Source organism: Euphorbia lathyris, chromosome 4 (genome assembly GCF_963576675.1).
Source record: "Euphorbia lathyris chromosome 4, ddEupLath1.1, whole genome shotgun sequence".
Lineage (NCBI taxonomy): Eukaryota > Viridiplantae > Streptophyta > Magnoliopsida > Malpighiales > Euphorbiaceae > Euphorbia > Euphorbia lathyris.
Genome location: NC_088913.1, coordinates 9,881,504 through 9,953,592, shown reverse-complemented (window position 1 = coordinate 9,953,592; position 72,089 = coordinate 9,881,504).

Sequence of the window (72,089 nt, the reverse complement as noted above, 5' to 3'; positions counted from 1 at the left end):
GAGTAGGGAGGCGAGTACTCTACATCCTCCTGTTGATGCTCCTATTGGTAAGACTATAGGAGTGAGTAAGTTAAACATGAAGAATCCCAAAGGGAAACCTAAAAAGAACCTTCATGGTTTGAATTCTTTGGATAAAAGGGGTCCTTCTGGGACCGCCTCTAGGCTCTCCGGAGCCCCAAACAAATACCTGATCTAGGGTTTGGGCCTGCGTCTGTAGTCTCCCCCTCTGATGGACTTCTTCGTTTGGAATGTTAGAGGTGCGGCGAGCAAGGCTACCCGCATTCATGTCAATGATCTCATTAAACAGTTTAACCCTTCCTGCTTTGTCCTTCTTGAGACCAAGGTTAGTGGAGCCAAAGCAGATGAGGTGGTTAGAAAGTTTAAGAATTGGAATTGCGTCAGGTCGGAGGCTACTGGCCGGGCAGGGGGGATTTGGCTCTTTTGGAAGCCAGGTCAAGTCAATATTGATATTGTTACTATGGACAGTCAATTCATCCATAGTAAGGTGTGTTACCCGGGTAATAAACCCTTCTTTATTACCTTTGTCTATGCTGATCCTGTTTTGACTAACCGAAGAAGGCTGTGGGAGATCCTTCATTCTTTTAGCTCTAACATGGTGGAGGCATGGTTGGTTGCCGGGGATTTTAATGACATTGCCCTCTTGAGTGATCAGAGAGGAGGGGGTAATCATTATGTGAACCGGTGTCTTAATCATAAGCAAAGTATGGATATGTGCGGGCTTTCGGACCTGGGTGCTGCTGGCCACAAATTTACCTGGAAAAGGAATAGTGTGTTTGTTAGGTTGGATAAGGTGTACGCTAATGTTGCAGCGATTTATAGGTTTTCTGAGGTCAAGGTACTTAATCTCCCTTTCCGTCACTCAGACCATTGCCCTATCCTCATTAATTTGGTCAAAGGAAATCGGCTGAAAGGTAATAGACCTTTTAGGTATCTGGTGGCTTGGGAGTCTCACCCCGAGTTTAAGGATTTCGTTAAAAGCAATTGGCATCCCCACTCTGATGTTCTCCTCGCTACTGAGGAATTCAGGAGGAATGTGGCTGTTTGGAATAAAAATACTTTTGGTCATATTATCAGGAGGAAGAACAAACTCTTGAGGAGAATGGAAGGTGTTCAGCGTTGCTTGGAGGTTCGTTTTGATCATAGCCTGAATGGTCACCTAAGAGCTCTTCAGAACGAGTTGGAAGCTGTGCTTAGACAGGAAGAGCTTCTGTGGTTCCAGAAATCTAGGAAGGCTTGGATTCAAGATGGGGACCGGAATACCAGGTTTTTCCACCTCTCAACGATCATTAGGAGACAGCGAAATAGGATCGAGGCTATTAAAGACGCCAGTGGTGAGTGGATTTTTGAGGAGGAGGACATTCGGCGCCTTGCCCTTGATTTCTACAAGGACCTGTTCAGAGAGGAAGCTGTGGACCTAGAGAGTGCCCACTCTGGCATTTCCTTTCCTCGTTTGGGGGAGGATGCTATTAATAATGCTTTCCATCCCATTGAGCTTAAAGAGATTGATCTGGCCTTCTCCAGCATCGGTTCCACTAAGGCTCCTGGTATTGATGGTATCCCCGCTAGTTTCTATCATAAACACTGGGACACTGTTAAAGAGGGTATATACAGCTTTGTGTTAGGTGTCTTTGGTGGTTCGAATGATATCAGTTTGGTTAATAAAACCCTCCTTGTCTTGATTCCTAAGGTTGCCAAGCCTTCTTCCTTTCTCCAGATGAGACCCATCAGTCTTTGTAATGTCTTGTATAAAGCTATTACTAAGATTGTGGCTAATAGAATCCGGAAGATCCTTCCGGATATTATCAGCCAAAATCAAGGGAGCTTTGTTCCTGGAAGAAAATTGATGGATAACGTTGTTATTGCCCAGGAGGTTGTCCATTCTACGAAGATTAAGAAAGGCAAGAAAGGGATCGTGGCTCTCAAGCTGGATCTGGAGAAAGCCTATGATAGGTTGAACTGGAGCTTTCTTCTGGATAGTTTAGCCAAAGCTGGTATCCCGGAGAACTGGAGGAATTTGATTGGAAAGTGTATCTCCTCTCCTGTTTTCCAGGTTATGATCAATGGGGATATGTCGGATGAGTTCTCTCCATCCAGGGGTATTCGTCAAGGGGATCCTATGAGCCCCTTCCTTTTTGTTATTGCCATGGAAAGATTGTCTCACCTGATCCAAGAGGCGGTGAGCAAAGGGACTCTCCACCCTGTTTCCATCAACAGACATTGCCCCCCTATTACCCATTTACTCTTTGCTGATGATGTCATGCTTTTTGTGGAGGGTAATGAGGAACAAATTAAGGCTGTGATGGATATCCTCGACTGCTTTTGTGAGTCTTCTGGCCAGAAGATTAACATCCATAAATCCCGTATGCTTTGTTCCAAGAATATGGATAATAGCTTGTGTAGAAGACTGAGTGAGATGTCTGGCATTCCCCTGACTCAATCGTTTGGGAAATACCTTGGGGTCCCTCTTCATAGTGACAGGGTGTCCAAAGCCTCTTTTAAAGACATTTTCGACAAATCTAACGGTTTGTGTGCTAGCTGGAAAGCTAATTCTCTTTCCCTTGCAGGTCGCCTTACTTTAATCCAGTCTATCAACTGCGCTGCTCCAAATCACATCATGCAAGCCTGTAAGCTCCCTGAGCCGGTCCTCAACGACCTTGATAAAATTAATCGGCGTTTTCTGTGGGGAGAGTCTGGGGATGGGAGGAAGATTCACCTGGTCCCTTGGAAGGAAGCCTGCCAGCCTAAGAGCAGGGGGGGTCTTGGTATAAGGCAAGCTAAGGACAATAATAAAGTCCTGTTAATGAAGCTTCTTTGGAGAATGTGGCAATCCCCCTCCTCCCTTTGGGTTCGTCTTCTGTGCGGCAAGTATAGGAAAGATAGAATCTTTGGTGGCCCGAAGGAGAGGGTTGTCAGCTGTTCCTTCCTCTGGAAAGGGCTTAGTGCTGTTTTTGCTGAGTTCTATACGGGGATTGGCTTGGAGGTGGGTAATGGGAGATCCATTAGTTTCTGGTATGGCACCTGGATTGGTGACAAACCGTTGATTGAGGTGTGCATCGCCCCTCCGCCGAATGATCTCCTCTCTTGGAGAATTGCTGATGTGGTGGACTCGGAGGGAGACTGGATCTGGTCTAAGTTCGACTCCTTTCTTAGCCTGGAGACCCTCCTTAATATTAGAGGTGTGAAGATTAGTAATCAGGAGGAGGATAAGGACAGACACTGCTGGGCCTTGACTAATAATGGTTCTTATTCTTGCAAATCGGCCTATGAAGCTTTTACCCCTAATAGGGCTGATCCTCCTTTGGAAATTTGGAAGTCCATTTGGGCCCTCAAAGTCCCCTACCGCATTAGGAGTTTCTTATGGCTGGGAGTCAAAGACAGGCTCCTCACGAATGCAGATAGACACAGAAGGCACTTGGCTGTATCTGGTGCCTGTAGCAGATGCAGCGGCCATGTGGAAACCTTGTGCCATGCTTTGAGGGATTGCCCGAATAGTAGAAAGGTTTGGGAAGGGGTCCTTCCTCACCACATCCTTCCTTCCTTTATGGGGTTCTCTGATATTGACTGGTTCTCTGAAGGCGTTAATGGGAATTTGTTGGCCAGTATGGAGCACGGGGCTATTCTCTTCGCTATTATTTGTCACCAAATGTGGAAATGGAGGAATGAAGAGTTATTTGCTGAGAAGACTGTCTTTATTCCTGACCTCCGGTTTTACTTCTCGAAAAAACTCTCTGTTATTACAAAGAGTTTTGAAGGAGAGCCCCTGGTTCACCCCTCCCCGGTTAAAGAGGTCCAGTTAGTTGGTTGGAGGAAGCCCAGGGAAGGGGTTGTCAAGTTGAATACGGATGGCTCCTGCCTTAGTAATGGCAGAATTGCTGCTGGTGGAGTTCTTCGGGATGCTGGTGGCGCCTGGCTGGCTGGGTTTACCCATAACTTAGGTACGGGCTCCTCCTTTACTGCAGAGCTCTGGGGGATCTTGTCTGGCATTAAACTCGCCATTCGCATGGGTGTTAAAAGACTTTCGGTGGAGTCTGACAATTTGGAGGCTATCAACAGGATTTCGGATAGACAGACTGTTTGTCTTAAGAGTCAGAATCTCATTAAAGCCATCTTGAGGCTTCGTCCTGCCTTCGATTCTCTTACCTTCTCCCATATTTATAGGGAGCAAAACCGCGTGGCGGATCGCTTGGCAGCTGCTGGGCATGGGGGGATGTTAGGTGTTTCTACCCTTTCCGTTCCTCCTTCTTTTCTGTTACCTTCTCTTCTTGAGGATAGGATTGGGGTCAGTCTTCCTAGACTGATCCCGGGTTAGGTTTTTGTTTGTTTGTTTTTTTTTCTTCCCTTCTTACCAAAAAAAAAAAAAAAAAAAGATATTAAGTTTTAATATACACATAAAATTTGAAAGATGACCCGTTTAAAAGGTGTCCGACGATCCTCAAACCGAAAAATAGAAAAAACTATAAAAGGAATGGAAACTATAGAAAGAATATATATGATCATAGAATAAATTGAAAGAATATAGTATATATAGGAATATAATTGGTAGAGAAAGATGGATGAAAAAAAGGAAGAAAAAAGAAAGGATATATGAGGTTTAAGTAAAAAAAAAAGAAAAGAAAATGGATAAGTCAAACTTTTGTATGAAAAATATGAGTATTAAAAATTATGTTTAATTATTAATATAAAATAGAAACGGTTGACAATTTGACAAAATGAAAAGACTTTGTAGTGATATGACAATAATAAAAAAGTAAGGTTGTTTTATTGTAAATAGTTTTTAAAACTGGCAGTTGTGTGTAATTTTCTCATTTTTATATTCATATAACAATATATATTATCTAGGCTTTAAAGGGTCCAAATAATAGATATTAGGGGTGTACAAAAATTAACCAACCCATCAAATATAACCAATCCAACCCAACCCAATCCATATATTTTCAAGTTAATGGTTTAATCTATGGGTTGGATTGAAATCCAACCCATGTAAGGAATTGATTGATTGGGTTGGGTTGGGTTGGGTTGAACTTTTATTCAAATATTTGCATGTATTTTTTTATTCTCTTATTTTCCATTTAAAAACAAGTTTATTACAAAATATTATTATAATTTATATATTAAATTAAGAGTGTTAAATAACAAATTGTAATTTAAAGTATGTACAAATGGAAACTTTATTTATTTTAAAAACATAAAAAATGAGAAAAACTAAAAAGTTAGAAAAATGTGAAACAAAATGTGAAAGTCGCGAAAAACGAAAAAAATGGAAAAACAAGAAAAATAGAAAAAACAGTAAAACGAAAAAAACAAGAAAAATGGTAAAACAAAAAAAAAACATGAAAGCATACAAAATTGAAAATTAGAATCAATTAATATGCAATTGAAATTGAAAATTAAAAACAAAATATCTGTGTTTCTTAATAATATATTAAATTGAACAAACTAATCAACGTTATAAATAAAATTGGTCATAACTGTCAACTTTATAGATAAAATTGCTCATACCTATCAACGTTATTGATATTTTTGTATCGAATCCGCGGATAGGTCGAACCTTATCCCAATAAATGATAAACTTTTGTAAAACAGATTCGGAATTTTAATTATAACGAAGAAGAAACCTAAGCCTCTTATTAACGATATTTTAGAATTTCAAAAATTCAAAAATTCCAAAATTTTCTAGAATTTTAAAAACTCTAGAATTTCAAAAATTCAAGTGAACAAATTTATAGGTTTTTTTTTTGAAAAATTTGGAGTTATTATTTTAATTAATATTTTAGTTAAGTTTATTAAGAATTAAAATAGTTTTTTAATATTTTTTTTAAGTTACAAGTATTGTTTTAGTTGATATAATAATTAATATTCTCAAAGTTATAGTTTTTTCATATATAGTTGTCATTTTGAATTATTTGAATTAATATTCAATCCAACCCAACCCAATCAAACTCTTTTAATTTGAATATTTGATGGGTTGGGTTGGTTTTAACAATCAATCCATGAAATATTTGTTTCAGTGGGTTGGGTTCCAAATACCACAAAATTATTCATTGTACAGCCCTGATATATATTATCTAAAAAAATTGTGAAACATCGTTTTGAGTTTTAATAAATAAATGAATATTTGGCGAATGTAATAATGCATACTGTACAATTGTTAATGAAATACTTGTTTGTTTATTATTTATTAAAACATATTTTAACTTTTACATATATTTTTTTTATTATCTTTTCGTCAAGATGCCATAAATTGTCAGGACCGGCCCTACCCATTTATTAATAACATTGCACACTATGACAAGAAACAGAAAGCAACAAAGGAAGTAACAAAAAATTTGAATATTTACCAATTAAGATTCAATTAAGTGCTTAAAGGTCTCAAATTGCTTAAATTATAGATCATAATTTCAAATTTTGATTTACGTAGTAAACCTTAATTAAAAGAAAATTCACCTAAAAAGTGTATGATGCCTTCCGAATAATCAGATTATATATAAATATTATTGATTTTTTTAAGAAAATAAAATTGAATCTTGTATAATTAATTTAATAGTTTAACTAAAAGAATGTTAGAGCAAGTTTAATACAAATTTACAAACTTTGTGTTTGCACCATAAATAATTTTTGGCTTTGAATTATTTTTAATATATTAATTGGCTACGCTTAAGTATATTTTTCCAAAGTGGACATCAGGGGAAACTTAAAGTAAACTTAGGGGAACCAATAGCCAATTAATATTTTAACGTGTATTTTTGAGCCAATTGAAAAGCAGGAAAAATAGAAAGCGTGAAAATCAATTTCATCGTGGAACTCAAAGTGGAGCGGTTACTCAATGTGGTGGAGAACGTGGATTAGTGGAAAGAAGCAGGAAGTTACCTCCAACGTCTATTAAAGGAAGAAATCACGATGGAAAAAGCCCGATCAACAACTCAACACAACTACCCAAAACTCTAGCAAATTATCTCTAGACTTCAGCATTTTTACAATTCTCGATTGTTTCCTTAGATTTAATTTTCAAGTGCAAAGTTCATTCAAGCTTCCAGTACATTTTTATTTTATTTGTTGTTCAACCATTTTCTGTAAGGTCGGTATCGTTTTGATAATCGAATCTTAGGAATTTTACGGTCTCTTTATTCCTTACAATCGTTTTGATAATTAGAAGTTAGCAAGCGCACTCAATTTCACTCCATAGTTTGATAATACTATAATTATCTGGCACGCCCGCAATTTCCCACGAAAGAGCCAAACAAATATTGGCACACCCAGTGGGACACAATCACAATGCCGCCGAAGAAAGGTGATAAGAGAAACAAAGATCCTGTAGTTGCCAGTTCCGAAGAAGAAGAGGTCATGACAATAGGCAATGTTCCACAGATGGTGGGACGAATCGAAGGGGAAAAGGTTGCTAACCCCAGAGGAGAATCATGGATCTCTACAGAGATCCAAAATTCACCATTCTTGGAGGAGCGTTTCAGTTCCATCGAGAAGAATATGGAAGCTCTGCGGAGTGATATGGATTCGAAGATGGATAAAATACTCCAGAAGCTATCAGAACCAGGGGTAATCAAGAATGGAGAAAACCATGTTCCTCAAGGTTCCCCAGAGTCCAACGAGAGACGTGGGGTGTCCGGCGCTGAGAATTATCAAATTCCACCCTTGAGGGATGAAGTTGTCTTGTAGAAGGTAGCTAGTTCAGCAGGCCGATAAAATACTGGTAAGTCACCTGTTTCTCAATATTTTGGAAACACTAATCCTACCTCCCACACAACTTCGTATCATGAGGAGGCAGGAGGCCACCATATCACTGGGGACATGGGGGGCAACTATAGAGGCAATGGAAGGAACATTGGATTTCTTCATATGCCTTACGGTCACCATCAGAATGGCATGCCTCAACAAGTTCCAGCATTCAATATGGAGGCTGTGAGAGAAGTTGTCCAAGAGCTGTATGGGCCTGGCCTTCGTCAAGTTGGTCGTCCTGAGTTCCACAAGCCTTACCCTTATGCGATTGACATGGAGAATCCTTACCCAAGGGGATACAGAGTACCTGACTTCTCCCTATTCTCTAGGGAAGATGGCTTGTCGACTTTGGAGCACGTAGCAAGGTTCACGATCCAATGTGGGGAACTTGCCAACTACCCTAACTTCAACCATCTCAAGTTGAGGCTCTTCCCAAATTCTCTGATGGGACCAGCCTTCATTTGGTATGCTACTCTCCCTAGGGACTCCATCCACGGTTGGCAAGATATGGAGAGGCAGTTTCACACTCAATTCTTCCGAGCAAAGCCAGAAGTATGTGTTGCAGAACTTTCTAGGCTTACTCAAAAGGGAGGTGAAAGAGCAGACCATTTCATTTCTCGTTTCAAAAAGATGAGGAACAGATGCAATGTCTATCTCCCGGAGGTGGAATACGTGAAGATGGCCCAGAGGGGACTTGACATCGAGCTGAGGAAGAAGTTCCAAGGAATGGAGTTCAGAGACTTTTATGAGTTAGCTGCCAAGGTGACAGAGTACGAAGATCTATTGAGGGAAGAGAGTCATAAAAAGAAGAGTGCCATGGGAACTTATTGCCAAGAAATATACCATGAGGTTGCAGTGGCAGATCTTAAAAGTACAGGGACTCATGTTTGCCCCTTACTACACTCCACCGGATGACATGATGCAGCAAAAAAATCTTTCAATGATAAACCTCCGCAATTCATCTTTGATGTGTCCAAGAGTGATGCTCTTTTTGACTTTCTCTTAAAGGAGAAGTTTATTACTTTGCCTGCAGGTCATAAATTGCCAACAAAAGAGGAAACCAAAGGGAAGGCATATTGCAAGTATCATGATTCCTGGAATCATGCAACCAACAATTGTTGGGGATTCAAGAATGCAGTTCAGGAAAGAATCAACAAGGGAATTCTTAAGTTCCCAGAGAAGAAAGAAGCAATGTTGGTTGATGAAGATCCTTTTCCACCGGTGGTGACTATGAACATGGTGGAAGTAGATATGCGAGATGTCCGCAATCGGAAGAAAGAAGACCTTCGTTTGAGACTTACAGAGTCCAAGAAGGAGAAAGGCAGAAGTTACCATACTTGGATCCCTAAGGAGTATCTCAGAGGTCCTGATGAACTCAAAGCTAACATCAGGGAGCAAGGGGGTCAGAAGTCAAAAATTCGAGTAGAAGTGAAGAGCATCGGGGGGAATCATTATGAAAGAAGATTTCAGACTGAGAGGAATCAAAAACCTCTAGGAAGTGAATTTCACCGAGAGAAGTATTCCCCAACTGCCAATCAGAGGAGACCTCGTTTTGTGGTGCCTCAAGTAGAAACTTCTGGTAAGTGGCGTGTGGTACGCCATAAAAAGTTCCCCCAACCTCTTACAAGAACACAGAAGAGAAGGATGCAACGTAAGAGGGCAGCTATTGAAAGACACCATGATGAGAAAGATGAAGTAGGGGAACCGTTGGAAAAAGAAGAAGTGAAAGCTGATGAGACAGAACCAATAGTTTCAGAGGAGGAGCTAGAGGAAATCATTCAAAATGTGTGAATAGTTGACATGGTGATACCTATCAAATGTGCAACAACATCAGTGATATTGCCAGCAGATTTCCTAGGAAATTCAAGGGATCATCATGCTGAAGAGGGGAATAGTTCACCTATTCCTGAGAAGAGAGATTCATTCACCAGTGGGGTCTCAATTCAATCGAGTGGCCCAGGAGAACCAAAAAGAGTGGTTTTTGAGAAACCTGCAGATAGCATGACCAAACATATCAGGCCTCTTTACATCAAGGCACATCTAAATGGCAAGCCAGTATCAAAAGTGCTGATCGATAATGGCTCTGCAGTGAATATCATGCCATTTAGGATGATGAAGACCTTGGGGAAGTCAATAGAAGATCTAATCGCCACAGAGGTTATGGTGTCAGCTTTCACAAGGGAAACCACCAAAACCTTAGGAGTTCTACCAGTAGATATTACTGTGGGAAGCAACACATCTATGGCAGCATTCTTCCGAGTTGATTCAACAGCAAACTATCAAATCTTGCTAGGGAGAGACTAGATTCATGCCAGTTGGTGTGTGCCGTCCTCACTCCATCAATTCTTGCTTTTTTGGAAAGGAAATGAAGTAGAAGTTGTCTGGGCAGATGGGAAACCATTTACAACTCAAGCTGATTCCGTGGAGGTAAGGTACTATGATGGAGCTGTGGGTCCAATAGAGTTCAGAGGTGAAAGCAAGAGAGGAGGAACCAAAAGTATCACCTGGAAGAAGAAATGTCAGAACAAAGAGAAAGCTATCCTCCAACCATCAGCCATCGTTCCATCCAAAGGTTGGGGAGCGTTGGGAGAACCGATCATCGAAGAAATCGATGATTAGTAAGCATAATGAGAAAGAAATGGTAGTAGCTGCCGCTGCCATAGAAAAAGCCCAAGTGCAGCAAGTGTTGGAGGAATTGCAGAAGGAAGAAGGTCTGGAGGCCCTGGGTCCTGAAGTAATCTATGAAGAAGAGCCTCTAGAAGAAGAAAGTGAAAACGTCATCCAGATAGATGAGTTGAAACCAGCTCCTTCACCACTAGAGGATGATAGATCATTAGCCAGAGATCCATTGGAGGAAGTGAACTTGGGAACTTCTGAGAACCCAAGATGTACATACATCAGTAGTCTTTTGGATCCACACATCAAAAAGAGACTCATTGCATTGTTGCAAGAGTACAAGGATTGCTTTGCGTGGGAGTATCATGAGATGCCTGGACTTAGTAGAAAGTTGGTGGAGCATCGTCTGCCAATGAAGCCAGAATTCAAACCTTATAAACAACCTCCCAGAAGAATGTCCAAAGAGGTAGAATTGAAGGTGAAGGAAGATATTGAAAAGTTACTGAAAGCTGGATTCATAAGACCCATCAGGTATGCTCAATGATTATCTCATGTTGTACCGATGGTAAAGAAGAATGGCAAGCTACGAGTTTGTGTGGACTTCAGAGACCTTAATACAGCAACTCCGAAGGATGTGTACGTGATGCCCATGGCAGACATGTTGGTGGATGCAGTAGCTAACAATGAGCTTTTATCTTTTTTAGATTGTGTGGCAGGATATAATCAAATTGCCATTGCTGAAGAAGATACTTCAAAGACCGCCTTTCGATGTCCAGGTGCTATTGGGACATTTGAGTGGCTGGTCATGCCTTTTGGATTGAAGAATGCAGGTGCTACCTACCAAAGAGCCATGAGTGCTATTTTCCATGATATGATTGGAAAAAATCTTGAGGTTTACATTGATGACATCGTCATAAAGTCCAAAAAAGAAATGGAGCACATAGATCACTTGAGATGCGGTTTTCAAAGGATGAGGGAGCATCAACTGAAACTTAGTCCCCTCAAGTGTGCTTTTGGGTGAAAGTTGGAAACTTCCTCGGGTTCCTGGTGCACCAAAGAGGCGTGGAGATAGATCAGAACAAAGCCAAGGCGATCATGGAGTCCAACTCCCCTCAAACAAAAAAGGAGCTTCAGCGGTTCTTGGGGCAAGTGAATTATCTCAAGAGGTTCATCTCTAACTTGGCTGGAAAATCTAAGACATTTTCTGATTTGATGCGGTTAAAGAAGGAAGATGAATTCAAATGGGAGGAACACCATCAGCAAGCCTTCCAGAGTATCAAAGAGTATCTATGCAAACCTCCTGTACTTATGCCGCCAAGGCCAGGTGTACCTCTGAAACTTTATCTATCTGCCGCTCATGATTCCATTGGATGCTTGTTAGCACAAAACAATTCCAAAGGATATGAGCAGACAATATATTATTTGAGTAGATTCTTGAATGCAACTGAGGTAAAATATTCACCAATCGAGAAACTCTGTCTTACATTGTATTTTGCTTGTACCAAACTGCGACATTATATGATTGGGGCAAGGGTGTTGGTGGTATCTCAGACTGACTTGATCAAGTACATGTTGAATAAGCCGCTCACAACTGGGAGGATTGGAAAGTGGTCGCTGGCTTTGGCAGAGTTTACTCTGGTGTACTATCCTCAAAAATCAGTGAAGGGGCAAGCACTTGCAGATCACCCTTGTCTTGCTGTGAAGGATGAAATAGATCAAGATCTACCAATCTTCAGTGTTGAAAAATCCCGTTGGATTTTGAAATTTGATGGATCTAGCACCGAGACATCTGCAGGAGCAGGAGTAGTCATTATATCCCATATGGGAACCAAAACAACAATGTCTTTCAACCTGGATTTCAAATGTACAAACAATCAGGCTGAATATGAAGCTGCGGTCATTGGCCTAGAGATCTTGAGGGAGTTAGGAGCAGATGAAGTCTTGATCCAAGGGGATTCCCAACTCGTGCTGAGGCAACTATCAGGAGAATACAAATGCACTAGCCTCAACTTGGCTCCATATTATACAGCCGCTGTTCAACTACTGCAGGAATTCAATGACTTCTCCTTTCTTCATGTTCCAAGAGAGATGAAGTGGGAGGCTAATGAGCTAGCTCAAATAGCCTCTGGTTTGAAAATGTCAGAAGAACTCACCCATAAGTTGATAATGATCAAGAAGCTCAGACATCCTTCCATCATGGAGAGGGGAATTCAAGTGGAGACATTCGATACAGATGTCAATCTAGCTAGTGACTGGAGGAGTCCCATCAAGGAGTATTTGTCGAACCCAGGAAGACGAGTACCTTATTCCCTCAAGATTAGAGCATTGAACTTCTTATTGATGGAAGGTGACTTGTACCGCAAAAATGTAGATGGACTTTTGCTGAAATGCTCTTAGGATTTCCAGACAGCATGGAAGTTATGAAACAAGTCCACGAAGGAGTATGTGGAGCTCACCAGGCAGGCATCAAGATGAAATGGCTCATAAGGAGACATGGATACTTCTGGCCATCTATGCTGAAGGATTGTATGTCTTATGCAAAAGGATGCCGCCAATGTCAAAGATATGGGCAGATTCAAAGAGTTCCTGCAGATGAGATGTACGCAGTTGTCAAACCATGGCCCTTCAGAGGATGGGGAATTGATTTGATAGGGAAAATTTATCCTGCATCATTAAAAGGGCACAACTTTATGATCGTGGCAACAGACTACTTCACAAAATGGGTAGAGGCTTTACCAATGAAGAAAGTGGACCAGAGAGATGTTGTGAAGTTCATCAAGGAGAACATCATTCACAGGTACGGGATCCCTCAGTCAATTACCACAGACCAAGGAACCATGTTCACCGGAGATGACATGAAGGACTTCATGGAAGATTACGGAATCAAGTTGTTGCACTCTACTCCTTATTATCCACAAGCTAATGGTCAAGCTGAGGCCTCCAACAAAGTTCTCATCAACATCCTTGAAAAGATGATCGAAGATAACCCTAGGGAATGGCACGTCTTACTTTCAGAAACTTTATGGGCATACAGAACATCAAAAAGGAGTGCCACAGACGTCAGTCCTTTCTCATTAAGATATGGACATGATGCCGTGCTTCCTATGGAGGTAGTAGTGCCGCCCCTCAGAGTAGCCAGACGAAATGAACTCACTCCAGCAGAATACACAGAAGCTATGATGATGGAACTTGAAGGATCTGATGAAGCTAGAATGCAAGCACTTGATCGAATGATCGCCCAGAAAAAGAAAGTAACCAAAGCATACAATAAGAGAGTGAAGAAAAAGACCTTTGAAGAAGGAGACATGGTTTGGAAACTCATCTTACCAGTTGGGACTAAAGATAGAGCATATGGAAAATGGTCTCCAAAATGGGAAGGACCAGTCAAAGTCTTCCAAGTTCTAAAAGGAAACTCTTATTGGTTAGCCAGCTTGCAAGGGGAGCCACATAAGAGGTTCATCAATGGAAAGTACCTCAAGAAATTTTATCCCACTCTTTGGGAACTGAGGGAGCATTAGCAATATGATATAGGCAATATGTATTTGATGTAACGCAAAGCAATTTCACTTTGAAAATTGTAAAGCTGGCTTATAGCCGCTATTCTGTTTGCAATAAAATAGTAGCAGGCCTCAAGGCCGCAATTTATTCATCAAGCAATGTCTGTCAAGTCTATCTAACAAATAAATCTCTCTGAGGAGAATTTACCTTTCCTGTGATGGAATCATGTTGATTTTCTCCATTGAATTGATTGGTTCAGGCTCTACTCCTTGGCAACGGCAAGCCCATCATCAGCGTAGGGATTGGTAGTGCACTGATGTCTACAACAGCTTCATTGACAAGTTCTATTTCTCCATTGAATTGATTGATTCAGCCTCTACTCCTTGGCACCAGCAAACCCGTCATCCGAATAATGGATTGGTAGTGCACTGATGTCCACAACAGCAACATCATTAACAACTTTGTTCATACTCCAATCCAACGTGCAAGTAGACTGAATGATGGAATCTTCATCAACAATAATTGGTAGTGCAACACGAACAACTTGGTAGCACTGTGATTAGAGGAAACCAATCAGTTAACTAAGAGAAAACCAATCAGTTAACTGATCCGGCCTCTAATCCTTCTCACCAGGAAACTTGTTGTCATGATAGGTACCGGTTGTGCACTTATGTTTAGAGGCCTCTACTTCTTGGCACCGACAAACCTTTCGTGGGGACAGGGACTGGTTATGGACTTACATTCAAGAGCTCTAATCCAACGCCGAATGATGGAAACTTTGTCAACAAGAGTTGGTGATGCACGTACAACTTGATAGCACCATTATTAAAGGACTCGATCAATGATTGATCCGTCCTCTAATTTTGTATACTAGCAAGCTTTCCTGTCATAATAGGGACTGTACATGTATATGTGATAATATACACAGCAGCCCCAGGGACGACTTCGTCAAAAATCACGATCACGATTCAAGAAGATGCAACAGATAAAATCATTCTTTAATCTGCATATTATCAAAAGGAAAAGTACTGAGTATAACTCTTTACACCGAAAAAAAGGGGGAAATAATGCAACAAAGCCAAGTATCATGTTTCTTTTTGCTTGCCACTGAAGCTGAAAATCGAATGAAAGCCGATAATAAAGCAAAGTCGGGGATCTTTGGCCAAACATAATTGATTGCCGATGGTTTGAGTTTCTGCAACATGGTCCACCATCAAAAGAAAAATCACGGAGTCATCTTAAATTGGAAAAGAAAAGAAAGTGTACACAACACCTCCTTTTATCAGAAATAAGAAGATTCACGGCGGCAATAGAGAAACGAATGCGATCTTTACGGAAGATACAAAGCAACAAAGAGATGATCCACTGCCAAAGCATGAAATTTCAAAATACAGGAAAGCAATGGATACTTCTGTTTCACAAGAAGACTTACGAAAAGAGAACACAAAAAGAAAGAAAAGAAAAGAAAGGGATATGTGGTCCTTTACCGTCAAATTCCACTACTCAGTGAAATCGATTTCAAGATCTTCTAGCTTGAAAGAAGACGACCAGTGTGAAGGCTTACAAGCACTGTGGAGATGAGCTCCATTCTTCCGGCATCAAACATCAGCCTTCTTTTCCATTTGTTAATTCGGCGATTGAACTTGCCCAAAGACGCTTTGTCAAGAAGCAGCAATCCAAGTCCAACAGACGGAACAACGTCGATGATTTTTGAAGACAGTATCTGGAAATACAACATCATCAGTATTAAAAAAAAAAGAACATGATAACAGAGAGTTCAATGTTGTAAACTTAGAATGAGGGGAGATGACCCTCTTCGAGAAGAACTTTGTTGCAAAACATGTTATCAAATATAAACTCTCAGTACAAATGATTCTTCAGGACAGATTTCCCTCAAACTTTTTCTCTGCCTCCTTTTTCTTTTTCATCACATCATTCAACGAAGTCCCTGATTCAGACCCGCCATCTCTGCTGTAGCTGAAAATTTGAGGTTTCAGCAACGGCCATCATCCTCATTCGGCTCCAGTTCGATCAAACGGTTTACAACTTCAATTGCTTCTACAAGTTTTCAGGATTTGATCCTTACCTCCATGAGGGTTCTTAAAGCTGTAAAAGGGGCAGCAATCGGTGCGGCAATTGCAGACTTAATTTGGAGATGGAAGAAGAATAAAAGCAGCAGCAGTGAGAGCGAGGCAGGTGGATCAAACTTCATGTTGAAGCTCTCAAGGTAAGGTAGGTAAACAAAACTCAATTCTCTACTGCACCGCTTTCTCTTCAATGAGTTGCTATTGAAAATATTTAATTATTTTCAAGTTGGTTTTTTATGCGGTATATAGAGTTTGTGTTTATTAAGGTTTCTTTTGCATTATGGTTTCCTAGTCCATTTAAAACTTTAAATTTTTGTTCTGCTGCAATTTTATCCTTTTATTATTTTCTTCATTTATTTTTAATCTTAGGTTTAGATCTATTTAAATTGAAAGACTTCTATTCTATTGCATTAATAGCTTAACTTTTTACTTTTCGTTTTTATCAGTTTTCTTTTTAAAGTTTTAGTTCAATTAAATTTCTTAATTTTATCATGTTTTATTTTACTTTATGTTATTTTAAACATTTTAAATTTTATGGAGTTTAAAAGATTATTTTTGTTAGGGACCAAGCATAAATTTTCGTTTCTCAAATCCATGCTTGTGGGGAGCAACTGTTTGCACCATAAATAATTTTTGGCTTTGAATTATTTTTAATATATTAATTGGCTACGCTTAAGTATATTTTTCCAAAGTGGACATCAGGGGAAACTTGAAGTAAACTTAGGGGAACCAATAGCCAATTAATATTTTAACGTGTATTTTTGAGCCAATTGAAAAGCAGGAAAAATAGAAAGCGTGAAAATCAATTTCATCGTGGAACTCAAAGTGGAGCGGTTACTCAATGTGGTGGAGAACGTGGATTAGTGGGAAGAAGTAGGAAGTTACCTCCCAGGAAGAAATCACGATGGAAAAAGCCCGATCAACAACTCAACACAACTACCCAAAACTCTAGCAAATTATCTCTAGACTTCAGCATTTTTACAATTCTCGATTGTTTCCTTAGATTTAATTTTCAAGTGCAAAGTTCATTCAAGCTTCCAGTATATTTTTATTTTATTTGTTGTTCAACCATTTTCTGTAAGGTCGGTATCGTTTTGATAATCGAATCTTAGGAATTTTACGGTCTCTTTATTCCTTACAATCGTTTTGATAATTAGAAGTTAGCAAGCGCACTCAATTTCACTCCATAGTTTGATAATACTATAATTATTTGGCACGCCCGCAATTTCCCACGAAAGAGCCAAACACTTTGTTACTTTGAATTTCCACATCATCAAAAATAACACCCTAAAGTTATATACCATTAGAGCGCTTTGTTACTTCAAATTTTAGTAGGTTCCATTTGTCATAAAACACTTTATATTTACTAAATTAACATACCATTAATAATTTTTTACCCAACAATATAATTAATTCAATACTAATTATTAATAACAAAAAATATTTATCCAATATAATAATTCATTCGATATGCATTATTATTTTAATAAAATTAAATAAACAAATAATTATTATGAAATAAATTAAAACTATTGTGTGACTAATTATTTATTAAATGAAAAAAAACACGTTTAAAATAACTCTTGTTAATGGTTTTAAAAAAAAATTACTCTTGTTAATTAATTAAAATACGACATACAACAAAATAACATAATTTTTACGAGAATCATGCATTAAGATCGGTGACTGCGAAACGTTGCCATATATGTTCAACTATAATGAGTTTTAGATTCATATCGGTGACTCTACTACGGAGCTGTAAATCCCGTGCGAGGTAATTAAGCCGCAAAATCAGGAGCAAGTCCTTGTCGAAGGTCTTCAATACCGACTAGTTCATATACTTTAAGGATTTTAAGGTAGAGGTGTTGCTCATCTTCGACAATCATATTATGCAGTATGATATAAGCTTCCATAATATCATGGATGAAAGCTTCGTTCTTTTTGTAGAATTTTAGTCGTTATGTTTTTCTTTAAAGGCGAGTCATTTGGGTTCATCTTTCATTATCTGCCAACAACGAAGAAATGGAAATTTGGAGCCATGCCTCTCGACATGCAATTCTTCGACCTTTTCAAAATGCCCTCAGTTTCTATTGGACAATGTCGGAATAACACCAAACAAAATCACTGATTGTTTTACTCATTTTGTAAAATTTCGTTGAAGTCGTATTATCCTTTATTAAAGAAGGACATTCGGACTCGTACATGTTGAAGTGATTGATAGTTCTCTTCCAAAAATTCACATCTGTTGATTCATATTCACAATTGCGTCATTTGCAATTGTCAACCAACCAGTACATAAATTTTTTTCAAGTTTATTATTCCACTTGAACCTCGTTGTTGACCCGCCAATGATTTGTGCTTGTTGTTCCGTTACTTCAACGCACTCATCAACCGAACCTGTTTTTTTAGCTTCAACATTAATTGAAACTTGACCCATATACGGATCATTAGGAAAATACCCACGGGGTAATACATCGGCATCCTTTGATAATTTTTCGGTATATTCATATATGGGTGAGGGAATTCAGGACCAAATAAGTTTTGAGAGTTCGATAGATAATGCATGTACGGATCATAAAATGGTTGTGGAGTTGGCCTAATAGGAGACCTTTCAGTTGGCGTGTTTGGGTTCAGTGACTAAGAATTTTGCGTTTTAGAACTTTAGGTGTTCAGAACTTGAAAATAATACTGGCTAAAATAATCGAGATTATTTTCCATTGATAACTAAGATAAAAGAATGAAAGATTTGAGAGAATAAACATTTTTCATAAGAGGAAATGAAGATTTATGTTGATTTATAGTGAAATTTTACAAATTTTAAATATATGGCTGTTGATTGTAAAAGAAGAAAAACAAGGAGAGTTTGTATATAATTTTTGGTTCAACGATAATATTACCGTTTTCACTCTCCACAATAATTTTTTTTATGGAACTTTGCACAATAAATTTTACTCTTTTGCACAAAGGAAATAAATATAAAAGTAAATACTCAACAATACTAGTGTACATGTTAAAAAAAAAAAGGAAGGGATGTATTCCCTAATTCAAGCTGCCCAACACGCAACTAGAGGCGTCTGACGCAACCAATCAGGTGCCATTGTGCATGATGGCCAGTGATGAAAGCATATGCTAATTGTAATTTCGAGAGAAATAGTGTTAGTTGTTAACAATATTGATTACAAACTATATTTGGTTACATACTCTGTAGTGCCTAGTTACAACCTTTTAGTGGAAAGTTACAACTTTTTCACATGCATACACTAGGGATGCTCTAGAAGATAATCTGTTGTTCTCATTTCAGTGTATCTTTCCATGTCTCTCTCATAAAAAGTGGTCCCTTTTTATTGTGTATGTCCCTTTGACTTACAAAATAGATTATTTTAATTAAGTGAGAACCGCTTTTTGTGTGAAGGACATGGAAAGGAACGCTGAAATAGAGACAATAAATTTTCTTCCGGGTGGTCTTACATTTACAATAATTACATTCAACAATAAATTATTATATATTTCCACAATAAAAATATAACAATAAATCATTCCTTTTGATGATTTTTCAATTTGATCTCAGTTTAACCTCTAGGTTAGCGGATCCGCTGTGTTATCCTTTGATTCTACAAAATCAACAAGGAATACACTCGTTGAGATCAATTGACTAATGGTGTTATCACACAGAAGCTTTTCTATCCGAGTTCATGATTCGGAAGCTTTTCTATCGTATATTCACCGACTGATATGATATTTTTCTTCGATTCCATCATTGTGACGTACTTATTTTAAGGTGATTTGATTTCTACATTTTTAGTGACTTTTTCATAAATTAAATCTAGTCAACTAATGTTCATCTACCAACATCTAACTCGGCTAGATAACATTAGTGCTCAAATTTGTCAATTTATGACATTTCACATTTCTAATGTAAATCCACCCTTACGCGCAAGAATATCAAATATGGAATTTTCGCATATTATCATCATCTCTAAAGAAAACATATTTTCTTTTATTACCAAGTCTTTAAAATTCATACCAATGAATTTTTCTAAACTTTTAGTGTGGCTTACACGTTGCCACTGGTACAAATAGACCCAAAGCCTCTGAAATGACCGTGTTCTTAGAACCGGACCCATCTTCAATTAACGTATGTACCATCACATGCCAAATGGCAATTAATCTATTTAAATAAACAGAGACAAATAAAAACTTAAATGTTTCTTATTTTCTTTTTCAAGTTACATATATTTCACATATATCTAATCAAATTCATGCCATAAACACAATGACAGAATAAGCAAGCTCATGCCTTAACATACCAAAGTATTATCACAGGATAAAATGAATGAATAAAAAAAACAGAAATTCACCATCAAAAAACATAAGTTCTTTTTCCAAATATATAATACATGTCACAACATGTGTCAAACCCGATCCAAAATAGAATCGGATATGACAGTGAGACATTACCACAGACGTGAACGAGTCGGAAGTAACATCTCACAATCAAATGTTAAGAATTACAAATCATGTTTGAACTTAAAAACATTTTCTACATATACTTTTACATTTGTAAAAGGTCGAAAATCATTTATAATTTCCAAATACGAATCCTTTTCTCGTGCGTTTTACCAAAACGAGTTCGAAACATAGAAAATTACTCCATTTCTAACATGTTAACTTTTAATTTGCAAAATCGCACAATTCACACCATAATTGGACATTCAAACCAAAACCCGGCATACCACAACTTCTTTATCCTTTCACAATTGGCAACTCGATTGCCTAAACATTCACAAACACAAAACAACCTATATCTACATGTACAAAATGGTATGCAATACCCTAAAAGACGACTTGGACAACTGTGGCCGTATCCAATCCTCGACCTAGTGTCGAACACTTCTCTCAGTACCTCGTACTTCTTTTCCTAAAAACATTAAAACATTTAAAAATATGAGACAAAAATCTCAGTAAGCAACTATCAACTATAGAAACTAGTTTTTACATAAAATAGCTATATGTATACATTTGTGAAAATATTTAACCAAACCAAACCTTAAACTTATTAACTTGTAAACAACATCGAATTAAAACGGAATTTTAATCAATAATCTCAAATCAAACTTAATCAAAATGTAATGATTCTTATATAAACGTTTACTAAAAACCAAAGTTCGAATCAAATTCAACATCGTATCCATCACCGAGTATCCCCTCATAAACCAATCCACAACACGCAAACATAATCGAGACGTCTCTTTAACCATGCCTAATCCCGTATTGGTCTTACCCAACACTTCGCTGCCAATACCCGACTAGGTCTTTAGACTGTGTACACAGGCCATGTTCCTCATTGAACATGGTCTTCAAATATCAAACCACCCGTCCGGACTGCTCCTGATGGATACAAACTTTACCCAAAATGCAACCAACGTATATTGTATACATTTTCTCATCAAATAGATCAAACTTTACTACAATCATCAATAAACCGAAATCCAACATTTACTGAACCAAAATAGCAATTGAACCCCTGAAGAAATCCAATTTAACACCAATTGAACCAAAATATCATTAAAACCCTTAAAGAAATCCAATTGAACATTAATTGAACCAAAATAACATTAAAACCCTTAAGGAAATCCAATTAAACACTAATTGACCCAAAACAACATTAAAACCCTTTAAGAAATTTAAATCAACATCAATTGAACCAAATATCCCTTAAGAAAACCAATTCAACATCAATTGAACCAAATAATAATCAAACTCTTAAGAAAACCATTTCAACATCAAGGTATGAATCAAAATAGTCTAAAATTACCATTGTGACTCATTTCCTTCAAACTTGAACACATACTCAAATCAACAATCAATACTCAAATCATTTCTAAGAAAACCCTTAGGAAACAAATTCATAAAAATTTATAGCTCAATATACATATATTTATACATGCAAACCAAAAACTAGTTGATAGATACTTACCTTTGCCTAATTTGAGAACAACACCACCAAAACCCTAAATCTGTCCCAAATCTGCCTAGCCCGTATTCATTGTACACTACTCCAAATCACAATCCCTTCGGTCAAACGTTGCTTCTTTGTGTCTAAAGTCTCCAGTTTAAATTTGAGGTGATTTGGACGGTTAGATCTCCGGCAACACCCAAAACGGTGGAGCTGCCCTGTTTTGGTGGGTGATGGAAGGTGGAGGAGAAATGAGAGAAAATGGAGAAAGAACAATGTAGAAGAATGTAGTGTTTTGATCAAAATGATCATTAAGTCTGAATTTATCCTATATATAGGCCTTGATTTGAGTGGATAATTATTCACTTTGGTCCTCCAAAAATCTAATTTTTTTAAAACTCACCCTAAACTTATAATTGTTATAGAAATATGCAATTACCCTCAAAACTATACCCGTAACACCCAATTAATCGACTAATCCTAAAACAAATATAATATAACTTAGGGTTCGGGGTATAATAAATAAATAAAAAATTAAGGACCCGAACGTGACAATTCTCCCCACCTTAGAGAATTTCATCCTCGAAATTTTACTTACCCGAAGAAGTGAACAAATGACGGTATTGGTGTTTCATATCCGCTTCTCTTTCCCAGGTTGCTTCCTCCCGAGAATGTCTATGCCACAATACTTTCACCAGTGGTACTGTTTTATTCCTTAACATATTTTCCTCTCTAGCTAAGATTGCTACTGGTTCTTCTTTATAAGTCAAATCCTCTGAAAGTTCGATTGGTTGCTCCTGGATAATGTGATTTGGATCACTTCTATACCTCCGCAACTTTGACACATGAAAAACATCATGAATGTTTGAAAGATTTTGAGGCAACTTCAAACGATATGCAACAGGTCCAATTCTTTCCACAATTTCATACGAACCAATGAATCTAGGGCTCAACTTTCCTTTCTTGCCAAATCAGAGTAAACCCTTCCACGGTGATACTTTCAGAAATACTTTATCTCCCACACTGTACTCAATCGGTCTACATTTCAAATCTGCATAACTCTTTTGTTTGTCTTGAGCTTCTTTTAGTTTCTGCTGGATACTTTGTACCTTTTTAGTCGTCAATTGCACTATCTCAGGCCCCAATAACTGTCTTTCACCCACTTCGGACCAACATAACGGAGTCCTACACCTTCTTCCATATAATGCCTCATAAGGTGCCATATCAATGCTAGACTGATAACTGTTATTATATGCAAACTCCATTAAAGGCAAATGCACATCCCAGCTACTTTGGAGATTCAGAATACTAGCTCTTAACATTTCTTACAAATTTGGAATTGTACGTTCACTTTGACCGTCTGACTGTGGATGGAAGGCAGTACTGAAGTTCAATTTAGTTCCCAATGCATTTTGAAAACTAGGCCAAAATCTTGATCTAAAACGAGGATCCCTGTCAGACACAATAGAAACTGGCACACCATGAAGTCTCACAATTTCTTTGACATACAATTGTGCCAACTTTTCTAAAGAGAAAGTTACCTTCACTGGTAGAAAATGGGCTGATTTCGTCAATCTATCTACAATTACCCATATAGCATCATTACCATGTTGCGTACGAGGCAATCCACTAAAAAAATCCATTGTAATGTGCTCCCACTTCCATTCCGGAATAGGAAGTGGTTGCAAAGTACCAGCAGGTCGTTGATGTTCGGCTTTGACTTGTTGGCAACTCAAACATCTGCTCACATATTCAGCTATGGTCACGGAGGTTTCTGTACATCTTTGTACTACTATGGTGCATTGCATATGAGGAATCATGAGCTTCTTCTAATATCTCCTTCTTAATATCACTAATATTTGGAACACATATTCTATCTCCAAACATTAGCATGCCATCTATTGAAATCTTGTAATCAGTACACTTTCCCTGCACAACTTCATCTTTAATCCGCTCTAAGAACACATCTTGATTCTGAGCTTCTCCGATTCTATCCCTAAGAATTGGTCTCACCTTCAACATTGCAGATAACACTCCTTCATTTTCACAATTCAACTCTACATTCAAAGCCCTCATTTGAAGTAACAAAGGCATTTTTACAGATTTTATATAACTCAAACTTCCAACATTCTTACGACTCAAAGCATCAGCTACAACATTAGCTTTACCAGGATGATATTCAATTGTCAGATCATAATCTTTCAGTATCTCAATCCATCTTCTTTGCCACAAATTTAATTCCTTCTAACTCATTATATACTTCAAACTCTTGTGATCAGTGAAAATGTGACATTTCTCACCATAAAGATAGTGTCTCCAAATCTTCAAAGCAAACACAACAGCAGCTAGTTCAAGATCGTGTGTCGGGTAATTCAATTCATGCGGTCTTAACTGTTCTGACACTCGGGTGTCCACTTGAATTTTACTCCCTTTCTCAGCAACTGCATCATTGGAGAAGCTATAAGTGAGAATCCATTCACAAACCTTCTGTAATACCCTACTAACCCCAGAAAACTGCGCACTTCATGTACATTCGATGGTGCTTTCCAGTTAGCTATAGCTTCAACTTTCTTAGAATCCCCTAGAATTCCCTTAGCTGATACCACATGCCCCAAGAACATAATTTCATCAAGCCAAAACTCACATTTACTGAATTTGGCATACAACTACTTCTCTCTCAGAATCTGCAAAACTGTCCTTAAATGCTTACTGTGGTCTTCCTTACTCTTAGAGTACACAAGAATATCATCAATAAACACAATTACAAATGTATCTAAGTAAGGTTTAAATATTCGGTTCATCAGATCTATAAATGCAGCAGGAGCATTAGATAACCCGAATGGCATTACCAAAAACTCATAGTGCCCATATCGAGTTTTGAAAGCTGTTTTCTGAACATCTCCTTCTCTGATCTTCAACTGATGATATCCGGTTCTCAGATCAATTTTTGAAAATATTGTCGCCCCTTGCAACTGATCAAACAAATCATCGATTATAGGCAACAGATACTTGTTACGGATTGTAACCTTATTCAACTGACGGTAATCTATACACAACCGCATTGTTCCATCCTTTTTCTTCACAAACAACACTGAAGCTCCCCAGGGTGATACACTAGGTCGTATATATCCCTTATCTAACAATTCTTGCAACTGTATCTTTAATTTTTTCATTTCTGCCGGTGCCATTCTATATGGTGCTAAGGATATAGGAGCAGTACCCGTTTGTAAGTCAATTGCAAACTCTACTTCTGTTTCTGGTGGTAACCCTAATATCTCATCTGGGAACACATCTGGATATTCATTCACAATTGGCACATCCTCTAATTTAGGAGGTTTTTCCCTGCTGTCTATCACATATGCCAAGAAAGATTCACACCCCTTCCTTAACATTTTTAAAGTTGTCATGACCGAGACTATATTTCTATGTACACCTCTCTCGCCTTGAAACACATATTTTTCCCCATTGTCTAATAACATATTAACTTTCTTGCTACAATAGTCTACCAAGGCTTGACACTTAGATAATGAATCCATGCCTAATATCACATCAAATGTTTGAACCATTAAAGGTACCAAATCAGAATGTATAAAGGACTCTCCTAACTTTACTTCACAATCAGGATAGACATGTGTACATACTAAAGATTCTCCCATAGGCATGCTAACAATTAAACATTCAGGCATCAATTTCGACTCCCACATCAGACATAAATAAAGGCGACACAAAGGAATGTGTAGCACCAGAATCAATAAGCACATAAGCATCTTTTCCCAATAAAGAAATCGTACCAGTGATAACTTCTGTAGATGCAACAGCTTCTTGTGGAGTCATAGCAAAAACTCGAGGTTGAGTTGCAACTCTATCCGACTGAGTATCCTGATTTCTAGCTCCCTGAGAAGTATTACCAGCTCCTCTAGCCATATTGGTACCTCTACCATTACCACGACCATTTCCCCTTCCAACTGAATTACCTCCACTAGGTCTGTCACCCTGTGATCCTCGACCTCTCCCAATAGTGTTCAATTTAGGTCCAAAAATCTAATTTTTTTAAACTCACCCTAAACTTATAATTGTTATAGAAATGTGCAATTACCCTGTTTTAAATGTTGGATGTGATTAACCAAAGAACAAAACGAACACAGAAAAATATACAGACAGTAATACTGGAAATTAAAAGGAAAGAGATAGACAAATCTGAGGCCTGTATTAGCACTTTCCTTAAGACGATGTCGTCGCTATTGACGATCGTCTCCCAGGATACAACAGATTACGCAATCGAACTCAAACCGTGTGTAGCCTAGTTATCACCGGAGTAGGAAAACAAGAACAATGTGAACAGACACAGAGTATTTTGAAAAACTTCAACAACAGCTTCAGCCACTTGTGAATTTTGACAATCCATTCTATATAAATAGAACTCGAAAGGATATGTCATTTCACGAACAAACACGATTGTACACGGACTGACACGACTGTTTACGTACGAACACGACTGTTCACAAAGGATACGACAGTTCATGAAAGGAGGTGTTTGTTGGTATTAAAATTAATATATAATTTTATTCAAAATTTTCCAACAAATAATCCGTCACCAAACATCAGATTTGTCACAACTTCTAGAAATAACGACATATCCATATATAGCAACCGAAACAGAACAACAAAGAGCATCATTTGGCATTGAAGTAAAAAACATAACATATATTTAGTACCAAATTAAAAATGAATATTAATCTACAAAGCATTTAAACATTCAATCTCAGCATACAGTACTAATTCAAAAAATGACATGAAGAAACATTAGAGCCTAAATAGCTTAACACTGCTAATTAAAATCACTAAACCATAATCATCATCCATATAGTCCTTAATTAAAACATTATCATCATTACCAAATGTCTACAAAATGCCACAATCAACTTCAATTTAGTTTATAGAAGTAATCAATATAACTAATGAACCACAAAAAGATCAAAAAAACCCTTCCATATCTACTTAGAGTGTAGCAACTCAATAATGGAATTTTTGGAACATCTTGGCAACCTTATCAATCTTTGTTCTAATGCTTCAAGTTCAAAAGTTGTTACACGATCTTCCAATTTGACCACCATCTTTTCCAACACTCTTGCATTCTTGAGTAGAAATTCAACAAACAATAACACAACCTCATCCGGACAGCCAATGATTATAATAGCCTTTAGATGCGATGATAAACAATCAAAGATAGTCGTATTGGAATTCCAGTAGTTTTCTCCAAAATCAGTCGTATTGGGGAAATTATAATATATCTAAAGATGAAACAAAAAAAATTGTTACGACGTCAATGTACTTCTTTTATGAAAACTCATGAAATTAACATATTAAAACATTTTCTATTGTTCCTTTTGCTTTATAAACATAAAATTGAGAAAACTCACGAAATGTCAACCATTTAATCCACAATAATACTTGAATTAAATTTGACAAGTAGAATTAAAAGGTTGCAAAAATTACCCGATCATAGTGCCAAACACTAATAGCTAATTTCTCAAGCACATGTGAACTACGAAGTAGACTTTAAATTCCAAATCTCGGGTTCATTGTACTAGGATAATCCAAAATCAAGCACTTGATGTTTAACACCGGTAAAGAAAGATCTCCCATGGAAGCTAAATTTGAGAGAACCTGCAACCATAAAGAATGTACTTCATTGTTAAATTTAAACATAATGTGGAATAAAAAAGGATGAAATGTTTTTTTATTCTTTATAAGTTACCTTCATAAAGGATCTCCCTAGTGTTAGCTGTTTGATATGCTGAAGCTGTTGAAGAATGTCTTTAATCCAACTTTTATGAATTTCTTGAAGAATGTCTTCATTGTAAAACTCGGAGCCAAAAAAATCAATAGTAGCACAAAGTAAAGATGACAGATTCAGTAATTTAGCAGTTCCAACTCGTACCAAACTACTAAAAATACTCAGTTTCACAAGCTTTGGATATGAAATTACAACATCAGAAAAGGGTCCTATAACCAAAGTTTTCAAAGATTCAGACGCAATAACTAACCCTGAAATCCCATCACAGTTGATTAATTCAAATGATTCGAGTAACAAACTACCAGATACAACATTTTCAATCACTTGAGTAATCAGCTTTGAATCACATGTACTCAAAATATTAACATTCAAAGATAATTCCTCAAGGTTTGGACATGAAATTTCAAAAGCTGAAACAAAATAATCCGTGAATCCATAACAACGAAATTCTTTCAAAGATTTGGAAACAATAATCAGCTTATCAGACACAGAAAGACTGTCAAACAATTCTAACGATTTGAGCAACGGACTGCCAGAAAGAATATGTTCCATCGCTTGATCAGGCAACTTACAAGAAAACATAGCCAATTCTGTGAGGCATTCCCAATTTACCTTTCCATTAGGCATAAAAGTACAATCTCGGATTGTTAATTTAACAAGTGAAGCATTGTTGAAAAGGAATTCTGGCAATGTGTATTCTCCGAATAAAGTCAGGCATAAGTCCTCCACACATTTTCTTGTTGCAAAACAGATTTTAGCAGTAATCCAAGGATCCTTATCATCGGTACAAGGATGATCAAGGTGGAATTTTTTGATCTTGGAGCAGTTGTGGAGATTTAAGGTATTGTCAATCTCAGTAGATATATCAGTATAATGGAAGATGAGAACTGGAACACGAGTCCATTGATTCTGCCATCGTTTTGATAGAATTCCATGTTGAAGGCAAAAAAGAGAGGATATGATGAATGAGGCAATCTGGAAAATCACTGATTCGGTCCTGATTCTCCTGCTCCACCTTCAACCTTTTGCTTCCCATTTTCTGACTCAGAAGACGTAACCTATGCTGTTGTGGAAGAAGATGGAATACAATGTGTGCGTCTCTTTGAGTCTCCTGAAATTTGAAAATTATTGTGCCTCTTCGATCTCTCTGTAGTTCATAATAATTACAAATCATCAAGCCCAAACGTTTCTTCTTTTTAATTTGGAAATATTTTCAAATTTTAATAAAATAGCTAAATTTTCAATTGATTAAATTGGAATTATCAAATCAACTGTATCTATTCTTAATCGTCATTTCAACTAGGGGGTGTGCGTCGGTTCGGTTTAAACCGCATATCGAACCGAACCGAGTGAATTCGGTTTTTCGGTTCGGTTTTTTTAACAATTCGGTTCGGCATCGGTTTTAATGTTAAGTGTATTTCGATATTCGGTTCGGTTCGGTTCGGTTTGACAGAAAATGTAAAAAAACCGAACCGCACCGAATTACACATATTTTATATTTATATATATATATATACACATATATATTTGATTATACAAGTTTACTTTTTATTATTATTGTTGAGATAATAACTCAATATAAATATATTTTGGAAATATTTCAATTTTTGTTGTTGTTGAGGTAAATGTAATGAGAAAAAATAGTGATTTTTATTTGTTATTTGTTATTTTTAACTTAATTCAGTTTGTTCGGTTTAAACCGAACCGAACCACATATTTTGGTTCGGTTTTAATTCGTTTTTACCTATTATTCGGTTCGGTATCGGTTTGAATTATTTTGATCATTTCGGTATTCGGTTTTTTCGGTTCGGTTTTGTACCGATGCACACCCCTAATTTCAACATTTGTCAATTGATTTACTTGAATACTATTGGTTCACCTTTTTGATGACTTTCTCTCTAATTTCACTATTGGTTGACAATATTTATTATTAAATAAATTATATATTAAGTAATGATTTATGAGGTCATTATGGCAACTTTTAAAGTTACTTAAATAAAAGTTCTCAAGAGTGATGTGAATTACTAAATTAATAAAATATTATATTTGAGTATTATGCGTTAATTTTTGGCACATTTTGGAGCAACCTCTATTGGAGATGCTCCTAGGAAAACAAAATTACCGTTTTTATTTATTTTTCAATATGAAAGGAATAAATTACCCTTAGTTATATAAATAAATAAATTTAATCAAAATAATACTCTCTCCGTCCTATTATATAAATCGTTTTAGAAAGTAATTTTTTTTTTCAAAATATAAGACGTTTTGATTTTCCAAAAAAAATTAGTTTATTTTTTTTGGTCCAAGCATTAAATTTTTTTAGCTTTATCTATGGGTTTTTTAACATTCCAATACTTATTGCCCAACCATTACACGAGAGATAAGTTTTTTTTAAGTTAACCAATATAAAATTCATTAATTAAACTCTACATTAATTGTATTTCTTAATTTGTGTGAAAATCTCTAGAATGACTTATATTATGGTAAGGAGGTAATATAATAAATAAATTTTTGTTTATTTTATTTTCACCTCATATTTTGCCTTTTTCACTTCATATTTTACTTTCTATACTTGAAAATTAGCATTTTTTAAAAGCAGATGATCCATTTTCTAACGACAATACCAATCAACAAACAATAACACAACAGAGGCCTGAAGTATGCAGTGTATATATATTCTCGAAATTCATATATTTGTCTATATTAATCACAAAAAAAATTATTTTTATTAATCTTTAATGTAATGTCTTCAAATTATAGATTAGAGCATCTCCAAGAGACTCTTAGTGGGCTCTCTAAAAATAATATAAATAATTGACTCTTAGTGATTTAAGAGTGGCTAAGATATATTATCTCCAACAATGCTCCTTATATTCACTCCTTATTTATTATTTTATTATTAAGATTATTCTTTATTGTTACATTACCAATAGTGTGAAGAGAGAGACACATCAATAATAAATTATTAATAAAAAATGAAGTTAGGAGACAATAAGAGGTGGAGAGAGGCTCTCTGTTAATAGAGAGGATGAGGAGGCTCTTAGTGATTTGAGGAGCCACTAAAAAGCTATTGGAGATGAATTTTCATTCTCCCTCCTCAAATTTTAACTTAAGAGCCAATTTAAGAGGCTGTTGGAGATGCTCTTACTACATTATGATTTTTTTATTCATTTCATCTATAAAATTTATTAGATAAAATAAATACTTTTGTAATTTTACATACTTGTACTTCTATTTTGTGATTATTAAAATATTTTTCGTTCATTTTTTAATAAATAATATAATTATATAAAATTTAATAAATAAATTTATTAATATTGAAGAGAACATGATTACGTTAAAATAGGAAATTTAGATGTTTTATTATTAAAATATATAGTACAAAGTAATTTAGTACTCCTTCCATTTCAAAATAATTGTCACATTTAATCAAAAAATTCATTTAATATTATTTGTGTGGTTTAGTTTCCATTTTACCCCTATTAATGAGCTTAATATTAATGACACTTTTTGTTATTTTAAGTTTTTAATATATGGGGAATGGTTCAATTTATTAAGTGACAAAAAAAATGAGAATTATTAATGAAGAGAGATGGAGATTATTCTAGTATATCTTGCATAAATTTAATACAAATCAATTATTTTCTCAATATGTGTGATTTTGTCAAATATGACAATTTTGAAATGTAGAAAATATTTTAAAGTTTATTTAGTTTAATTTTACCATTAACTCAAATATAAGGACTAAAGCATTGATGAAAATAATAATTCAATGACTATATAGTTATTTTTAAAACCATAGAAATTTACTAATATATTAGAAAAAAACACACACCTTATAAATATTTACCCACAGGGGCAAAGACAGTGAGGGCCACAGAGGGTCGATCGACCCTTCGACCCGCCAAGAAACCCCTGAGAGGAGTGGTTGGTTCTTACGAGGCTTTGCTTGTGTCTTATTTGATGATGAAAAAGATGGGGGCTGCGCCTTTGATCTTTTTAATTTTTTTGAATTCTCTAATGTAGAATGACGTCATTTTCCATTAACCTAAAACGACCTTATTTTACTAAAGTAATTAAAGGAAAAAACAATAAAGCGTATTTGTTATAGTTTTTTTAAAAGACATACTTCCTCCGATTCATAATAATTGTTAGAGAAATAAGATTTTTTTGTTTCATATTATTTGTCACTTTTGCTTTTCCATGTAAATTTTTCCTATTTTACCTCTATTAATGAGTTTAGCATATTAATTACTCTTTTTGTCATTTTATTTTTTCAAGGTATTATGAGTGGTGTAATTTAATGAATATTATGGAAAATGATGAATATTAATAAAGGTAGATAAAAAATATTTTAGTCTATTTACTATAAATTTAATGCAAATCAATCATTTCCTTAATACGTGTAATTTGGTCAAATGTAACAAATAATATGAACCGGAATGAGTATTTGTTATACAGTAAAACCTCTATAAATTAATAATGTTGGGATCATGGAATTTTATTAATTTAGAGAGTTATTAATTAATCGATAAATTAATAATTATTAATTTATAGGGTGATTTTAAATTTTTTTAAATAATAAAGTTTAAATTACTAATTTAAATAAAGTTTTTATCTAAGATCAATGAACAAATAATATTAAATATGCATTATATAAGTTAATTGAACTTGGAGTTCATTGTATTTATATTAAAAATATTCAATGTATCATAGTTAATGAATTACTATATAAATTTATATGGAATGTTGTTTCAAATCATACTAAAAATAGACTTCTTATGAATCTGTCACAACGAATTTAGAGGAAGCAACCACTGAAGACATTCATGAACTTGAGGGAATGATTGGTCAGCTTGGTTACCGCAATCCAATGAATGTCAATCAAATATTGGATTATCCAGGTGAAAACAATGAATGCTCAAGTTTAGAAGAAATTGTGTCGAGCGTTAAGCAAATTCAATTGAGGATGAAGCCGAGGATGATTCGGTACCTTTGAAACCAGTCATAAGAAAGAAATCAATTATAGCATCATCAACTCTTTACAATTTTTTATTACAATTTGATAAGGATACGCTGGAACTTTTGAATACACTGAGAATAGTTAGAGATGAAATTCAACTACATTTAAATTTCAAGAAAAAACAAAATACTATAGATTCATATTTTTGCTAAATTATCCTAAATATGTATATCTATATATATTTCGCATATGTATTTGAGAAATTATTAATTTATAGAGGTAATAATACAATGTATTTATAAATGGTTGTTCCAGAAAATTATTATCTTATTAATTTATTAATTTATTAAAATTGATCATTTTTTGAACTGGCCCAAGTCGGGACCAAAAGAAATTATTATTTTAAAGAGTTTATTAATTTATCGAGTATTAATTTATAGAGGTTTTACTGTAGTTATCAGTTCTTGGTTTTTCTTTATATAATAGTAATTGAAACTGACAATCTCGTAAAACTTTTAAACATGCATTTTTAGAAAGCCAACCACCAAATGCTCCATCCCACTGTTCCAATATACATATCATTTAAGAAGATTGCACATGAATTAAGATTTGCTTTAATCATTGACTAAAATTACTTTTTTAGCCTTATTAATTGGCATTTATATGATGTAATTATCCAAGAATTTTGGTGGTAAATTGTTTTGGGCATTGACAGTCTGCTAGAGGAGAAATTATACGATACGTTAGGCACACCACGTGAGAAGTTGTATGATACTCCACGTGTAAGGGGGGAGTTTGATCATATGTAAACTCAACCCCAAACATCGGCAAGACTACGAGAAGGTTTTGGCGTCGAGTGACGAATGGAACATATCAACGCATACTGATGGTAGAGATCGAGTTGGTATAAGTAACACTATAGGGGATATGGACTACCCTGGCGTTGGATCTCGGTTACCCCTGGGTTAGTAGTCGGTACTGGCTTAACGACCCACCCTCGTCCGCTAGGAACAGAAGAGTCGGGCATTCGTCCTTCGTGAAGGGAAGCGGATGTCTCCGTAGAGGGAAACTATATGGACATTATGAGGCCGACGAGTGCCCATAGTGCATACCCATTCTAGGACGAGGTTTAACCACAGGGAGACCATCCGGGACGGAATACCGATGGATGTATTGACGAGACGCTTATAAGGGGATAGACTCCTTCGGTAAGAGGTTGCTAGCCGAGACTTGGAGGAAAGTTGATGCGCCCGCGGGGTTTTAGCCTGGCTCAGACCTGGCCCGGTGACACCAGGCGCACTATGTGAGAAGTTGTATGATATGCCATGATCAATAAAATCATAACAAGTGTCATTAATATTTTCCAAAAATTACCTAACGTATTTTGTTTCTAGAATGGCACTAGCAAAAACCCATTAAAAACACAACAATTTTTTTATTAAAGAAAAAGAAAAAAATGTAAATGAGAACCAAAAGAACAGGATAAGCTTGTCAATGGAGCGGATAATAACAATATCAATAGGGCTCCATTTCATTAGGGTCCGAAAACCCTAATACCCAGTTTTATAGGGCTCAAGAGGGAAAGGAAAATTATCCTCATTTTCGGAGATGGGTTGGAGATGTTAATATCCCCATATGGATCCCCAATCCATTACTATTAGGGTTACCCATCAGAACTAGAGGTGAGCAAAATAACCAGTAACCGATTATCAAACCGAAGTCTTAATTTGGTTAAGTTATTTTAACATTCTAATTTGGTTTAATTTTAATTTTGATTTAGTTTGGTAATTGGTTATCAGTTCAGTTACTAAAAAATATATCGGTATAACCGATAACCGAATCAAAATTAATATATAAATATAAAAAGTGTCAAAATCCTAAATATTTTTACATATATATTAGGATAAAGAATTCAAAGTCTTTTTGGTTAGTTGATTTGACTAGCTGATTGTGTAAACTTGTTTGGTAAAATTTAACTGTGCTAATATTTGTTTGTGTAAAATGACAAATAATGACATGATAAAACATTTATTTAGAGTTAAAAGATAATAATTAGGGTAAAAATGTCATTCAAATGAGATTGAGCAATAACCTAATTAAAAAATCTCATAAAACCATCTTTTTCAAAATTATCTTTTTGGACCGAATAAGCTCTTTCAAACATATCTTCACCAAATACCAATATCAGAAGTTTGATTCAAACCTTTAATTTTACCTCAAAAAGCTCTTTATCAAATATGGTCTATGTCCAATTAGTGCACTTTTTAGAAATAATATAAAAGTGACTAAAATATCCCCAACAATACTCCTCGTATTGACTCTTCATTTATTATTTTATCAAAATTATTAACTATTGCTACATTTACGAATATTGAAAGTGAGTCTCCTCAAAAATAAATTATTAATAAAAAATGAATTAAGAAAACAATAATAAGAGGTAGAGAGATTAATAAAGAAACTTTTATAGGGATTTGATGAGCCACTAAAAAGCTGTTGAAGCTGATTTTTAACTTTTACTCCTCAAATTTAAACTTAAGGATCAAACTAAAAGATTGTTGAGAATGCTATCGTCATGTTATTTTTAGATTATTAAATTTTACCCTAATCAATCTATTAATCATTTTTTATATGAAAGTAATTGGACCTTAGGTATAATAAAAAATGTATCTTTTAATTTTCAAATGTATCAAAATAATCGCAATAAAGTTCATCTTCGATATAAATCTGTATATTTTTATTATTTTTTACTGCAATGTCTTTAAACTAGATTATATACTCCCTATATTTTAAAATAATTGTTACATTTTACAAAATAACTGATTTATAATAAATTTATGGAATATAGACTAAAATACCATTTATCTCTCTTTATTAATATATTCTAATTTTTCCTGTCACTCATTAACTTGAGCCAATCTTTACACATTGAAAACTTTAATGACAAAAAATGCAATAAATATTAAATTTATTAATAAAGATAAAATAAGAAAAGGTTACCTTAAAAACTAAACCCGATAAATAATATGATGGCTTAAAGCATTATTTGGCTCCTAATCTATTCAAAATTTTATCATTTGGCCCCTAATCTATTATTTGGTCACATTTAGCCCCTGATCTATCCCAATTGGTGAAATTTCACCCAATTTATGTTAAAACTTAACCGAACCGTTATCTCATTAATAAGTAACTATATTTTGACACTTGAATTTGACACGCGATATTTCTTAAAGTTTTTTTTACCATATTATATGTAAATAATTAATTATATTAAAAAAATAAAAAAATAAAAAACAAATCCTAAACTAAAATCTATTAAGTTCAAGTGTCAAAATATCGTTACTCATCAATGAGATAACGGTTCGGTTAAGTTTTAATACAAATTGGATGAAATTTCACCAATTGGAATAGATGAGGGGCCGAATGTGGCCAAGTAATAGATCAGTGCCCAAATGATAAAATTTTGGATAGGTCAGGGGCCAAATAATGCTTTAAGCTAATATGAAATAAGAAAATTTGATGAAATGTGATAATTATTATGAAATTGAGAGAGTACTATTTTGATTTATTAGATAATTTAAAAAAAAAAACCATATTTTTTATTCATTGCATCCATACAGTTCATTAAAGATAAAAAAAGCATTTGAAAATTTGAAAATTTTATATATTTCAATTCCTATTTTATAATTATTAAAATATTTTTCATTTAATTATTATTTTATATTTACAACTAAGTGGATATGTCTCTCCTCGTGGAGTGTTTTACTGTCTTCTCAATATGAGATGTAACCTAAGCCGAATTGGTTAAACCCTAGCTCACTATCGTAAACTCTAAGTAACCCTACTCGATCGCCGCCGACCACCACCCTAGTCCGAGAAAATCAAAACCTACCCCTGCTGTCGTTACACGATTGCGATACAGGAGAAATAACAATGGAAATAACGAAACTCTACAATGGAACCGACAAAAGAGCTTACGGCCACATATGCTCGATTACAAATCAACCCCGCGAAAACTGACGAACTGGAAATAGGGGATGACGTTGCAGTAGATGAGGGGCAACAGTTTTGGTTCATGGTTGGGAGATTCTTAAACGCTAGAACAACTCATTTTGAGTCGATGAAAAACACATTAGCATCAATCTGGAGACCTATGAAAGGCGTTACCATTACTGAAACAGATGAGGAGGGAAGATATTTGTTCCAATTTTTCCATGAAAAGGATGCTGCCCGAGTGCTGAACGATGGACTGTGGACTTTTAATCAAAATGTAATGATAATCAGAGCCCTTGACATATTAGAACAAGCATTACAAGTCAAATTGTCAGAACTTATAATATGGGTGCAGGTTTCTGATATGCCCATCGGTTTTCAAACCCCCGACAATGTTGGAAATTAGGCTAAGGTATAGCAGCGGAAATATAAATTTTTTAACCTATTTCCATTAACCCTAGGATCCGTTAATCGTTATTTCATATAAAGAGGGATAAGAAGAATTACCTTTTGATGATCAATCTACCGTTGTTAATGAAGTGCCAACAACTCTTCTCCGAGTTCCCAAGCACAAAATAAAACACAGGAAGATTAAGTTAGAATCAACCGTTGAATAGCAACCAAAATAGATTGTCTCTAATTAATCAACACAAGATCAAGGATAAAAGAAATAGATGAAATCAATTGATCGGAAGGAAGCCGTAGAAAATCTCGTCCTCGAACTGGGGGTCGAAAATTCTCTCTCTTGCACTATTGTGGATTTCGAAAATCACTCTAGGGATTTTATCTTGTGTTTTTCGAAATTCCTACATAGGGAGGTATTTATAATCTCTTGTATCTAATCCCTAGTTAGATAGAATTAGGTTACTGAACAGGAATTCAATTCGGAATAGAATTCCTAATTATTATCTCATTATATATCTAATATATTAAGGATAATAATAATAACTTTATTGGATAATAATAGGAGTATTATAATCTAATTAAAACTCCTAACTTATTTATCTTTTAATTAATTTAATTCATAATCCTAATCTAATTAGGATTGATTAAAATCAAATTAATCATTCATGTATTATACATGAATTTCGACCCCCCCCCCCCCTTATGGTCCATGGGCCTTATTGGGCTCAATTGGGCTTCCATCAATTAATTAACATCTATCTCTCTTTTAGGTTCCAAGTCTTATGTGTACCTATTAGGTTCCTATTACTTCTGGCCGTATGCAACTATTAAATTAATTTTCAAAGAATTATATTTAATCTTTGCATAACGGAATGATGTACAGAGTATGTGATTAGCAAGTCCGTAATCATTCCCCCAGAGCCATAAGAAGAGAGGTTGATTTTGTCGTTAACCTTTCCGTATTAGTTATAGTATAATTCGATCCTTTATCAACTACATCCTTGAACTGAATCTTATGACTATGGATGATGTCAAGTCACATATAGCGAGACGTTCGTTTTACTTGTACAGGCCGAGTCAACTCAAATAGATAGGTTAAGTGAAATCTGTATTTCAAGTCATAAGTTATCACCTTGCAAGGATTTAGAGTCGAGTCTTCCACAAGCGATCCTTGGATGTATCTGCCATTTATCGGGAGTGATAAATGCTCAATCCAATGTATAACTATCCTGAAATTACCTCCTGTGACACCCAACCTTTGTTGTTCACACCCCAGAGTCATCTCTGTTAAGGATCGTGTTAGAACAGGATCAAAGTCTCACATTCAGTAATTCAGAATGACCAATTAACCTTCCTTTGAGTCTGAGGATTAGTTATACCTATTAATATCAATGAGATGAACAGGTGACAAGGATGAATCTACCCATCCTGTTATCTCAAATCGGATCCCCAATCCTAATGAACTCCCTTTCATTGGATCCACGTAACTGTCCAGATATCTATATATATGAAGCTTGTGAGATCAGCTTTCTGTCGGACAGAAGACATTGTTACATGCAAGTCTCAACAGTGATATGTCAATCCTAGGCATATCACTTGACTTGGGGTGGTTTTAAGTTTATTAGTTTATCATAAAGTTTAGTCTCACTTCATGCTTGTATGAACACTTTATGATCACTTTAAACAAACTTACGGATTTCCTTTTATTAGACTTTATTTAGTGCTTAAAAGGGATTGCCTTTATATAGTTATAAAACATATATCTCATTAAAACAAATGATATAAAGAACACTTCATTTACATTAAGTTTGTATCCTAGAACAATTGTCTACAGGACACTAAACCCCAACATACTCCCACTTGGACTAAAGCCAATTGTTTCTAAAAATTATCCCAGTAGAAGTTAGATGACGATCATGTACTCTCTAGGTTAAGGGCTTTGTCAACGGATCTGCAACGTTGTCCTCTGTAGGTACTCTTTCTATTCTCACATCTCCTCTAGCCACAATCTCTCTTATGATGTGGTATCGCTTTAGGTAATGCTTGGATGCATTATGAGACCGTGGTTCCTTTGCTTGCGCAATGGCTCCATTGTTATCACAATACAGTGTAATGGGATTTACAATGTCAGGCACCACACCAAGTTCTGTAATGAACTTTCTAATCCAAACCGCTTCCTTTGTTGCTTCCGCAGCTGCGATATACTATGACTCGGTTGTACAGAAAGCTACGCTTCCCTGCTTGGAACTCTTCCAACTGACTGCGCCTCCATTCAAGATAAACAGGTATCCTGATTGGGATTTAAAATCATTCTCATCTGTGAGATGACTTGCGTCTGAAAATCCTTCTATTTTCAGATCACCTTCTCCGTACACTAGGAACATATCTTTAGTCCTTCTCAAGTACTTAAGAATGTTCTTGACGGCAATCCAATGCTCGTCTCCCGGATTTCCTTGGTAACGACTCGTTATACTTAACGCGAACGCTACGTCAAGTCTAGTGCATATCATAGAATACATATTCGAACCGATTACGCTGGCGTACGGGACTATAGCCATGCGTCTTTTATCATCATCGGTTTTAGGACATTGATGATTGTTTAACTTTACTCCATGTAGCATGGGTAAGTTACCTCGTTTCGATTCAAGCATGTTAAACCGATTTAGCACTTTTTCAATGTATGTAGCCTGTGAAGGACCAAGCAGTCTTCTCAATCTATCTCTGTAGATCTTTATACCAAATATATAAGCTGCTTCACGAAGGTCTTTCATTGAGAAGTTACCAGATAACCATACTTTTATCGACTGTAGTAGAGCAATGTCATTTCCCATTAATAATATATCGTCCATATATAGTATGAGAAATACTATAGAGCTCCCACTTGCTTTTTTGTAAATGCAAGCTTCTTCGCAATTTTGTTCGAAACCAAATTGTTTTATGGTTTCGTCAAAACGCTTATTCCAGCTTCTCGATGCTTGCTTGAATCCATAAATGGATCTCTGAAGTTTGCAAACTTTGTTTGCATCCTTTGATATGAAACCTTCAGGTTGCATCATATATACATCCTCAAGCAGGTTTCCATTTAGGAAAGCTGTTTTCACATCCATTTGCCAAATCTCATAATCGTAGTGAGAAGCAATAGCAAGCATGATTCTGATTGATTTGGACATAGCCACAGGAGAGAAAGTTTCGTCATAATCAATTCCTTGCTTCTGACGATATCCTTTCGCTACTAACCTAGCTTTGTAGGTGCTAACCTTTCCATCCACGTCAGTCTTCTTTTTTAAGATCCACCTGCACCCAATGGGTTTTATCCCTTCGGGTGGATCAACCAAAGTCCACACTTGGTTAGTATACATGGAATCCATTTCAGAATCCATGGCCTCCAGCCATGATTTAGAATCTGGACTAGTAAGAGCCTCTTCATAGTTTTCGGATTCGTCGTCTAACACGGGAACCTCATTATCATCTCCCACTAGAAAACCATATCTAACTGGGAGTTCACGAACTCTTTGTGATCTACGAATAGGTGGCACTGGAGTCTCATCTAATGGGACTACTTCGGGTACCTCAACCGACTCTGTTGTTTCAGTCGGTGTTTCTTCTTCTTGAACTTCGTCAAGTTCAATCATGCTTCCCTTTTGTGTTTCTTCGAGAAACTCTTTCTCTAAGAAGGTTGCGTGCTTGGATACTATTACTTTCTGATCATCTGGATGATAGAAGTAATATCCCATAGTTTCCTTAGGGTATCCAATGAAGAAACATTTATCAGATTTCGAATCTAGTTTGTCGAACGCAATGCGTTTGACAAATGCTGAACAACCCCATACTCTCATAAATGAAAACACGGGTTTCCTACCAACGAACAATTCATATGGTGTGGAACTAGCGGATTTAGTTGGTACTCGGTTTAGGGTGAAGAGGGCAGTTTCTAAGGCATAGCCCTAGAACGTCTTTGGAAGTAAGGCCATGCTCATCATGGATCGTACCATATCTAGCAGGGTACGGTTTCTCCTCTCGGATACACCATTGTGTTGTGGTGTATAGGGAGGTGTCCATTGTGAGCATATCCCACATTCAGTTAGATAATTCAGAAAATCATCTGAAAGATATTCGCCACCTCGATCTGATCGAAGTGTCTTTATTTTCTTTCCTAATTGGTTTTCTACTTCATTCTTGAAGCATTTGAATTTCTCAAAAGCTTCTGATTTGTGCTTCATCAAGTCGATGTAACCATATTGGGTATGGTCATCTATGAAGCTTATGAAGAATATGAATCCTCCTCTTGCTTGGACTGACATAGGACCGTATACATCTGAATGAATAAGTCCTAGAGTGTCTGATACATGCTCACCTTTATTGCTAAAGGGTGTCTTTATCATTTTACCTTTTAAACATGATTCGTATGTTTCCAATGATTCAGGATCGATTGGATCTATAAGCCCATTTGAATGTAGCTTTAGCATGCGTCTCTTGTTTATATGGCTTAAACGACAATGCCACAAGTAAGTTGAATTATCTAGCTTATGTCTTTTGGTATCAATTGCGAAAACAGAAATTTTGTCATCTAACACATAAATCCCATTTTGTGATATTCCTGAAAAATAAAAGATTGAATCTTTATAAAAATCGCAATGTTTGTCTTTTATTGAAATATGAAAAACCGTCGTCAACAAGACGACTAATAGAAATAATGTTGCAAGACATTTGTGGAACATACAAACAGTTCCTTAATTCTATTACAAGCCAAAAGGGCAAATTCAAAACATAATCTCCAATTGCGAGGGCGGCAACTCTTGCTCCATTTCCTACTCGCAAGTTTATGCTTCCTTTCTTTAGTTCCTTAGTCTTTTTTAGCTCCTGCATATTTGTACAAATATGTGATCCACATCCGGTATCAAGTACCCAAGATTCAGACTGTGAAACTGTATTAATTTCAATATAAAACATACCAGATGTTGACGCACCGCCATTTCCCTTCTTGAGGGTGGCTAGGTACTCCTTGCAGTTTCTCTTCCAATGCCCGTCTTTACCACAGAAGTGGCACTCTCCTTTGGGCTTCTTCACTTCCTTTCCCTTAGTTTTGTTGGGCACGGCTTTCTTACCTTTCTTGGGATATTTAGGATTGGGAGAATTCCCTTTCCTCTTTTTTGATCCCTCTATGACAAGAGCCGGTATGACTTTGTCTTTCTTCATATTGGGCTCAACTGACTTGAGCATATTTGCAAGCTCTTCAAGAGAGGTTTGCAAGTCATTCATCTGATAGTTCATGATGAACTGTGAATAACTCTCTGGGAGGGATTGAAGAATTAAGTCTATGCTTAATTCGTTATCCATCACAAATCCAATACTAAAAAGTTTGGTAATGTAGCCAATCATCTTGACACAATGTGTCATGACAGATGTGCCCTCTTGCATCCTGCAACGATATAGCAACTTGGATATCTCGTAGCGTTCGCACCTGGTCTGTTTCCCAAACAATTCATTTAGGTGCATGATGATGGAATAGGCATCCATTTCCTCATGTTGCCTTTGTAATTCTGGTGTCATCGATGCAAGTATGATGCATCCGGCATGATCATCATCAGCCTTGTGCTTCTGGTAAGCATCAATTTCCTCAATGGGAGCATCATCAGCAGGGAGAGGGGGTATCGATGTATCAAGTACATACCCTATTTTATCAAACTTCAAAATGATTTTGAGGTTACGAAACCAGTCGGTGAAGTTTGAACCATTCAATTTGTTATCGGTAAGAATGGTTTGCAGATTGGTTTTAGTCATGATTTTAAGAGTGTGTTTAATTAAACCTGTGAGTGAGAAAGAGTAAACGTATGTCATTCATTTGCTTAAAGTATATCAATCTAAAATTATAGGCCTTTTAGTTTATTTTAGATTGCTCCCACTATTTTTCCAAATTAATAGCCCTCCATATTAATTCGAAGAATTTCACAAATCCTTTAGTGAGCTAGGATCCTAACTCCTGAGATTTCGCCTTGAGTTTACTCAACAAGCTAGTCTCATTCATTAGGTAGATTCATGTAATCAATCACATCCTTAATGTGATTCCTAGGTTATTGGGTTACTAACCACATTAGTAACTAATATGCTATTCATATTAATCCCAACCATATTGCCCATTAGTTTATGACAACATGAGTTTACTCATCCAATTATCATAATCTAATTTAAGTATTACCCCATATTCATGAAAAATGATTTTCGATAATTCAGGTGTTACCGTAAGACCCCGAGCTTGAGTTTACTCAACAACCCAAAGGCCCTCAGTACTGCCGGCTGAATTATAATATTAGGGAGGGGCAACCGATTTTAATAACTTGCTTATTTACTTAACTTTTTAATGACGGATTTTATTTGAGGTCTCATAATCTAACTTAGTCTTGATTTGCTTTAGCATACATCAGACACATACATTCACATACATTGGCGTTATGGACATATCATCTAAATTATTCCGTCGAGCCAGAGACGGAATAAAAGGGCAAACCTAAGGAAATACTAACTATTACATATTTTTCTTTAGGTCCTCCGTCATATCCATGGCACCTTGAAATTACATATTAATTTCCATACTACTAAAGAAAACTTCAATTGAATTTAAGGGAATTACATGAGAGGAGAAATTACAATAGACAGTAGAAAGGCAGGACTCGCAGGCCCTATTTCAAAAATACCAAAAGACTAAAAGAGGGTACAAATATGTCCATAACTCCAAACATTCAGAGACTCAATTAAATAAATTTAATTGGTTGATTACATAACTATTTTATGTAATATTTAGGTTAATCACATTAACTTATTAAATTAACTTTCATCCAATTTTACTTCTAATATTTTCGTATCTTTATATTAATCCTTAGATTAATATAACTATACAAAACGTCAATTATGCACGTCCCAATTATTTTGATTTCAATTCATTTAATATTTTGATTTACAAATTGGTAAAACAAACTTTTAAACAAATTTTCATTCGATAATCAAAACAGAAAACTATCAATTTCCGAAACATATATATTTAAAATATATTTAAAACTAATTTTAACTAATTAAAATTAAGTGGGTTTCGGGCCGGGGCCCGGGGTCGGGCTACTGCCGTTTGGCAGCAGCCCTCTGGCGGCTGAAAACGCCGCTGCCTTGCGGCAGCGGCGGCCTAGACGCCGCACGCGGCTGCTGCCGCGAGGCAGCAGCCACGCGACAGCGGCTGGTCGCGCCGCTGTCGTATTTTTTTTTAAATAATTTTAAATATACATATATCAGTTTTAAAACGGTTTTAAAACGATTTCAGAAAATAGGAAAAACTACTATAGATTTCTGTTTTATCTTTAGAATTAATAAAACTGATTTTATCAACCTAACTATAAAACTAATAGATTTTGTTATGATGATTATCAACCAAAATAATTAGGAACATATGCATAATCTATTCTAATTAACAATTAATTAAAACTTATTTATCTTTAGAATTAATTAATCAAAACAATTTGTTAATTAATCCTAACTATAAATATTCATTCAATCCTATTGAAAAACTTCTAAATTTTCATATATGAAATAATGGATTTAACGATGGCTTTGATACCAATGTTGGAAATTAGGCTAAGGTATAGCAGCGGAAATATAAAAATTTTAACCTATTTCCATTAACCCTAGGATACGTTAATCGTTATTTCATATAAAGAGGGATAAGAAGAATTACCTTTTCATGATCAATCTACCGTTGTTAATGAAGTGCCAACAACTCTTCTCCGAGTTTCCAAGTACAAAATAAAACACAGGAAGATTAAGTTAGAATCAACCGTTGAATAGCAACCAAAATAGATTGCCTCTAATTAATCAACACAAGATCAAGGATAAAAGAAATAGATGAAATCAATTGATCGGAAGGAAGCCGTAGAAAATCTTGTCCTCGAACTGGGGGTCGAAAATTCTCTCTCTTGCACTATTGTGGATTTCGAAAATCACTCTAGGGATTTTAGCTTGTGTTTTTCGAAATTCCTACATAGGGGGTATTTATAATCTCCTGTATCTAATCCCTAGTTAGATAGAATTATGTTACTGAACAGGAATTCAATTCGGAATAGAATTCCTAATTATTATCTCATTATATATCTAATATATTAAGGATAATAATAATAACCTTATTGGATAATAATAGGAGTATTATAATCTAATTAAAACTCTCAACTTATTTATCTTTTAATTAATTTAATTCATAATCCTAATCTAATTAGGATTGATTAAAATCAAATTAATCATTCATGTATTATACATGAATTTCGACCCCCCTTATGGTCCATGGGCCTTATTGGGCTCAATTGGGCTTCCATCAATTAATTAACATCTATCTCTCTTTTAGGTTCCAAGTCTTATGTGTGACCCATTAGGTTCCTATTACTTCTGGCCGTATGCAACTATTAAATTAATTTTCAAAGAATTATATTTAATCTTTGCATAACGGAATGATGTACGGAGTATGTGATTAGCAAGTCCGTAATCATTCCCCTAGAGCCATAAGAAGACAGGTTGATTCTGTCGTTAACCTTTCCGTATTAGTTACAGTATAATTCGATCCTTTATCAACTACATCCTTGAACTGAATCTTATGACTATGGATGATGTCAAGTCACATATAGCGAGACGTTCGTTTTACTTGTACAGGCCGAGTCAACTCAAATAGATAGGTTAAGTGAAATCTGTATTTCAAGTCTTAAGCTATCACCTTGCAAGGATTTAGAGTCGAGTCTTCCACAAGCGATCCTTGGATGTATCTCCCATTTATCGGGAGTGATAAATGCTCAATCCAATGTATAACTATCCTAAAATTACCTCCTGTGACACCCAACCTTTGATGTTCACACCCAAGAGTCATCTCTGTTAAGGATCGTGTTAGAACAGGATCAAAGTCTCACATTCAGTAATTCAGAATGACCAATTAACATTCCTTTGAGTCTGAGGATTAGTTATACCTATTAATACCAATGAGATGAACATGTGACAAGGATGAATCTACCCATCCTGTTATCTCAAATCGGATCCCCAATCCTAATGAACTCCCTTTCATTAGATCCACGTAACTGTCCAGATATCTATATATATGAAGCTTGTGAGATCAGCTTTCTGTCGGACAGAAGACATTGTTACATGCAAGTCTCAACAGTGATATGTCAATCCTGGGCATATCACTTGACTTGGGGTGGTTTTAAGTTTATTAGTTTATCATAAAGTTTAGTCTCACTTCATGCTTGTATTAACACTTTATGATCACTTTAAACAAACTTACGGATTTCCTTTTATTAGACTTTATTTAGTGCTTAAAAGGGATTGCCTTTATATAGTTATAAAACATATATCTCATTAAAACAAATGATATAAAGAACACTTCATTTACATTAAGTTTGTATCCTAGAACAATTGTCTATAGGACACTAAACCCCAACAGATAATATGCAGTATTCTAGGAAACAAGATTGGCACCTTTCTGGAAGCGGATCCAAGAAACTTTACTAGTCAGAGAAGAAGCTACCTCCGAATCAAAGTTGCTATCAACATCACCTTACCCATCCGTACAGGCCAGAAGATGAAAAGAAGTGGGGGGACCTGTTTTAGGGTGGATTTCAGATATGAGAGGCTACCATAGTTCTATTTTTACTGCGGGATCATAGGGCATACGGATAAGTTCTGTAGCCTACTCTTCGATAACCCTGACAACCCTACACTGAGGAGGTACGGTACTCACTTAAGGGCTCAAATGAGGAAATTCGGAATGCAAATAGGGCGTGAATGGCTAAGAGAGCAGGTTTCAGAGGGGGAAGGATTTTCAGAATCTGAAAGGGAAGCAGAAAAACAAAAATCAAAGTGATAAGGAGATGGAGGATGCATTAACTTTCGATCCCAAACGAAGCAGGAAAGATGGATCGTCAAACAGCAACATAACAAACTGCATCGATCAGTCAAAACACGGTTAAGTAGCGGGTTCTGGAGACCAGACCCGTGAAAATCAATGAGTTGGTTGAGTTGGAATTGTCGGGGACTCGGGAACCCCCGTGCAGTTCGTGTGTTGGGAAAGTTGGCTCGGGCCTTCAATCCTGACGTCTTGTTCCTGATGGAGACGCTAATGGATAGTAGTCGTATGGAGGGTTTGAGAAGGAAATTACGGTTTGAAAATTGTTTTACAGTGAATTGTAGGGGACGAAGTGGAGGGCTCGCAATGTTATGGAATAACAGGGTTGGAGCAGCAATTGAAGGGTACTTGGATCACCACATAGAACTGAGAATTGCAAATGACGTTGAGGGTCACTAGAGGTTCATTGGTTTCTATGGTCTCGCAGATAGAAGAAGGCACAATGAATCATGGGATCTCCTACGGTTGTTACACTCCTCCTTTAGCCTACCTTGGGTAGTGGTAGGATATTTCAACTATATTATGCATCAAGACGAAAAAGTGGGTGGTGCAGCCTACCGAAATTACCTTATGACAGATTTTGCTAGGAGCATTGAGGATTGTAATTTGATTGAACTTGAGATGGATGGGAGTCGTTTCACATGGGAATGAGGCAGGGGCACGGAAGTGTGGATTCGGGAAAAACTTGACAGAGCTTTTGCTAGTGCTAAATGGCTTGAACGATTCCCAAATTACAAAGTGAAAAACGTTGTGGCCGGGTACTCAGACCATTTGTCGGTGATTCTGCAGCTGAAAATTCAAGCCAAGAGAGAAGGGACCCGTCGCTTTCGGAATGAAATGGTGTGGACTCTTGAGGAAGGCTTTGACCAACTAGTTCGTGATAATTGGAGGAAGAATTCGCAGCTCCCTGTAACGGCTAAGCTGGAATCCTGTGCGAAGGAGATGTCGATGTGGATCGCAGGGTTCAAAACGAACTTTAAAAGGCAGATTGAGAGTTTGAAAGCAGTAATGTCAAGGCTATAGGAAAAAGAAGATAGATCATCGGTTGCTCAGTATCAGGCAGCGTAGAGGCGGCTAACGCTGGTTCTGGAGCAGGAGGCGATTTTCTGGCAATAAAGAGCCAAAGCCTTCTGGATAAGAGATGGGGATCAGAACACTAAATTTTTTCACGTCTGCGTGAAAGCGAGGAGGAGGCAGAATACGGTTAGTAGCCTACTAAATGATGAAGGTATTCTCATATCCGAGCAGCGGGAACTCGGCAACCATGTCTGTGAGTACTTTAGTGAATTGTTTTCTCCCTCATTTGGTGCCCAAAATAATACGATTGATGTTGTTGACCGAGTGGTAACAGAAGGGGTGAATGATAATCTAATGGCCAATTTCACAATTGAAGAGTTCAACAATGCTACCTTCTCAATGCACCAGGACAAATCCCCAAGTCCAGATGGATTGAACCCGGGATTCTATCAGTATTTCTGGGATAGTATCGGTCATGATATTTTTAACATCTGCTCAGGGTGGCTAAGGAGTGGTGAGTTCCCTGCAAGTTTGAATGATACGGTGGTAGTACTGATTCCAAAATGTGATAATCCCATGTCAATGAAGGATTTAAGGCCTATCTCGCTTTGCAATGTGCTTTATAAGATAATTGCAAAGGTGCTGGCAAACAGGCTAAAAACTATCCTTCCTGATATTATAAGTGAAAATCAGCCAGCTTTTGTCCTTGGAAGGTCTATTATTGACAATGTGCAAATTGCCTTCAAATCAATTCACTATATGCAGAGGCATACCAGAGGTTCTGAAGGAGAAGTAGCATTGAAAATCGACATCAGTAAGGCTTATGACAGAGTCGATTGGAATTTTTTATGGTCAGTAATGGAGAGAATGGGTTTTCATGCGAACTGGATAGCCTGGATGCGGTTGTGTGTAGAAACTGTGTCATACCATGTGTCGGTTAATGGTGACCTAGTTGGCCCCATTTCACCAGGAAGGGGGTTAAGACAGGGAGACCCATTGTCACCATATCTGTTTCTGCTCTGCGCTGAAGTGCTCTCTAAATTAATAACGAAAGCGGAATCAGAAAACCAAATTAAAGGCTGTCAAATCTGTAGAGGAGCACCCTCAATAACACATCTTTTCTTTGTTGATGATAGTTTTATCTTATTTGGAGCAAAGACTGAGCAGGTTGAGACAATCATGGAAATATTGGGCGCATATGAAGCTGCTTCAGGACAGGCTATTAATCTGAATAAATCTGGTATCTTCTACAACAGAAATGTTAAGCAGGATATTCGACAAATTATTGGAGATATCACCCAGGTTACAACTCCTCTTGATACCGGAAGATACCTTGGTCTCCCCTCTCTAATTGGAAGATCAAAGTATAGCCTCTTTAGCTTTCTGATTGACAGACTCAGAAAGCGTTTTGGAAGTTGGGGTTTCCGGTTCTTGTCAAATGCGGGAAAGGCGGTGATGCTAAAATCGGTTGCACAAGCATTTCCTACATTCTGTATGAGCACCTTCCTTCTCCCAAAGAGGATTTGTGAGGAACTCCAATGGATGATGAATAGTTTTTGGTGGGGTTCGAAAGCCGACGGAAAACGAAGTATCCATTGGTTCCGCTGGTCAAAATTATGCGATGGAATGAACCAGGGAGGGATGGGTTTTCGAGATCTGAGGTTGTTTAATTTAGCATTGCTTGGGAAACAGGGATGGAAGTTGATTCAGTTTGCCCATTTGATGATAAGCAGGTTGTTCAAAGCCAAATATTATCCTAATGGGTCTTTTCTATCCTCCAAATTAGGCAATAATCCTAGTTTTGTTTGGAGGAGCGTTTGGGGATCACTTGATCTTCTCCATCTTGGTTTAAGGTGGAGAATTGGAGATGGCAGCAGTATTAGTGTATGGAAAGATCCCTGGGTTCCTAATATCCCAAATTTCAAAATTAATTCTTACTCAATACCTGGATTGGAAGACATGGTGGTAGCTGATCTGTTTATTCCAGGAACGCTCATTTGGGATAGGAATCGCGTCTTTGGCTGCTTTAGTGAGCTTGAAGCGGAAAAATCTGTGAGCTAACAGCGTCGATTCGGTTTGGAGAAGATACACTAACCTGGCTGCTTTAATGATGATTTGGCTCGCATTACCGCCACTCCGATAAGTCACTAAGTGGGATGTTCTCTTCATAAACCATGTGTTCATGATACTCAAGTCATAGGCTGATGCGAATTCCAAAATATCATTTCCTGCTTCATTCTTATCTCCAAAACCATACCCTCCATGAACACTCTCAAACCCATCTCGCCTAGAACCCACGTGTCCATTGAGATCACCCCCCAGTACCATTTTTTCATCCCTAGGAACCTGTTGCACCACTTCCTCTAAGTTCTCCCAAAAAGCTTGTCTTATAGAGACATCTAATCCTATTTGTGGCGCATATGCACTAATGACATTCACAACCTCATCCCCTATCACTAGCTTAACACTCATAATTCTATCGTTCTTCCTAGACACCGCTACTACATCATCAATATACTCCCGATCAATAAGAATACCAACTCCATTTCTACCCTTATCCTTTCCTGAGTACCAAAGCTTATAACCCCAAGGAGCTATCTCTCTAGCCTTGGCTCCAACCCATTTGGTTTCTTGTAGGCACATTATATTTATTCTCCTCCTCTTCATAACATCTACAATTTCAGGTAATCTTCCTGTCAAAGAACCTATGTTCCATATCCCAAAGCGTAACCTAATACCCTTACCCCTACCCTACCATTATCGTGGACTAGCTTATTTACCCGCAACCCTTGCATATTTGACACCACCCCCGGGTCCTGGGGTGGCGCGCCGCTTCGAGGCGACGACCTAGCTGTTGGTCCCTTATTTAGTTGCAAGTATAGTTCCAAGGGGGGGTTAGGAACTATTTAAACTTTTTCAACAATTTAGGCAGACTTCTTTTTCTAAAGAAAAAGGTTTGAACAGCGGCGCTGAGTAAACAGTAAGATACTAGCTTAGTCAACAGGTGACTAGGTCAGTTTCTTAGCTTGAGTCAGGAGATAGCACTTAGAGTCTATTCCTGAGCTCAGACGTTCAACGCGCACAACTCAACTTGACCTCTTTACTTGGTCAGTTTTGATTATTTAAAGCAAGCAATATAAATAAGGAGTTAAGGTTTAGAAATACTTCACTCAGCAGATTTATCCAGATTCGGCTACTTCTAAGCCTACGTCTTGTCCCCGGAACACGTTCCGAGATTTCAAATCCTCTACTGAGCTCTTTAAAGGTAGAGCCTCAAACCTTTTACAATATCAGCAATTGAGTATGACAATAGTACCTTCCTCTATTCTTCTACTCAATCCTAATCTCTCCGCTGAGTACTTAAAACCGAGTACTCAGCCTCTCCTTTCTATCTCTAGAAATGATAAGTGTTTTTGTCCTAATACAAAGATGTGCTAAGACACTTTAGACGATTTACAATCACTCTAGACTTTTACACAGATATGAAAATGTAGTGTAAGAATTTTGCTTTGCTTCTTGCTTGCAGAACTTGTAGAGATTTGGTCAGCGTAATGGCTTGATAAAGTTCTGTGTGTTGTGAAGCTTGTGATGGCACTATTTATAGAGACGTCTAATCATTCGGTCATTTCGAATTTCGAAATAACCGTTGGAGGGAAACGGCTATGTGTCATTGTCATCCTGACTTGCACAGAGCTCTCGGCCAATCACAATCGTGTATCTTCTGTCCTCGGTCAGTACAGCAGATGGTCTCTCCTTTTATGATAAAGTCAACTGGACAGCATACTGTGTCGTCTGAACTTTGCTAAAAGAGGAAACACTTTGTCTGGAAGTTTTCCTTTGCCAGCTGCTGTCTTGTACGCTTTATCGAGACTACTCAGCAGCTTCATTGTGAAGTTGTTCCCGAAGGTCTTCTAGATCCTTCCGTTTGCTGAGTTGCGTTTTTGTCCAAAACGGCAACGTCTTGACATACGCGGGCCGAGTGTACTGAGTTGTTTGACTTGGGCCTTGGCTTCCGTATTGGGCTTGGGCCTTCCAATCCTTATGACTTATAACATTTATACTCAACATTGAACAAACACATTAGTAGAATAAATCAAAGCATTTAAACTTAGTGTGTTTAGAATATGTATTTTAATTTATACTTAAACAATTTTGTCAAATCAAAATTATGTGGAAAGGTGTTTCAACAAACTCCCCCATTTTGATGTTGGCAAAACTATTTAGCAAGGAACTCAGTATGAGCTCCCCCATGATAGTTGACCTAGTATAATTAAGGAAACTCCCCCGTAAGGGTTGAGCTACTGACATAGTTTTACTTAAAACATTTAAGGGTTTAAATGAGTAAGTCTAAGGTCAGTTTTCAGATATAGGTCAGCTATATCACATATTCTATTTACTCAGTATTAAGCGGAAGTTTTAGACATATAGAGCGCGCTGAGTATTTTGTTGTTCAATGAGTTCTTATCAGAATGTTTCACAAGTACATAGGTTAATGTCAAACATGTTATCAGCATATCATTTAGTCAATAAATATTATAAGTGTTAAACATAGCTGATATAAACGAAGATACATAATAACTCAGTACTAATAGCATATATCATAACTCAGTATTTGAATAAGAAAAGTAAGTATGATATATATTGAAAGAAGTCAGCAGTTACACAGCAAAAGAAAATAACACATAGATTACAAATGTTAAGACCTAGCCTATCTATTTCTTTTTCTTTCCATGTGACTGACTTCGCTCGTACTGACGTTGCTCATGCTGAGCTCTAGCAGCTTGCGCTTTCTCCCCCCCGTTTTGTCAACTACAGGGAGCTTAAACGCATTGGTTAAGACAGCTCGAGTCAGTTCTTATGAAAGCTCTTTTAGTTTGTCAGCACTTTCATTGACCCCATCAAAAATGGCAACTCCATCAGCTGATACTTCGACTGGTATATGAAGATCAGCAGCACTGAGCATATTTACACTGAAAGCTTGTGCTTTGGCTTGCCAAATGAGAGCTTCAGTGAGACCAGCAAAGACTTGGTGGAAGTTTTTCAAGAGAGCTAAGTCATAATAATGACGCTGGATATTGTTATGACGGATGTGATTGAAGGATTGCTGTGCAAGAGATAGCAACTCATTTTGCTTCATCGCGTCAGTATCCATCTCTTGCTTGTTGAGGTTAAGTAGCGTTATGGCCTCACCAATTTGCTCGACTGAGCACTGACTATAGGATACCATTTGCTCATTTGTCTTAAGTTGCTCGGTATGAAGCTGAGCAAAGAGCATCTTGAGTTCTGAGGAAGTGGCGTAGTCAGTGTTCACAGCAGACAACTTCTAAACTTGCTGATGGAGTGAGTTCAGATGTTGAATTGTTGACAGCTGTATCTCTGCCAACTTGGCAATTGAATCCTGTTTAGCTTGCTGGGCTTGTAATGACAGGACGACATTCAGCAGATCCTTGAGTCCCTTGACGTTGTTGAGAAGTAGAGTGACTTGAGAGAGCTGAGTTGCCTCAGGAATGGAAGATCCAGCAGCAGGCGAAGCGGAATGTTGAAGATCATGGATGAGTGCTTGCACTGAGTCAATGAGCTTTTTGCCGGACTCAGTGGCATCCCGATGTACATCAGTATGACCAGAAGAAAGTGGGGTGAAAAGAGCACCCTGGTCAGTGACTGGATGACCTTGCTCAATCTGCACTTGAGTTGGAGGTAAGGTTGATTGATCAGCAGAGAGGTTGTTGATGGAAGTCATAACCCGAACACTGTCTGTGCTGACGGCAGAAGGATGAGGAGTCAGCACCATGCTTGAGGAAACAGCATGGATAGTGCTTGGTTCAACCTGACTTGTTGAAGTGGTTGAAGTGGTATGCTCGGCATGTTCCTGTTGAGAAGAAACAGAGGCTTATTTTTCCAACGGCGTTGTAGTAGAGGAAGTTGAGGGCCGTTTGAAAAATTTTAATTTGACGGTAGAAGGATCCTTTGTTGTCTTGGAGAGGACAAGTTCAGGAATAGTCGGTGATTGCTCATGAAGGTCACTGACCGGCACCTCACTGGCCTTAACCAGCTTCCTCCTTCTACGTGGTGGAGTGGAAGTAGGAGCAGCTTCTTCTGAGTGAGTAGGAGTAGGTTCTTTTTCCTCAGTATTGGTCTGGTCAGCTTGATCAACTTGCTCAAGTTGCTCAACTCCAGCAGCCAGCTCAGTGTCAGTCTGCACAGCTCCACCAGCTAACCCAGTGTTAGCATCCTCAGCTTCTATTTCGCTGTCATATTCCTCAGACTCATCAGCATCATCCTGACCGCTGGCTTTAGCTTCTTCTTCAGCAGTGATGTCTCCATCAAGTTCTTCCTCAACTTGGGAGATGAAGTGGTCATCTAACTGGACCTCAGTTTCCTCCGCATCAGTACCCTGGCATTGAGTGAAATGAGAATCACTCGGTACGATAAAATCAGTTGGTATGGCCTGTAGAGGAGTCATAGATGAAGTCTTCTGCTTCTTCTGAGAGAGCTCAGCAGCTGTCTCAGTTCCAGGCTCATCTTGCCTGGTTCTCTTTTCAGCTGACTTTCCAGCTGACTTCTGCCTCTTAGCAGGAGACTCAACATTCGATGAAGGAGTCTCATCAGACTTTCTCTTGCGAGAAGCTGGGGCCTTAGTTCTTTGCCCTTTCTTTGGCTCAGCAACAGTTTCCTCAGTTTTGCCAGCTTGGCCAGCAGCAGCTTTTCCTTTCTTCAAGGGCTGCCCATATTTCAGTGCCCTCAGCGAGGCAGCTGTGATTTCGGTTCCTCTGAAAGATTCCTCACCTTTAAGGTCAATCTTGTGGTCGATGAGGATCCTGGTGATGAGTGATCCCAACCTTAGTGTACCCGTGCAGCGTAGAAACCCAGCAACCAGGAAGACCGGCATGTTGATGGCGGTGTACGTCAGCATGTGCCATATGAAGCACTGTTCAAAGTTGGTTGCTGATGTAGTACATTTGATTTTTGGGTAGATAAAATAGCTCAGTAGATAGTGAGCCATTTTCTGATGCTGACCCATTGAAGAAGCGGAGACTTCTCCTGAGTAGCCATCGGGCTTGCAGAAGGTAAGGACATAGTTGGTTTTCTCCTGATCACATGACTTTCTCAGCCTTACTCCCTCAGTCTTGAGTTGGAGGAGATTTCCTATGTACAGAGGATTGATGAAGATTGTTTTTCCTTTTACCTCGGTGCATAGGTAGTCAGTATTGTCATTGGCGACCTTGAGGTTGCGATAGAATTCTCTTACTAGGTCAGGATAGGTCTCATCCCTGACCGAGAACAGTCCAGTCCATTCGTTCTTTTCAATCCATTCGGCAAATGGATGTTCATTCTGTACAAAGTGCTCCGAAACCCATCTGGAGGGTTCTACCTTCCATTCAGATATATTGTCGAAGACCTTGGAGTAAGTCCTGATCTTAACAGCTTTCTCTTTGCCAGAAGTTTGGCCAGTTTTACCCTTGTTCGGTGTAGAAGGGTTTTGTGACGGTTCATCGGAGCTAGACTTTTGTTGGCCGGCACCGGAGACTTTGAAAGATAACTTAGTCATTCTTCGAAGATGGAGGAATTTGAGGAATTTGAGAGAAAAGAAGTTCTAAGTGATTTCCTTGCCTTAAGAATTGATTAAGTGTAAAGAGTAAAAGATGGGGAAATACCCATAATTTATAGACGAATTGAACGGTGCGGATCTTAATCGAATCCATGTGTCAGTTTTGCCTTGGGATCATGTACCGACAACGATCCTGGCATTTATGACACATTACGGCGAATACGTCATCCTAGGCTATACGCGTGCTTTGCATTTATGCTAACGGATTAATCACTCAGTATTGAGAATGTCAAGTGTTTGATATTCTGAGTGGTCAGTGCAGCATTTAAGGATGATTTTAAGTTCAGGTTCTAAACTAATTTACTCAGTATGTAAGTTTTACTCAGTTTTTTGTATATTCAGTCAGTTCCGATGAGTAACTCAGCAAACAATAAATCATTCAGCATGTAAATCACTCAGCATTCATATTCATTTAGCACAGGAATTTACTGAAGAGGATTAAACATACCAATTGCTTCTCTCAGTATGCTGAACTGCTCACGAGCCAGTGGCTTCGTGAAGATATCCGCAAGCTGTTCGTCCGTTGGGACAAAGGTCAGCTTGATCTCACCCTTGAGTACATGGTCTCTAATGAAGTGATGTCTGATGCTGACATGCTTCATTCTGCTATGTTGAATTGGGTTCTTGGAAAGATCAATTGCACTTTTGTTGTCACATTTGACTTCAATTGTCTTCGTTTGAACACCATAATCTTCAAGTTGTTGCTTGATCCATAGGACTTGAGCAACACAATGACCAGCAGCAATGTACTCAGCTTCAGTGGTGGACAAGGCTATTGACGCCTGCTTTTTGCTGAACCAGGATACAAGACAGCTTCCTAAGAAGTGGCATCATCCAGAGGTGCTTTTGCGTTCTAGCTTATCTCGTCCATAGTCAGCGTCAGTGTATCCGATGAGTGTAAAATCATGAGTATTTGGATACCACAAACCTGCGTTCACTGAGCTTTGCAAATATTTAAGGATTCTTTTTACAGCAATGTAATGAGATTCCTTAGGGTTAGATTGATATCTAGCACAGTAGCATACTGAAAACTGAATGTCCGGTCTACTGGCTGTTAAGTAAAGTAGAGAGCCTATCATACCTCGATATAACTTGCTGTCTACTGACTTACCATTCTCATCAGCGCAGAGGACAGTGTCAGTGCCCATAGGAGTGGATATTGGCTTGCAATTTTCCAAGTCATATTTCTTTAAGATCTCCTTGGCATATTTGGCTTGACTGATGAAGATGCCATTCTTTCCTTGTTTAATTTGAAGACCGAGGAAGAAGTTGAGTTCTCCCATCATGGACATTTCAAACTCAGTCTGCATTTGTTTGCTAAACTCCTTGCACATTGATTCGTTAGTTGCACCAAATATTATATCAACAACAACAACAGAGCCTTAGTCCCGAAATGATTCGGGGTCGGCTAACATGAACCATCATATAAAAACCGTGAAATCAAGTCGTGCCAGCGACACAAATTCACTCCCTCCACTCCGTCCTATCCACTACCATATTTTCCTCAATTCCCAGTAAACTCATATCACTCTCGATCACCCTCCTCCAAGTTTGCTTAGGTCTTCCCCTACCTCTCACCACTACATCCCTTTGCCACTCTTCGGTTCTCCTAACCGGCGCATCAAGCGCTCTACGTCTCACATGGCCAAACCACCTTAGTCGATTTTCTCTCATTTTATTCTCAATAGATGTGACCCCTACTTTTATCCTAATTATTTCATTACGCACCCGATCCTTTCTCGTATGACCACACATCCATCTCAACATACGCATCTCTGCCACCGACATCTTATGGATGTGGCAGTGTTTCACTGCCCAACACTCCGTACCATATAACAATGCTGGTCTAATTGCCGTCCGGTAGAATTTTCCCTTCAATCTATTAGGCATGCCGGGGTCACAAAGGAAACCCGTAGCACTCTTCCACTTCGACCAACCAGCTTTAATCCTATGAGCAACATCTCCATCTACTTCTCCATCCGTTTGGATAATAGATCCTAAATACCGGAAGCAATCCGAGGCCTGAACAACTCTCCCATCTAGGGTGATTGTCCCTGCCTCCCTACTCCTATGGCCGCCAAACGTACACTCCAAATATTCTGTCTTACTTCGGCTCAACTTAAAGCCTCTAGATTCTAGAGTTTGTCTCCATAGTTCCAACTTCCTCTCCACTCCTTCTTTCGTCTCATCAACCAACACAATATCATCTGCAAACAACATGCACCATGGTATACCATCTTGAAGTGAACTTGTTAGTTCATCCATAACGATGGCAAAAAGAAATGGGCTTAGTGCGGAACCTTGATGCACTCCAATCGTAATAGGAAACTCTTCAGTCTTCCCAACACTAGTACGTACACTCGTGCATACTCCCTCATACATGTCCTTTATGATGTCAATATATTTCCGCGAAATGCCTTTCCTTGTCAAGGCCCACCAAAGTACTTCCCTTGGTACCTTATCATATGCTTTCTCCAAATCAATGAAAACCATATGCACCAAATATTATATCATCAACATAAATTTGGGCCAGCAGGGTATCTTTACCCTTTTTCTTAATGAATAAGGTTGTATCAGCTTTGCCCCTGACGTAATTTCTAGTCAGTAGGAAACTGGTCAGCCTCTCTTACCAAGCACGTGGTGCTTGCTTGAGGCCGTACAGAGCCTTTTTGAGTTTGTAAACATGGTTTGGGAACTTAGGGTCCTCAAAACCTGGAGGTTGATTTACATAAACCTCCTCGTTTATAACTCCATTAAGAAATGCACTTTTGACATCCATTTGGAATAATTTAAAATTCATGTAAGATGCATATGCACATAATATTCTAATTGCCTCTAGCCTTGCCACTGGGGCAAAGGTCTCACCGTAGTCTATACCTTCTTGCTGACTGTAGCCCTGAGCTACAAGCCTTGCTTTGTTCCTGACTACGTTTCCTTGTTCGTCCATCTTGTTCCTAAAGACCCATCTTGTTCCGATGGTCTTTTGACTCTTTGGATGAGGCACTAACTCCCATACATCATTTCTTCGAAATTGATCGAGCTCCTCTTGCATTGCGTTCATCCAGAATTCATCGTACTCAGCTTCAGCGAAATTCTTCGGTTCTTGTACTGAGACGAAAGCAACATTGCTGAGGTACTTCCTGAGTTGATTCCTCATCATCAGGGTATTCCCAGCAGAATCAAGGATTGCACTTTCGGAGTGCCCTCTTGGAATCCTTATTTCTTTGGGTAGATTCATGTCTTGTGCTGTTCATGTTTCAACAATCTCTGCAGAAGTAGATTGGTCAGTAAAAGTAATCTTAAGTTCACTCTTACTCTTGGTCAGCCTTTTCGTGAATGACTCAGTAGCTGGTTCTGAGTCAGCGATGGTTACTGAGTTTGGATCATCTTCGGTCAGCGGCTGGTATCTACCTGCAGGGTCAGTTTCATCGAACTCTACATGTATTGACTCTTCTAAAACTTGAGTTCGCTTATTAAAAACTCTGTATGCTTTGCTGTTTATTGAGTAGCCCAGAAAGATAGCTTCATCAGCTTTTGAATCAAACTTTGCTAAGCTATCTTTGGTATTTAAAATAAAACATCTACAGCCAAAGGCACGAAAGTATCCAATATTGGGCTTTCGTCCTTTCCAAAGTTCATAGGGGGTTTTCTTGAGTATAGGTCTAACTAGAGCCCTATTAAGAATGTAGCATGCTGTGTTAACAGCCTCTCCCCAAAAATACTTTGGAAGCCTATGCTCATCCAGCATTGTCCTGGCTATTTCAACCAGAGTTCTGTTCTTCCTTTCTACAACCCCATTTTGCTGAGGTGTTCTAGGAGCAGAAAAATTGTGGTCAATGCCGCTGGCTTCACAGAATTCAACAAACTTTTGGTTTTTGAATTCTCCACCGTTATCACTACGGATATGAGCTAATTTTAGGTCTTTTTCATTTTCAATTTTTCTAACCAAATTTGAAAATGTCTCAAAGGTCTCATCTTTGCTGGTCAGCAAGATAACCCACGTATACCGAGAGAAATCATCTACAATGACCAAGGAAAATCTTCTTCCACCCAGACTCAGCGGCTGGACTAGACCAAAGAGATCCAAGTGTAGTAATTCTAACGGACGTTTAGTTGAGACAATGTTTTTGCTGTGAAAAGATTGTTTGGTTTGTTTTCCAGCTTGGCAAGCGTGGCATAATTGATCTTTTTGAAATTTAAGTTCAGGCAGTCCCTCAACCAATTGCTTTCTTGCTAGTTTGGCCAGGAGGTCCATGCTTACATGACCAAGTCTCCTGTGCCATAGCCAGGAATTTTCTTCCTTTGTTACTAAGCACACAGTTTTTGAAAATTTTTTTTCTCTAAGTCTAGCATAAAGACATTATCTATCCGAGGGGCAATTAAAATCAACTCATTAGTTTTACCCTCGTATATTTTACATCCAGTAGCATCAAATATAACTTTTCTCCCATTGTCACATAGCTGAGCTACGCTGAGTAAGTTATATTTGAGTCCGCTGACTAGGGAGACAGATTCAATAGTAGGATTACCTCCGATGGTTCCTGAGCCTACTATCTTACCCTTCTTGTTGTCTCCAAAACTTACGCTCCCTCCTCGTTTACGTTCAAACGTGATGAACTGAGTTTCATCACCCGTCATATGCCTTGAGCATGCGCTGTCAATATACCACATCTTTGACTTCTCGTCACATCTCAGGCTTACCTCATTTGATTGTTCTTCATCATCTGATGCGATGGATGGGTCAGCATGCTCAGAGACGCATGGCTCAGCAAGTTCGTCAGCCATAAAGCATATCTTCGCTGACTCGGTGGCCTCAGTTTCTATTGATGAAGATTCATCACTGTCACTCCAAGTAGCCACCATTGCCTTCTTGCCACTCTTCTTGTCTTTCCTCAGCGTGGGGCAGTTTGACTTAATATGGCCAGCTTGATGGCACTCAAAGCATGTAATGGGCTTTGAGCTGTCCTTTCTGTATTTGCTGTCGCTTGAGTCAGCCTTATACTTATCAAACTTTTTGTAAGGCTTTTTAGAATATTTGTCGTTCTTCCTGAACAGCCTCTTCATCTTTCTTGTGAACATGGCCATCTCCTCATCATCAGTTGAACTCCTATCAGTGGAGTCAGCTTTCATGACAAGTGACTTCTGCTTCTTGTCATCAGATTTTTCCTTCACCTCAAAGTTTTTCATGGATATCTCATGGGTCAGCAATGAACCGATGAGTTCGTCATATTTGTAGGTGGTTAAATCCTGAGCTTCCTCAACTGCTGTCTTCTTTGCTTGCCAGTCTTTTGGAAGACTCCTGAGTATCTTTTTGACTTGTTCTTCCTCAGTGAAGATTTTCCCAAGTCTCTTGAGCTCATTAATGATGTTGGTGAACCTTGCGTTCATGTCTGAAATGCCCTCATCATTGTTCATCTCGAACAGCTCGTACAGTCTCATCTGCTGATTCACCTTGGATTCTTTTACTTTGTTTGTTCCCTCGTAGGTGACTTCCAGCTTTTTCCAGATCTCTTGTGCCGACTCACAACCTGAGATTTTGTTATATTCTGCAGCATCGAGCGCACAGTGAAGCATATTGATAGCCGAAGCATGGTTTTGAAGCTTCTTAAGATCATCCTCTGTCCATTTGGCCTCAGCTTTTATAACTGTTTGGCCAGCCACAACCTCAACAGGTACAAACGGCCCTTGGACTATAGATAGCCAGGCACTCATATTTGTAGACTGAATGAAGTTTTTCATCCTATTCTTCCAGAAGGTATAGTTTGACCCGAAGAATAGGGGAGGCCTAGTAATGGACAGCCCCTCAGGCAGTATTTGAGTTGTTTGGTTTCCAGGAAGAAACCGAGTGCTGTTTTCGCCCATGGTAGGGATCAGCTCAAGGTTGTTAGACCTTTTAAAATGAGCTTTTAGGCTCTGATACCACTTGTTGGTCCCTTATTTAGTTGCAAGTATAGTTCCAAGGGGGGGGGTTAGGAACTATTTAAACTTTTTCAACAATTTAGGCAGACTTTTTTTTCTAAAGAAAAAGGTTTGAACAACGGCGCTGAGTAAACAGTAAGATACTGGCTTAGTCAACAGGTGACTAGGTCAGTTTCTTAGCTTGAGTCAGGAGATAGCACTTAGAGTCTATTCCTGAGCTCAGACGTTCAACGCGCACAACTCACCTTGACCTCTTTACTTGGTCAGTTTTGATTATTTAAAGCAAACAATATAAATAAGGAGTTAAGGTTTAGAAATACTTCACTCAGCAGATTTATCCAGGTTCGGCTTCTTCTAAGCCTACGTCCTGTCCCCGGAACACGTTCCGAGATTTCAAATCCTCTACTGAGCTCTTTAAAGGTAGAGCCTCAAATCTTTTACAATATCAGCAATTGAGTATGACAAGAGTACCTTCCTCTATACTTCTACTCAATCCTAATCTCTCCGCTGAGTACTTAAAACCGAGTACTCAGCCTCTTCTTTCTATCTCTAGAAATGATAAGTGTTTTTGTCCTAATACAAAGATGTGCTAAGACACTTTACACGATTTACAATCACTCTAGACTTTTACACAGATATGAAAATGTAGTGTAAGAATTTTGCTTTGCTTCTTGCTTGCAGAACTTGTAGAGATTTGGTCAGCATAATGGCTTGATAAAGTTCTGTGTGTTGTGAAGCTTGTGATGGCACTATTTATAGAGACGTCTGATCATTCGGTCATTTCGAATTTCGAAATAACCGTTGGAGGGAAATGGCTATGTGTCGTTGTCATCCTGACTTGCACAGAGCTCTCGGCCAATCACAATCGTGTATCTTTTGTCCTCGGTCAGTACAGCAGATGGTCTCTCCTTTTATGGTAAAGTCAACTGGACAGCATACTGTGTCGTCTGAACTTTGCTAAAAGAGGAAACACTTTGTCTGGAAGTTTTCCTTTGCCAGCTGCTGTCTTGTACGCTTTGTCGAGACTACTCAGCAGCTTCATTGTGAAGTTGTTCCCGAAGGTCTTCTAGATCCTTCCGTTTGCTGAGTTGCATTTTTGTCCAAAACGGCAACGTCTTGACATACGCGGGCCGAGTGTACTGAGTTGTTTGACTTGGGCCTTGGCTTCCGTATTGGTCTTGGGCCTTCCAATCCTTATGACTTATAACATTTATACTCAACATTGAACAAACACATTAGTAGAATAAATCAAAGCATTTAAACTTAGTGTGTTTAGAATATGTATTTTAATTTATACTTAAACAATTTTGTCAAATCAAAATTATGTGGAAAGGTGTTTCAACACTAGCAACCGTTGCACATTTATCACTACACCCGGGTCTAGGAAGTGCAGCGCGTCGCTGAGTAGGGAATGCCCCAACGATATTTATATTATGGTTCATGTCATAAGATGTGGCTAAGTTTTACGCTAGCCGCCATAAAATCTTTATTTTAGTCATTTTAAAAAAAATAGAAAATAAAACATTGATAAGGTAGCAAGAGGTATGAAACCTGGGTAACGACAGAAATGGAATTTCATCTCTGAAAGATGAAACTATAACAATTATTGTTTTATAGAAATAAAGCAACAACACAAATGAGAACAAAATAACTACAACGTATGAAAAAAAAAATCAAATAATTACCTTCAGAAACATAAGGAGTTGGATAAGGTAGCGTGAGGTATGGAACCTGGATAACGACAGAAATGGAATTTCATCTCTGAAATATGAAACTATAATAACTATTGTTTTATAAAAATAAAACAAAAACACAAATGAGAACAAAATAACTACAACATATGAAAAAAATCGAATAATTACCTTTAGAAACATAAGGATTTCTTGTAATTTTTGACAAATTTTGCATTCCCCGGTTTTAGTTTTCCATTCATCTTCTATTTCTACCGGATTTCTTCAATTGGAGATGTCATTTTGAAAAAAAGAGACAAATAAAAAATAAAATATGGATAAGATAGAGAAAGGTATGAAACCTGGGTAATGACAGAAATTGACTTCATTTTTGAAAGATGAAACTATAACAACTATTGTTTTATAAAAATAAAGCAACAACGCAATTGAGAACAATAACTACAATATATGAAAAAAATCGAATAATTACCATCAGAAACAAAATGATTTCTTGTAATTTTTACACCTTTGAGTTCTTCAATTGGAGATATCAAAGTCCGAATTCTCAAAATTCTTGAAGAAAATGCTATTAAATAGTTTATCAATAGAAATCGCTCCTAAATAGATTTGAATTTCCCAATGAAATAAAAACAAAGTTATAAGACTATATTATTTAAAGCAAGAACAAAATTATAAAACTATATTATAAGAGTATGAAAAACAAAACTAATACATCACCAAAATTAAAGGTCGGGGAAGACTTTGATTTTCGATTGTCAATGAATGTGATGGTGGAATACTATCTATCATGTTTTATATAAGTTTATTTGTAACTTTTGGATTTTCTTTGATTTGTGTTTTTTTCATCTTCTTGTAACTCTTAGTTTCTTTTATTACTTTAATTAATAGGCTAATAATTATTTAATATATTATAAATATAAATCAGTTATTATTAATTAATTAAATCTTTTTTATTTTGATTTTTTTACTACATTGACAACTCATCAAAAAAGTCTCTAAAACACTTTTCCCATTTCTCTCTGCTTCTGCTATTATATATATAGTATAGATAGATATATAGTATAAATATATTGATTTCATAAGAAATTATTGTATTTTTTCACACCAAATTCAACTTGTTAATAATACAGATTTTGAATAATTCAAACCAAAATTAGTTATACATTTCACATAATGAAAAATTTGCTTGGCTGCATTTCAGTGTGACTCTGTTGAAGCTTCCATCAACTAACCAAATCGAGTGCATAAAGAATGTCGGGCCGTGTGAAGTCAAATATCTGCAACTTTCGATCAAACTTCGGAATGTCGTATGATTGACTTTTTCTCCATCTTCATATTTGGTCAACTTAATTCCACATACGACTGGTGTTTTCATGGAATTGCAATTTTCCATTTTGAACTTCTCCTTTGTGAAGCAACTTTGACAAACTATTATTTCATCTTCATTTTGGTTCGCCTAAATGCGAAGATAATAGGGCATCAAACGAATATCGGTCATTTCGAATTCACGAGTCATTATCTTCTTGATTGGCCCCTGAACTTACAAGGTGTCTTATTAACCTCTAAACTTACTTAAAGTGTCATTATTAAGTCCCTAAATCTATAAAAACACCATAAAATGTACAAAGTAAAAGGTTAATTTATTTTAAAAACTTAAAATCACGAATTAAAGCCTTTACTTTTTAAGTTTTAAATTCTTTTACGAATTTAGACAAATTGCAATGTAGGTCACTTTAAGCAATTTAAGGGATCAAATGGATCACTACAAGCAAGTTCAGTAGGCAATAAGTCATTTTAAACAAATTCAAGTGATAAATAAGTTATTTTAAGCAAATTCAGAGGACTAAGAAAACACTATTTATGTTCAGGATGCAAATCAATCTTTTTGGACAATTTGAGAAGGCTTTTGATGTATTAAGAGCATCTCCAACATCATCTTAAGTTGGCTCTTAAGTTAGAGTTTTGGAGATGCTCTAAGCCAATAAACAAAAGGGTTAATTTCATATAAGTGCCCCGTGGTTTCACTTTTTTGCACATAGGTTCTTGTGCTTTGTTTTTGAGCAAATAAAGGATTGTACATTTCTCCGTTTGCGGAATTAAGGAAGAGACACAAATGGAGTCAGAATCGATGATGTGTCTAATGGCAGTTTTTCCATCTCTTGCTATAGCAGACGGTCTATGTCCTCCTAAATTTTTAAAATGGCGAAATTGCCCTTGGATACGTCATCGATTCTGACTCTGTTTGTGTCTCTTCCTCAATTCCACAAACGGAGAAAAGTACAATCCTTTATTTGCTAAAAAACAAAGCACAAGAACCTATCTGCAAAAAAGTGAAACCACAAGGCACTTATATGAAATTAACCCTAAAAAAAATAGATACAATTGAGTTAATAATTCCAATTTATTAAAATAAAAAACGTTTGGGTTTGATGATAACATAAAAATAATAATACAATTAATGCCTAGTAACTATTAGAAACGACACAGAGCTCGAAGAGAAGAGGCACAATTAATGCCTAAAATCAAAGAACTTTCAAATTTCAGGGGACTCAAGAGACACATACATTATATGGCCTGATTCCATCTTCTTCCACAGCATCATAGGTTCAGTTACATCTTCTGAGTCACAAAATGGGAAGCAAAAGTGTGAAGATGGAGGACGAGAATCAAGATCGAATCAGTGATTTGCCGGATTGTCTCATTCACCACATCCTTTCCTTTTTACCGTCAACGAAAGAAGCCATTCAGACTGGAATTCTATCAAAACGGTGGCAGAATCAATGGACTCGTGTTCCAGTTCTCATCTTCCATTACACTGGTATATCTTGTGAAAACTCCCTTAAAATCATTGCCAATACCTTAAATCTCCACGACGGCTCCAAGATCAAAAAATTCCACCTCTATCATCCTTGTAGCCATGACAAGGATCCTCAGATTGATGCTAAAATCCATTTTGCAACAAGAAAATATGTTGAGGACTTATCCTTGACTTCAGTTGGACTATACACGTTGCCGGAATTCCTTTTCGACAATGCTTCACTTGTTAAATTAACAACCCGAAATTGTACTTTTATGCCTAATGGAATGGTAAATTGGGAATGCCTCACAGAATTGGCTATGGTTTCTTGTAAGTTGCATGATCAAGCAATGGAACATATTCTTTCTGACAGTCCGTTGCTCAAATCGTTACAATTGATTGACAGTCTTTCTGAGTTTGATAAGCTGATTATTGTTTCTAAATCTTTGAAAAGATTTTGCTGTTGTCAAAAGCCTTTGCACAGTTGTTGTTTTTTTCTGATTTTGAAATTTTAATGTCCAAACCTTGAGGAATTATCTTTGAATCATGATATTGTGACTACATGTGATTCAAAGCTGGTTACTCGAGTGATTGAAAATTTTGTATCTAGTAGTTTGTTACTCGAATCATTTGAATTAATCAACTTTGATGGGATTTCACGGTTGGTTATTGTTTCTGAATCTTTGAAAAGATTGGTTATAGGACACTTTTCTGATGTTGTAATTTCATGCCCAAAGCTCTGAGTGTTTGTTGTGCGGAATTAATGAAAGATAAAATAATAAACAATCGAAAAACACAGATTTACGTTCTAGTCCACGGGCAGAAGGAGAATAGTATTATTAGGAGGCGAGAATTCAGATTACAATGATTAGGTTACATAATGGGGTATTTATAATACCCAAACCTAATCCCACTAGGAACCCATGATCCTAATCCCACTAGGAACCCATGATCCCAATCCCAATCCAACTAGGAACCCATTATCCTAATCCAACTAGGAATCCGAAACCCAATCCTACTCCGAATAGGAAACGGGATATACTGATTCAAGGCATTACGACAAATCTCCTCCTTGACTTGAATCCTCTTGAAAACATAACAGATGCACCCATGACAGTGCCAGATGAACAGACTTCTCCCTCTGCCTCAGAGTCGCCCCCACAGGGCAACTAATAATCTCTGACGTTTAACAAGTCTAAACAGTGTTGAAACTTGCTCTGTGGAACATGCTTCGTAAACATGTTAGCCGGATTGTCAGCAGTGCCTACCTTCTTCACCTTGACCCTCTTTTCACTTCTCAGAAAATGATACCTCACATCTATATGCTTGGTCCTCTCATGATGAACTTAATCTTTGGCTAAATAGATTGCACTCAAGCTATCACAATACACTGTAGCCTGATCATAATGTAGACTAAGATCACTAACCAGTCCTTTAAGCCAAATCCCCTCCTTAGCAGCTTCAGTCAGTGCCATATACTCTGCTTCCATAGTAGACAAAGTCACTGTAAGCTGCAAAGTAGCTTTCCAACTGACAACTGAACCACCAAGTGTGAAAACATAACCATTCATAGATCTTCTACTGTCAACATCTCTAGCATAATCAGAGTTTGAAAAACCTATCACCAAACACTCTGTATCACCTCCATAAATGAGACCAACCTCAGATGTACCTTTTAAGTACCAAAAGATCCTCTTCACAGCTTGCCAATGCTCCTTGCCAGGTTCACCCATAAACCTGCTAAAAACACTAACAGACTGTGCAAGATCAGGTCTAGTGCAGACCATTGCATACATCAAGCTTCCTACTGCACTAGCATAGGGAACTCGAGACATATACTCCTTCTCTTCAGCAGACTTAGGTGCAAAAGCAATAGACAGATGTGCACTTGCAGCACTATGAGTATTTATGGGCTTTGCGGTAGACATGCCAAATCTTGACAAGATCTTCTGAATATAGCCCTTCTGTGATAGAAAAAGTTTCCTTTTGCTTCTGTCCCTGTAAATCTCTATTCCTAGATTTTTCTGAGCTGCACCCAAATCCTTCATCTCGAACTCTGCGATGAGAAGACCCTTAAACTTCTGAATGTCGTGCTTCTTCCTTGCAGCTATCAACATGTCATCTACATACAACACTAGAGAGATAAAAGACCCATCTTCCAATTTATTGTAATAGACACAACAATCATATGGGCTCCTGGTGTAGCCCAGCTGCATCATGTAGCTGTCAAACCTCTTATACCACTGCCTAGGAGACTGCTTAAGTCCATATAAGGACTTCTTCAACTTGCAAACATAATTCTCCTTCCCAGGAATTTGGAAACCATCTGGTTGGGTCATGTAGATCTCTTCCTCCAAATCTCCATGCAGAAAAGCTGTCTTTACATCAAGTTGCTCAAGCTCCAAATCCTGATGTGCAACTATAGCTAGCAACACTCTAATAGAGGTGTGTCTGACTACTGGTGAGAATATCTCATTATAACCCAATCCCTCTCTTTGATTGAAACCTCTAGCAACAACTCTATCCTTATACTTGACTCCCTCTGCAGGTGATATCCCTTCCTTCATCTTGAGAACCCGCTTGCAAGTAATAATCTTTCTCCCTGGAGGTGGTATGACTAAATCCCATGTTTGATTCTTATGAAGGGATTCCATCTCATCTCCCATAGCAGCAAGCCATTTCTCAGAATCGGTGCCTGAAACAGCTTCTTGGTAAGTTGATGGTTCACGAGTGTCCACCTCTTCAGCAACCTATAGTGCATAGCCCACCATGTCCTCATACCTCTTAGGTGGCCTAACTCCAACCCTCATTGGTGGATCTTGAGCTAAGCTACGATGTGTAGCTTCAGATGGTTGAGAAACTGATGGTGTAGACTCTGGTAGCTCTATTTCTGCTTCTAACTCTTGTTCCTTCAAGCCACACTCACTCTGTATGACCTGAAACTCCACCTGTTTATCAATGCTATCAGTTTCTGTTGCAATTTTAGGCTTCACAATGGGTCTAAGCACAGATTTTTCATCAAAGACTACATTTCTACTCAAAATGACCCTTTTCTCTGATGGAGACCAGATCCTGAAGCCTTTAACTCCATCTCCATAGCCTACGAACACTCCCTTCTTGGCTCTTGGCTCTAGCTTACCCTCATTAATATGATAGTAAACTGTGCACCCAAAAGCTTTCAAATTTGAGTAATCAGCAACCTTTCCTGACCATATTTCTGTAGGCGTCTTGAGTTGTATGCCGGTGTGTGGTCTGTGGTTAATCAAATAACATGTTGTGTTCACCGCTTCAGCCTAGAATCTTCTTTCTAACCCATCGTTAGAGAGCATGCACCTCACCCTCTCCAGTAATGTCTGGTTCATTCGTTCAGCTACACCATTCTGTTGCGGTGTATTCCTGACTGTGTGATGCCGAGCAATCCCTTCATCCTTATAGAACTGATCAAACTCAGACGAACAGAATTCCAGACCATTATCAGTTCGCAGCCTCTTTATCTTCTTTCCTGTTTGGTTTTCCACCAATGCTTTCCACTGCTTGAAATTCTTGAAAGCTTCACTTTTATGCTTCATCATGATGACCCAAGTCATCCTTGAGTAATCATCAATTAGAGACATAAAATATCTGTGACCTCCCAAAGACTCAAATAGAGATGGACCCCAACAATCAGAGTGGATGTAATCAAGTGTGTATTTTGTTATGTGAATAGCTTTGGGAAACTTGCTGCGATGTAGTTTCCCAAAGACACAATGTTCACAAAGCTCCAGACTCTTGACCTTATGACCATCAAGAAGATCATCCTTTGATAGAATCTGCATCCCTCTTTCGCCCATATGACCAAGTCTCATATGCCATATCTTTGTCATATGCTCCTGGTCAATCTCTGACGATGCAACATTAGCTGAACCTGTAACAGTGGAACCTTGCAAGAAATACAAAGTACCATGCTTCACACCTTTCAGAATCACATCAGAACCTTTATAGACAGGTAGAACTCCATCTTTTCCTGACTAGCTGAGACCCCTGCTGTCTAACAGACTCAGAGATATCAGATTCTTCGTCATCAATGGAACATGCCTGACTTCGTTCAACGTGCAGAACTTACCATCATGTGTCCTCAACTTGATCGAGCCTATTCCAACTGCTTTGCAGACATGACTATTAGCCATTGAAATGCTACCTCCATCTACCTGCTTATAAGTTGAAAACCACTCTCTCCTTGGACAAATATGGTAAGATGCTCCAGAATCAAGAACCCACACATCAGAGTGATGAGTGTGTCCATCAGCAACTAGAGCAATATCATTTTCAGAGTTGCTGTCGCCATCTGCTACATCAGCAGAACCTGGTTGATTTTCTGATTTCTTCTTCTTCTTTGGACAATCAGTTTTCCAATGTCCTTTCTCCTTACATTAATTACAGGTGTCGTATGGCTTGGGACCCTTTGAGAACGGCTTCTTAGACTTATTCTTTCCACCATTTCCCTTTCCCTTACTACCGCTGGCAACCAATCCAAAGGCCTGATTATCTGCACCTGTATTGCTCGCCTTATGACGCAACTCCCTGCTATGAAGAGATGACCTAACTTCTTCCAGAGTCACAGAATCTTTACCAACAATAAATGATTGAACAAAATTCTCATATGAAAGCGGTAAAGACACCAACAGAATCAAAGCAGCATCTTCATCTTCAATTTTCACATCAATATTACGTAATTCTAATAATAATGTGTTCAATTGATCTAAATGATCCCTGAGTTGCATACCTTCCTGCATTCGCAGACCAAACAGATGTTGTTACAGAAGAAGTTTGTTCGTTAGAGATTTCGTCATGTCTAAGCTCTCTAACTTCATGCACAGACCGTCAGCAGTCTCTTCGTCTGAGACCTCAGTGATGATGTCATCTGCGAGGCACAACATAATTGTTGAATGTGCCTTTTCTTCCAGAATCGTCATCTCAGCAGTGACTTCTCCCGTTGCCTTCTTCAACGGCGTCCACAGACCTTGTTGTTTTAACAAAGCCCGCATCTTGATCTGCCATAGACTGAAACTATTTCTCCCTGTAAACTTTTCGATTTTCACGTTCATCGCAGACATCTTTCTCTCCAGAATACAAAACCCCGATCGGAAACCGAAAGCTCTGATACCAATTTGTTGTGCGGAATTAATGAAAGATAAAATAATAAACAATCGAAAAACACAGATTTACGTGGTTCACCAATGTTGTGTTGGCTAGTCCACGGGCAGAAGGAGAATAGTATTATTAGGAGGCGAGAATTCAGATTACAATGATTAGGTTACATAATGGGGTATTTATAATACCCAATCTAATCTAATCCCACTAGGAACCCATGATCCTAATCCCACTAGGAACCCATGATCCCAATCCCAATCCAACTAGGAACCCATGATCCCAATCCAACTAGGAGAACCCATGATCCCAATCCAACTAGGAATCCGAAACCCAATCCTACTCCAAATAGGAAACGAGATATACTGATTCAAGGCATTACGACAATATTCTTAGTAATTTGGGACGAGTTAGAACTGCCAAATTACTGAATCCTTCATCTTTACTTTGTGCTACTCTTGATTTTTACGGTCCCGAGTTTTACTGTCTGAAGGAGTGGGAGGAGGATGAAATGTCAGATCATAAAGGTTGGATTAAAGACATTCTTCAGCAACTTCAACATATCAAAGAGCTAAAACTTGGGAGATCCTTTATCAAGGTAACTTATAAAGAACAAAAAAAAACATTTCATCCGTTTTTATAGAAATAGTTGTAATATTTTAAAATGAATTAATTCCTCTCCAATATATTTTTTCCTGAATTTTCTTTTCCACAGGTTTTGTCAAACTTAGCTTCCATGGGAGATCTGTTTTTACGGGTGCTAAATGTCAAATGTTTGACATTGGATTATCCTAATTCAATGAACCCCAAATTTGGAATTGCATGTGTACTTCAAAGTTCACATATGCTTGAGAAATTAGTAATTAATGTGCCGCACTATAATCGGGTAATTTTTGGAACCTTCTATTCTAAATGTCAAATTTAATTCAATAATTATTTTAAA